Source organism: Amblyraja radiata, chromosome 14 (genome assembly GCF_010909765.2).
Source record: "Amblyraja radiata isolate CabotCenter1 chromosome 14, sAmbRad1.1.pri, whole genome shotgun sequence".
In the NCBI taxonomy this organism is placed as follows: Eukaryota; Metazoa; Chordata; class Chondrichthyes; order Rajiformes; family Rajidae; genus Amblyraja; species Amblyraja radiata.
In genome coordinates this window covers 16,108,492-16,180,580 of record NC_045969.1, presented here as the reverse complement: position 1 = coordinate 16,180,580, position 72,089 = coordinate 16,108,492, and the positions used below count along the sequence as shown (strand labels likewise).

At 43.9% G+C, this 72,089-nt stretch overlaps 1 protein-coding gene across 1 annotated transcript; it reads left to right on the top strand.

Annotated features, from left to right (window-relative positions):
* The first annotated feature begins 48,136 nt into the window (after window positions 1–48,136).
* Window positions 48,137–65,068, top strand: htr1f (5-hydroxytryptamine receptor 1F). Its single transcript, XM_033032606.1, has 2 exons — window positions 48,137–48,562; window positions 63,509–65,068. Exon 2 carries the CDS (start codon window positions 63,551–63,553, stop codon window positions 64,649–64,651), a length of 1,101 nt encoding a protein of 366 aa, XP_032888497.1. The 5' UTR covers window positions 48,137–48,562; window positions 63,509–63,550; the 3' UTR covers window positions 64,652–65,068.
* Window positions 65,069–72,089: the final 7,021 nt, after the last annotated feature.

Below are 72,089 nucleotides of genomic sequence, written 5' to 3'. Positions count from 1 at the left end.
TAGTCAAATGAGTTATTCATGTACATAAGCCACTGTGAGTCATTGCAAATGTTGATAACATACATCAGCTCATTAGCATCTGAAAGGTTATTGTTATGTACTGTAGGTGGTAGAATCGAGAGAGAGAGTATCTTTCCAAAACATTTACCATTTTTCTCTTTTATATCCTGAGAATTCTTTCAGCATTATTTTGCATCAGACTTCCAACATTTACAGTTTATTTTTATCTTTCATCTGTTTGAATCATTGTAGGTTATGGGAAATTATGTATTATGAGTGAGGGGCTTTATAATTCTCCAGTCAAGGTTGGTATTTACTGAAAGTGGTGTTTTTCTTGCTTATTTTTTCTATTAGATGCTGGGTGATTTTTGTTTAGAAAAGTAAAAGAGCTTCTTATTCCGAGGCTGTACTGAGGGAAACTGAAAGTGCTCAAAAATAAAACATTTGACATTCAAGTCCATTGCTTTTGCAATCCTTGGGTCTTTCAGTTTAGTTTAATTTAGTTCAGTTTCCCTTTGGCCCTCCGAGTCCACGCTGACCAGCGATCTCTGCACACTATTATACTATCCTGCGCACACTAGGGACAATCTACAATTATATCAATCCAATTAGCCTACAAACATGTATGTCTTTGGAGTGTGGGAGGAAACCGGAGATCCTGGCGAAAACCCATGCAGGTCACAGGGAGAATGACAAACTCCATCCAGACAAGCATCCGTAGTCAGGATTGAACCCAGGTCTCTGGCGCTGTAAGGCAGCAACTCTACTGCTGCACTGCACTGCCATGCCGCCCACAGTCATTGGGCCATAGAGTTATACAGTATAGAAACAGACCTTTCGGCCCATCCCATCTATGCTGACTGTTTGCCTACCTGAGCTGGTCCCATTTGCCTGAATTTGACTCGTATCTCTCAAAACCTTTTATTTCCAGATATCTAACTGAATGCCTTGTATATGTTGTAATTGTACCTGCTTCTACCAATGTCTCTAGCAGTACATACCCACCATGCTGAACTGGATGGGGACCAATAGCTTTGCAGGGAGGTTAAACCCAGAGAGGCAGGGAGACGGGAACCAGAGTAATAGGTCAGAAATTGGAAGGAGTGATGGGAAGGTAGAGATTAGGAGCAATAAATCTCAAAGAAAGGACAGGCAGGGAGAAGTGAATGAATATGGTGATGCTGATTGGTTGAAGTGTAATGTAAAGAGTATTGAGGTGAAGGAATATGGTGAAGTTGATGGGCTGATGTATGTTTATTTCAATTTTAAGGAGTATTGTGGAGAAAGCAGATGAACCTAATATTTGGACCTTGTGCTGGGATCATGATGTTGTGGCCACTGCACAAATGTGGTTGCGAGAGGGACACAACTGGCAGTTCGATGATCCAGGGGTTTTGATGTTTCAGATGTGATGGAGCAGGAGGCAAAAGAAGTAGACAAATTGCAATACTAGACAAGAAACAGTCACAGCAGAACTCAGATAGGACGTACTGGGCGGGTTCACTTGCTAAGGCTTAGAGCTTAGAACTAAGAAAGGTGCAAGCATTCGGAGCACTGCGTGCAGTTCTGGCTGCCCCATTAAAGGAAAGCATCACCGGTTCCTCGCTCCCCTCCATTGAGTCTGTCCAAAGCAAGCGTTGTCTGTGAAGGGTGCTCAGCATCGCCAAGGACTGCTCTCACCCCAACCATGGACTGTTTACCCTCCTACCATCCGGGAGGCGCTACAGGTCTCTCCGTTGCCGGACCAGCAGGTCCAGGAACAGCTTCTTCCCTGCGGCTGTCACACTACTCAACAATGTACCTCGGTGACTGCAGGGAGAGGTTGTACAGACTTGGATTGTTTCTTCTGAAAAGCCAGAGGTTGTGGGGAGATCTGATAGAAATAGGAGAGGCATAGATAGGATAGACAGTCAGAACCTTTTCCCTAGGATGGAAAAATCAAATGCTGGAGGGCACAGATTTAAGGTGGGAGGAGCCAAGTTCAAAAAAAGATGTGCGGGATAAGTTTTTTTACACAACGGTGAGTGCCTGGAACATACTGCATGATTAGTGGTTGAGGCAGATACAATAGTGACATTTAGGAGACGTTTCGATGGGTGTATGGATGTGCGGGGAGTGGAGGGATTTGGATCATGTGGCGGTGTGTAAGAGATGATCCTAGCATCATGTTTGGCAAATGAATTGTTGGCTGAAGGGTCTGTTCTGATGCCGTACAGTTCTATGTTAGGCAATTGCGGTGGCCTCAATAGGCCTGACTTTGGGGTGAACATGGGGTGAGGACTGGACATTGTGCCTTCCCCCACAGTGCTATCCACTATGGGGGGATGATTTTTTTTTGTCTAATTGTAGTCCTGTAGGTCTGTGTCCAAGATGGCTGCTGTGAAGAGAGAGTGGACGCTGGCGCGCTTTGGCTGCCGCTGCTCTCTCTTCACACTGTGTTTTTGATTTTCTGTTTTTGGATTGAATTCTGTTTTTAATTTGTGTCTCTGTGATGTCTTTATTACTTGTTATATTCCGATTATATGTTTTTATTCCGATTACTATGTAAGGTGTCCTTGAGATGTCTGAAAGGCGCCCATTAAATAAAATTTATTATTATTATTATTATGTTCTATGTATCCTTTGCGTGATAAATGCACTCCTCAGTTCACCTTTGAATCTTTCCCCTCTCACTTTATATTTATGAACTCTAATTTTAGACTCCACTGCCCTGGAAAAAAGACTGTGATCATCCGTCTTATCTATGGCCTTCATGATCTATATACGTACTTCTGTAAGGTCACCTCTCAGCCTCCTGTGCTCCAGGGAATAAAAGCCCTAACCTCTGCAGTGTCACCTTATAACTCAAGCCTTTCAGTCCCAATAACTACACTGCAAATCTCTTTTGCACACAATGCTCCACGTGTGGTCTCATCAGCGTATTTTACCAGTGTAACATGATATCCTAATTCGTGTGCACCTTGGCCTGATTGATCCAGGCAAACATGCCTACACATATTTGTCATCATGCTGTCTACCTGTGTTGCCAATTTCAGGATTACATACGCCTGTCCCCCAAACTATCTGAAATTTTAAAACAGTTTGATGCTGAAACATGGATTTTTTACCATGTTTACTTTATCTACAAAAGTAAAAAATATAAGATAGTCACAAAATACTGGAGTAACTCGACAGGATCGGCAGAATCTCTGGATAGAAGGAATGGATGATGTTTTGGGTTGCGACCCTTCTTCAGACCGAACGAGACATCACCCATTCCTTCTATCCAGAGATGCTGCCTGTCCAACTGAATAACTCCAGCCTTTTGTGTCTATCTTCGGTGTAAACCAACATCTGCAGTTCCTTCCCACACAGTTAAACAAAAAAAGATTTGATTATTTTTTTTTCAAGAGTGTAAAGCCATTTTGTTGTGAAAATTGAATTAGCATCAGACCCTCTATTAGAGGTCATACAAAACTGTTGACCAACCTGGGCTGAGAGGCAGCAGAGATGGGTTCTCTGGATGATCAGAAGTTTAAAACTGAGCACTTGAGTTCATTCTCTGGGAAGATGGTCCTTCTCCAATGTCTGCAATTGAAAGCTGCAAACCTCCAAGAACACAAATAAAGATTTTATTTCCCCTTGAGTTTATCACGAGCTTCATGCTCTGATTTTTGGTTGTAGCAGAAAATGCAATTCACTCACGGGAAGCCAAGCAGTGACCTCTCTTTGAAAGCTGATTTTGATATATGGGGAATTTTAACTCAGTGTGTTTCTATTTCTCAAGACCTGCCGAATGACTGCAGAACATAACGTGAACTGACAAAGTGGTTGTGAGTAGGAGTTAAGATTAAAGTGATTCATAGCCGAGTAAGAAGATAACTGAATAAGAGTATGAGGGACAGGCTAATGAGTGAAGCACCTAACGGATGCAAATGAACAAGAATACCTCCACATAGCTTTTGAGATAATTAAATATCCATTTAATTGAACATACAGAATCATAGGAAAATAGCCCCATTCATGACAATGTGCGGAGGAAGTCATTAGGGCAAAGGTTTTAATTTGAGGTATGTCTGCTATTGTGATTAGCCCACTATTGTTAATAACTGAGCGAACACTCACTGGATGCTTTTTTTTTAAATTCCATTGACCAATTTATTTTGAAGTCACTTGCTACCATTTGTGCTAGAACTGAGATTTCATGTTAGTTTGTTATATTTCCTAACAGTGTAGAAGGAGGTTGTTTCAGCCATCGGGTCTCTGCCACTTTACAGAGCAATTTCATTCCCCAAATCATTTTTCTTTAGACGTTACTTTAGACTTTAGGCATACAGTGCAGGAACAGAACCTTCAGCCTGCCGAGTCCACACTGACCAGCGATCACCCTGCACACTAGCGCAAAGGACAATTTATAATTTTACTGAAGCCAATTAACCTACAAACCTGTACATTATTGGAGTGTGGAAGCAAAACGGAGCACCTGGAGAAAACCCACGCGGTCACAGGGAGATGGTAGAAACTCAGTGGAGACAGCACCCGTAGTCAGGATGGAACCCGGGTCCCCGGCACTGTAAGGCAACAACTCTACCGCTGCACCATTGTGCCGCTCTCAAATATTCCTATTTCTTATTTCTCCCCATATTCCCATCAACCAATCTCAGATTCTACCACTTACCTGCACAATAGGAGCAATTTAGAGTAGTTAATTAAATCAGTAGTTAATTAACCTACCAAGCAGCAAGTTTTTGGGAGGAGGGAGGAAAGTGGAGCAGGTGGAGGAAACCCACATGGCCACTTGGAGGACATGCAAACTCCACATAGACAGCATTGGAGATTGATGTTGAACCCAAGACACTGGGGCTGTGGGGTAGCAACTCTGCCTGTTGTTCCACTCTGCTGCTCATTTACTGAGTTAATGGTGAAGAGATGTCACTTGATTGCACGATTGAAGAACTCTTCCATCCATACTTGGGAAGAAATGAATAGTGAAAGGCCTGGATAGAGTAAATGTGGAGAGGACATTTCCACTAGTCGGAGAGCCTAGGACCAGAATAAAAGGACGTGCCTTTAGCAAGGAGATGAGGAGGAATTTCTTTAGTCAGAGGGTGGTGAATCTGTGGAATTCATTGCCACAGACGACTGTGGAGGCTAAGTCAATGGATATTTTTAAGGCGGAGATTTACAGATTCCTGATTAATAAGGGTGTCAGGGTTATGGAGAGAAGGCAGAAGAATGGGGTTGAGAGGGAAAGATAGATTAGCAATGATTGAATGACATGATGGGGCCAAATGGCCTAATTCTGCTCCTAGAACCTATGAACTTTGGATGATCATTGGTGTGGATAGGATTTTCTGGGAAATGTTTCTCACGATCAGGTGGAATTTTGCATTGTGGCCAAACAGCTTTCCCGGTTTAGGTGCTGAGATCATATGTACTGTACCTGGCTTGTAGCCTGGAAACATGACCTTTGCTGTGTAAAAAACTCACAGCTCCTTCTGTCACATATATTAAATCCAATTGGCTGAGCCTATGATGGTGGTGATCTAATAAGGAAGTTGAATTTAATAAACCAAATGGCATTTTGATTGAAAAGGTTGTGATATTTTAAGCTTTGTCAGACTGGAATTAAAGAGGCCAGGAGATTTGTTGGAGGCATTCTAAGTTATTAAAGACTTTGATAAAGTAAATGGAGAATCCTTAGGATGGGAATCTGTAAAAGGGCATTAAGGATTTATTTTAACAAAAGATTGAAAATAGGCACTAAATGGGTGCCAGTAATGGGTACTGCTTCAAAGTCAAGATTTATTGCATAAATTTAGTCCTCGTTTCTGATCACCACAATCATAACTTGCCTGTAGGGAAATTAAATCCATCAGTTTCAAGTGCAGATCAGATACAGTACATGTGAGTTCCCCCCACCCATCTTCTTTGAGGATGCAGAGTTCGCTGTTTGCATTGCAGCGGCTGACTGCAGGAGGGCACATGAATCCATTGGAGAGATGTGTGACGTGAAGTGGAAGAGGTCCTATACAGCTGGGATATTCCACGTCTATATTGATGGTACTGGAAGTTGCTCATCCTCCCACCGCAATTCTCCATCAACTGTCAACTGCTCTACCTACATGTGACCTTTCCTCGTGACCTGCGTGGGTTTTCTCCAGGTGCTCAGGTTTCATCCCACAATCCAAAGGTGTGCCTGTTTCTGCGCTGTATCTCTAAACTAAGCATGCTTGTCCTCCTCTCATTTCTCACCCACCAGAACATTGTCCCCAGAACAAGGTGCTCATGACCCAATACCTGCCTTGCTCCTGGTGCATCTTGAAGGTATCAAATTAGATGGAGAATCTCAGTTTAAGGAAGTGCCTCACCTCACCCACTTCAGGGCGGTTAAGGATAGGCAATAAATGCTGGCCTATCAGCAATACCCACGCCCCCCGGCCAAGTGAATAAAAAAACCCACTTACTCCCTTTTGTTTAAATCTTCACATAATGTTGCGGAATAATTGATTCTAGTGTATTGGTATTGTCACGTGAACTGAGATACAGTGAAAAGCTTTGTTTGTTTGCTATCCAGTCAAATCATACTATTCATGAGTACAATCATGCCAATCACAGACACAACATGTAGTACAATGAGAAAAATACCACGGTGCAGATCATAATGTTACAGCGTAATAACATTACATAGAAAGTGCAGGCAAAAGAAGTCCAAGATCCAAAATGAGGTATAATGGAAGATTGGGACTACACCCTATCTTATGGGAGGACTGTTCTGTAATTAGAATACCGTGGAGAAGTAACTGCTCCTGAATCTGGGTTGTATGTGCATTCAAGTTTTTGTATCTTCATGTTAATGGCAGAGGGAAGAAGAGGGAATGACCAGGATGAAAATGGTTCTCGATAAAGTTGGCTGCTTTCCAGTGGTTTGGTGAGGTGTAGATGGTGTGGATGAGGGGGAGGCTGGTTTATGTGATAGACTGGGCTAACATCCACAATTATCTGCCATATCTTGTTGAACAGAGGTTGACAAATTAATCTGTGATGCATCCTTCGAGGATGCTTGCTGTGGGGAATCTATAGAAGTTGGTGAGAGTGGTTGGAGACATGCCGAGGAAGTAGCCTTCTGAGGAAGAAGAGGCATTGCTGTCCTTTCTTGGCAACCTCTCCACTTAATGAAAACTGAGTTGAAATGATGATTGTCTCTTTTAACCGCGTTTTAAAGTGATATCATTAATTTGCCTACTTCTGGCTGATGTTAAGAGTAGGTGTTAAGACTAGCTCAAGGGTCCAATGTGCTTACAGACTGCTCAATAACGCGTTAAGTGGCACTCTACCTTATAATAACCTCTGGGTGGCCATTCCTGGTGGAGGGTTCACCTCATTTAGCAAAGTGGTGTCTTGTGCCAAATACAGGTTAAATAGACATTTCAGCTCATAATCTTACATTGACTACCACTGTGGACTTGAGCGCCTGGGTGTGGGGCCAAAAATCCACCCTTAAGTAATTAATTGCTGCTAAAAAACAAAGTTATGAGCATGCTGCCTGGATTCAAATTAACCACCTAAAATCCATTTAAAATCAAAATCATTTGACAAGAATCTCTGGTGCGCATTAATGATGAGCTGCGTGATTGCATTGAGATGCACCATTGATACTCTTGGTTGTGTGTTTGCTGATGCAGACTTAAGTAACAAGATACTGCAGCTCTTTACTAATGAAAATAGTGTAGGGGAAGATGGTGGGGGAAGAGTCTTGGCAGTCATGAGTCAGTTAGTACCTACGGTTGAAATTTATCAGCATTCAGGTGAACAGTTGGGGTGAAAGTGGGATTGACTGGAGACCATGGACAACACTTGGAGTCTTGGTCATTATTGGAACCAAGGATGAGGGAATTGATTTGTCAGATGTTGGCTGGGATTAGTTAAAAGGTTGAAGGTCATTCGGAAGCCATGGGGACGAGTCCAAAAATCAGTGGGATGGGGATGGAGATGGGGGTAGAATAGAGTAGAGTGGAGTAGAGATAGAGAAGTAGAGTATAGAGGAGAGATAGTGTAGAGTAAGAAGTAGAGTAAGAGGAAGAGGTAGAGATGGGGATAAAGTTCTGGGTTGATCATAGGGTAAACACAAGGGTGGATGATAAGAGTTTAAACTGGTCATGGGAACAGGGAGTATACCTGTGCAGAGGAATTAGGGCAAGATATCATCAGAATTCCAATGGGAGGTGGAGGGTTCAGCAATTGAGATGATTGGAGGTGTGATAGTTGAGATGAGTGAATGGGGACTGGTCATGGAATGGGTCAGTCAGTTGGGGAAAGTATAGGTCTGTCTGATCAGTGAGTAAGTGTATGTGGGGGAGGGTGGTGGGGGTGAGGGTAGTACCCCAACAACACTTACAGCACTGCAATATGAAGATGGATCAGTCTCAGCATCACACAATGATGAACAGCCCACAATAGCTTCCTCTAATATCCACCTCGATGCTCTCTAAGGAGCATGGTGTTGGGATAAGTTGAAGCATGTCTGACATGACTAATTTATGACTCGCATGAAATGATGCTGGAATTGACCCCTGTGTGGTTCAAACCTTCATAAGTACATTTTTAATTACAAAGCACTGAAAAAAACATCATCGCACGATTTGATTGCCAGGCCTTCTCCTCCAGAATAAACAATCCCAGTTTGTTCAATCTTTTCTCTTAGCTGGGGACAAGTTAAACGTGACTTGGCTTTACCCTTCCTATTTCCTATCTCTGAAGCCTAGGTATTATTTTGGTCACAGGCTCCTAGCCACTTTGCCTCTCCATTGTTGTGGTGTGGACTTAGCCAATTCTCAAGGACAGTTGCAATCATAAAGAGAGTCCATCAGAGCCTCTGCTTCCTTAGAAGATTGAGGAGATTCAGTATGTCAATGAATACTCTCGAACCTCTGTAGATGTACAGTGGAGAAGATTTTTAATGGTTGCAGTATGGCCTGGTTTGGCAACTCAAACGCCCAGGAATGAAGAAGTTCACAAAAAAGTGGTGAACATTGCCCAGTCTATTGTGGGTACTGACCTTCCTACCCCCATTGAAGGGATCTACAGGAGTTGCTGCCTCAAAAAGGCAGCCAGCATCATCACAGACCCACACCACCCTGGCCACAGCCTCATTTCACTGCTGCCATTGGGAAGAAGGTATAGGAGCCTGGAAAACTGTAATGTCCAGGTTCAGAAGCAGCTTCTTCCCTGCAACCATCAGGCAATTAAAGACTGCAGCCATCAAATAGGCTCTGAACTATTGGTTAAGAAGGAACTGCAGATGCTGGAAAATCAAAGGTACACAAAAAAGCTGGAGAAACTCAGCGGGTGCAGCAGCATCTATGGAGCGAAGGAAAAAGGCAACGTTTCGGGCCGAAACCCTTCTTCAGACTCTGAACTATATCGGCTTGAGGGCATTATATCCATATTTGCAAATATGTTGTTGAAATGACCGAGCAGCTGCAGAACATTTTGAGAGGATTTGAGGACGTGGGGTAGAGTGGATGAAGGGCAGAGGTCATGGTCTTGTTTAATAGCAATGATAAAGGTTGAAAAAAAGATGAGATACTGCAGGATGATGTCAGAAACCTAGGAAAGAGGTTAATGAGCAAAAACTAAAACATATTCATCTTAGAATCCTCCCAGCGCCATAAACACCAACTACAAAGGTATTTAATCAATCGTGATTGGCTAAATCAAGATAATATGCGGCTGTTGAAGTGGAGAATTTTGGAAACTCTGAGATCAGAACTGAATTAGGCAGAGATTTTCTGAGCTGGATGGTTTATACCTCAATGTGGGAGGGTTTCAGGAGTCTGTGGGAGTACTTAAACAATGTAAGATGCCAAATAAAGACTTTATAACTGAAGTCATTGAATATCGTTGAATCATTGAATCATTGTGAGTACGGATTCAAAAGGCAAATCAAGGGAAGTGAGAGGCAGAACATTGGTGAAGCTTAGTTGTGTGTGGAATGTGGAGGCTGGAGAATAGACAATAAATGTGTTTAGTATAGGCTAATCCTTTATGTATTGCAAAAAGTCCAGTGTGAGACAGGGCTGCTCAGGTAGTGAGTGAGTAGAGGAACAAAGAAGGGAGGCAGAGTGGATGGGGAAAGGAATAGCAAAAGGAAGAAGGAATGTGAAGGAGAAATTAGTGATGAGGCACGAAACATGAAAGGAAAGTATAGAAGTTGGGTGGTCATGTTCCAGCCGAATATAGAAGTTGGGAGGTCATGTTGCAGTTGTACAAGACAATGGTGAGGCCAATAGTGAGTATTGTATTCAGTTTTGGTCATCCTGTTATTGGAAAGATGTTGATAAACTGGAAAGGGTGCAGTAAAGATTTATAAGGATGAGGCCAGTGCTCAAGGACCTGAGCTATAGGGAGAGGTTGAGTAGGCTGGGACTTTATACCTTGAAGCACAGGGGCGATCTTGTAGAGGTGTACAAGATCATGGGACGAATAATGCACAGCCTTTTACCCAGATCAGGGGAATCGAGAACCATAGGTTTATGGTGAGAGGGGGGAAGATTGAATAGGAATTTAAGGGTCAATGCTTTTATTGAAAGGGTGGTTGCTGTATGGAATGAGCTGCCATAGGAGGTAGTTGAAGCAGGTACTATCACAACGGTTAAGAAACATTTGGACAGGTACATGGATAGGATAGGTTTAGAAGGATATGGGGCAAATACAAGCAGGTGGGGCTAGTGTAGATGGGACATGTTGGTCGGCATGGGCACGTTTATGCCAAGGGGCCTGTTTTCACGCTATAAAACTCAATGTAAAACTCACTGTAAAGTGAAGAAAAGGGTGGTGTGAGCTGGATATCATCGTTATTTATGAAAGGTGGTTTAAAGAAGAGCAAGAATACAAGCTCATTATCCATGGTTACAGAGTTTTTTAAGGTGGGTCGGACAGTGATGAGGAAACAGTGGGGCATGCGAAACTGAATAAGGGAACAATGACAATAGATAACATGTTAGGAGGATCGAGAGATCGTTAACTGTGGCAACACGAGCTTAACTGATGAATGAGAAAAGTCAGAGCAACTGCTGTGCGGGTACTGCAAAAAGCAATCTCAGGAAGATACAAATCAAATAACAGATACATTTCTCAGCAGCACAATGATAGTGAGGGACTTTGACTAACCTAATATTATGAGGTAAATTCAGTGCAAAAGTATAGAGGGCACAGATTTCATTAAATATATCGCAACAGTTTTGGACAGCTAATAAAAAGCTGCGGAGATGGGAGGAATAATAAGGGGAAATGGTTTTGGTGTTAGCAATTCAAGTAAATTTGGTGCATTTACGACAAAGCACTGGGATATACCAGAGACTATAGTTCTATAGTGGGGTGGGGGGGGGGGGGGGGGGGGGAATCAACATTTCTGAACTCTGATATGTTAGCAAAAGTGGGTTGGAAGTAGTTGCTCAAAGGTAAGTCGACATCAGCAGAAAGGTTTTCAAGGAGGAGAAAAATGGGGTGTAGTGCCTCGCCAACAGTCTGTTTATCCTTTCTTCTGTTTTTGTCATTTTAAGTACGTGTTAAAGAGTATGTTTTAGTGTTCCTTGGTTTGTTTTATGTGGCGGGTGGGGTTATTTGGGAAACATTTTTCAATCTCTTACCTCGACGGAGATGCGATTTTCTACCGTACCATATCTCCATCCTCACTGCGGCCTAACATCGTGGAGTGGCACGCCTTTCCTGGAGACCCGCGGGCGCAGTTGTGGAGCTTGCGATCCCTTTGCCGGGGATCGACTGCGGAGACCTCCAACCATGAACCGTTGTTGCTTTTCACTTAGTATGGCTGTCTGGTAACTCAAGTAAACAAGTCAACTAAGGCAAAGCAAGAGTTTCATTGTCCTATCAGGGACACATAAACTCTCTTGAACTTGAAGTTTCACTGTACCTTAATTGGTACATGTGACAATAAACTGACCTTGAAACCTTAAAATATGTTCTCAAAAAGAAAAAAAGATTACACAAGCATGCCTGAAGCCCATTGGGTGCTAAAAAGCATATGGAATATGGGAAAGTATTAAAAATTGACCCATTGGTCAATTCTATCCATCACATTTTGGTCACCCTGCTACCTGAAAGGTGCCGTTAAGCTGGAAAGAGTGCTGCAAAGATTTACAAGGATGTTGCCAGGACTTGAGGGCCTAAGCTAGAGGAAGAGGTTGGGCAGACAAGGACTTCATTCCTTGGAGTGCAGGCAGATGAGTGGTGTATGGAGGTGTATAAGATCATGAGGGGAATATACAGGGTAAATGCACAGTCTTTTACCCAGAGTAGGGTAATCAAGAATTAAGGGACATAGTTTTAAGGTGAGATGGGAAAGATTTAAAAGGAGCCCAAGAGGCAACATTTTTACACAGAGGGTGGTGAGTGTATGGAATGAGCTGCCAAAGGAGGTAGTTGAGGCAGGTACTGAGGAGACACAAGTGAGAGCCTCGTGCACTCGTGTCTCCTCAGTACCCCGCAGCTCCACCCTTGCTCCCCCTCCCCCTAGTCACAACAGATACAGAGTCCCCCTAGTCCTTACCTTTCACCCCATCAGCCGTCACATACAACACATAATCCTCCAAAATGTTTGCACTTTCAACGGGATCCCAACACGTCACATCTTCCCATCTCCACCTCTTTCCGCCTTCCACAGAGACCGTTCCCTCAGCAACTCCCTGGGTAACTCATACCTTCCCACCAAAACCACCCCCTTGCCGAAATACCTTCCCCAGCAACCGCAGAAGATGCAACACCTGTTGCTATACCTCCTCCCTCAACTCTGTCCAGGGACATCGACAATCATAGAAACATAGAAACATAGAAAATAGGTGCAGGAGTAGGCCATTCGGCCCTTCGAGCCTGCACCGCCATTCAATATGATCATGGCTGATCATCCAACTCAGTATCCGGTACCTGCCTTCTCTCCATACCCCCTGATCCCTTTAGCCACAAGGTTAGTCCTTTCAGGTTAGGCAGAGGTTCACTTGCACCTCCTCCAACTCATCTACTATATCTGCTGTTCAAGATGTGGACTCTTATACATCGGCGAGACCAAATGTAGACTGGGCAATCATTTCGCTAAACACCTTTGTGCAGTCCGTCAGAACCTACCTGATCTCCCGGTTGCTGAACACTTTAATTCTCTTTCCCATTCCCACATTGATCTTTCTGTCCTAGACAGATCATTGATAATTATACCATTGTCAGAGTGAGGCTAAATGCAAATTGAGAGGAACAGCTTCTCATATTTTGCTTGGGTAGCTTACAGCCCAATGATATGAATATTGCTTTTTCTAACTACAAGGGACCCCGGCATTCCCTCTCGCTCTATCTCTCCCCCACCCAAGTTGCACCAGATTCTCGTTTTCACCCAACAAACAGCTATCAATGGCCCGTTTCCTTTATTATTGTAACTTTTTTGCATATCTTTCATTCATTGTTCTTCATCTCTTTACATCATCATCTATATCTCTCGTTTCCCTTATCCTTAACTAGTCTGAAGTAGGATCTTGACCCGAAATTCACCCATTCCTTCTCTCCAGAGATGCTGCCAGTCCCGCTGAGTTACATTAGCTTTTTGTGTCTAAATCCATCATGATGTCAGGATTGGGGATATTTGCTGATAATACATGATGTTGAATTCCATTTGCAACTTCTCAGCATGAAGCAACCTATGCCTCTATGCAGCAAGACCTAAATAACATTCAGCCACAGACAAGTGGCAAATGACATTCATGAGAGGCAAAGACCACCTCTGACAAGAGGGAGTCTGACCACCTACCAATTGAGATTCAATGGCAGTTGTTGAGTTCTCCACCATCGATAAACTGGTCATAGGGAGAATATGCAAACTCCATACAAACAGTACCCAAAATCAGGATCTGGCACTGGGAGACTTCTGTGGACAGAGTCTATGATTTTCACATTGGCCTCATTAGTCAGTTTGGAACCCACGATATGTGAGTGGAAGAAAGTCTCCCTTGATCCAGTGGGATGTTTTCAAGAGAGAGTTAGATTTAGCTCTAGGGCTAACGGAATCAAGGGATATGGGGAAAAAGCAGGACCAGGGTACTGATTTTGGATGATCAGCCATGATCATGTTGAAACATAGAAAATAGGTGCAGGAGTAGGCCATTCGGCCCTTCGAGCCTGCACCGCCATTCAATATGATCATGGCTGATCATCCAACTCAGTATCCTGTACCTGCCATACCCCCTGATACCTTTAGTCACAAGGGCCACATCTAACTCCCTCTTAAATATAGCCAATGAACTGGCCTCAACTACCTTCTGTGGCAGAGAATTCCAGAGATTCACCGCTCTCTGTGTGAAAATGTTTTTTCTCATCTCAGTCCTAAAAGATCCCCCTTATCCTTGAATGGCGTTGCTGGCTCAAAGGGCCGAATAGCCTACTCCTGCACCTATTTTCTATGTTTCTATTTTTCTATGGATTCCTAAAAAGATGGAAGTTGAATCAATATTATTTTCACTCAAAGAGTATTGAGTTCAGGAACCATATCACTTGAAAGAGTCATTTCAGCAGAAAACCTTTGTTGCACTTAAGTTATTTGGATGCACTCAGAAAATTGCAAAAATAGCACACTCAGCCTTTCAAACCTGTCAGATTATACCTGGTCCTGTGTGAAGACCAATTTCACATGCAATCCCAGGGTCTCGACCCGAAACGTCACCTGTCCACGTTCGCCAGAGGTGCTGCCTGACCTGATGAGTTACTCCCGGCGCTTTGCGTCCTTTTGTGTATTAAGCAGCATGTGCAGTTCTTTGTTTCTACAATTCCTGTACCCTCCGATTCCATTAATGATCTGCAACAAACTATTGTGCGCTTTCTCACCAAAATCACTTTTAAAAGCTACATCAACTGCTTCTCCCGTTGAGATCTGCAAGATTGCTCATGAGGTGTCATTATTTTAAGAAAGGAAAAGGGGCGACTGAGCTACCGCAAGGCAGTCAGCCTACCCATAGTGGTAGGAAAATCATTGAGAAATTCAGAGGAACATATTGAATTAGCATTTAGACTCTAATTTGACTGAACCTTCTGAGGAAGTAACAAGCAGGTAACGATGGACAGTAATGTACAAGGATCTTAGTGAGGTATTATACAATGCCCGAGGTAGTATGTTGATCTGGAAAGTAAAAACTAGGGATGCAAAGGAACATGGTAAATTGAATTATGAATGGACCCTGGAGGAGAAAGGATAATGAACAACTAGGAAGTTGATTGATTAGAGGGCTCTGCAAAAAGATGTTACCCACAAGCCTCCTGGTGTTCATAAACATAATTCATGACTGACTCAAATGTAGTAGCTGCAATTGGGACATCTGCTGCTGAGATCAAAATCAGTGTGGTCGACAGTGAGAAAGAGAGTTCAAGGCTTTAGGATGATATCCATGAAATAGTTTGGCGTGGAAAATGGAATTCGGTCTGAAAGTGTAAGGCAGTGCTGTCGAGAAGGAAAAGCAAGACAAGGAAATACACAATAAATGTTAAGGTACAAAACAATGTAAAATAATAAAGGTACTTTGTCTACAAAAAGTCTACAGATCTCTGACCATTAAGCGTTATATTAGTGGCTGAAACATTGAATAGAAAACAGACCAAGAACTCCTTAAACTATTTGTTTAAGAAGGAACTGCAGATGCTGGAAAATCGAAGGTACACAAAAAAGCTGGAGAAACTCAGCGGGTGCAGCAGCATCTATGGAGCGAAGGAAAACCTATGTCTTCTTCTTGTGTATGGCGTGCACAACGTACATCTACCTGTATTTGTTTGTGCACGTCAGGTTGATTGGATTAGTTGGACCACGTGAAGGTTGCAATCTCCCACCCCTTAAACTATGTAAAACACAGCTAGTGTTCTGTGTGCATTTCTGGTCTCCACACTGCAGAAGGATCTGATAGAGGGTGCAAAGATTTACGAGGTTGCAGCCACAGCACGACAGTCACAATTACATAGAGAGACTGTTACTGGATCATTTTGGTTGGAACAAAGGAGATTGAGGGTGGATTAAATGGAAGTGTACAAAAATATGAGGAACTAGATGGTCTGAAAAGGAATAAAAGTTAGTTCCCTGACAGAGAGATTGATAACTATAAGATTCAGCTTTTAGTTAATCAGAGGAAGGATTAAAGCAGAGCTGAAGATTGTTTGTCTATCTAACTCCTGAGAGTCTGGAGCTCACTATGGAGAAAGGTTGTGAAGGGAGAGAGCCTCGTCATATTTACATTATTTGGATGAAGAGCTGGAACCAACAGGACGAGCAGATGAGGAGCTGGGAAGTGGGTGAACCTGAAGAGGTCCATTTTTGGTCAACATAGATGTAATTGGTTGAATTACCTCCCATGCAGTAAATTTCTGTGATTCCATTATATACTCAAAAACTTGATTAGATGAAGGGCAACACGGTGGCGCAGTGGTGGAATTGCTGCCTAATGAGCCTGTCCCACATAGACGATATTTCAGGCAACTGCCGGCGACCGTCAACGGCGACTGTCAACGTGGAAATGAAATGAAAATGCAATGTCCTGGCTACTTGACCTGCCCTGTGCTTGAAACTGCAATGGAAATGGAAATGAAATGAGCTGTTAGGCCTGCCCTGTGCTTGAAACTGCAATGGAAATGGAAATTAATTGAAAATGAAATGATTTGTTTGGCCTGCCCTGTGCTTGAAATTGAAATGGAAATGGAATGAGTTGTTTGGCCTGTCTGAAACCACTAATTTCAGCCCACAAGGCCCCTATTAGCCGAGAAACCAGCCCCTTTTGCCCCAAATGCCCGTATTAGCCAACCAGGCCTGAGTGACTGAGCTGCCAGCCCACCAAGCCTGAGTGACTGCTGCCAGCCCACCAGGCCTGAGTGACTGAGCTGCCTGCCCAGCAGGCTTGAGTGACTGAGCTGCCAGCCCACCAGGCCTGAGTGACTGAGCTGCCAGCCCACCAAGCCTGAGTGACTGCTGCCAGCCCACCAGGCCTGAGTGACTGAGCTGCCAGTCCAAGAATCCATTTGGCACACAATGTCCATACTAGCCCTCTGAAAATCTGTCCCTTCGGCCCACAACACCCATACTAGCGCTCCAGACAACCCCCCCCCCCCCCCCCCACTGGCCACCAATATTGGAATTGGTGGAGAGGTGGAATATAGCATTGGGGGACCAGCCCTCCCATGTGGACATGGGACCCAACGGGTCCCACTAAGTCTAGTAATTTTATAAAAGCACTGTTATTAAACACGTAAAAAATGGATTCCAACATTTGCTAATGACAGCCATTGGGTTGTCTGGTCTACATTTGACCTTTGTTTTCTCCTGCTTTAAATAGTGGGGTTACTTTTGGTACCATCAAATCTAAATGGACTATTCCAGAGTATGGGCATTTTTTGTTTAGTTTAGTTTAGAGATACAGTGTGGAAACAGGCCCTTTAGCTCACCGAGTCTACACTGACCAGCGATCACCTATACACTCCTTCTATCCTACACCCTAGGGACAATTTTACTGAAGCCAATTAACCAAAAAACCTGCACGTCTTTGGAATGTGGGAAGAAACCGGAGCACCAGGAGAGAACCCAGGCAGTCACAGAGAGAATGTACAAACTCCCACTAAGAGTACCTGTAGTCAGGATCAAACCCAGATCTCTGGAACTGTGAGGCAGCATCTCTGTGGCTACACTACTGTGCTACCCCTTTTGGACAATCATCACTAATGATTCCTCTGCTGCCCCTCACTGAGAGTCCTGAAAGCAGACAATCGTATTCGAGAACTTGTCTAGTTTTATTCACTTTAATTTTTCGGTACTTCATCTTGGATATTGATCATTAGATTACTTCCACTAAATTAGTTCTTAGAAAGCCATCATTTAATCTAGAGTTTTTAGAGAGAATAGAGGTTATAATATTGTCTATATGAAAGCATATTTAAATTGTAGTGCTCTCATCATATTTACATAGTTAATTAGTTATATAAGTTGTAATTTAAAATAATTCTTGCTAAATTCCCATAATTAACATTAACAACCATTTTCACTATCTACAATATCACTCGCTTTAGTGTAATCTACCAACCTACTATTCATGCCTTGTACGTTTATATCCAAATCGTTGATATAAGCCACAAACAGCAATAAGCCCAGCACCGATCCTTGAGGCACACCACTAGTCACAGGCCTACAGTTCGAAAAACGATCTTCCATCATCACCCTCTGTTACCTTCCATGAAGCCAATTTTTTATCCAGTCATCTATTATCTCTCTGGTTACCATTTTTCACTTAATGTAGTTATGAAATATCTTGGGGTTATCCTAAATATTATCTCCTGCCTCATAGAAACCTTTGTGCCCTCCTGATTTCATTTTTTTAGTTTGCTCCTCAGTTCCCGAAACTCCTCTACAAGATACACTTGATCCCAGCCGCCCCATGCTTCCTTTTCATTCTTGACCAGAGCCTAAATTTCTTGTGTTATCCAAGCTTGCTTACGCCCACCTGCCATGCCCATTCACCCTAGCAGGAACATCCAAGTCATGGACTCATGTCATGATACACTTTTAAAAACATCCCAATTTTTGGACATTCCTTTTCTTTCAAGCAAGATGCTCCAATCAACTTGAGGAAGTTCCTGTCTCATACCTTCAAAGGTATCTTTGATTCTAACCATAAGAAAGGAAATAGAGCGTAGATACCAAGATACAATTAGCTAAATGTTGTAGACAGAAATGAAAAATTGTTCTCATCAGTTCAAAATGAGGTGGATTATTCTCAGTATTTCTTTCTTTTAGATTTTTGTCATGATTCACTCCCTTTCTTCTTGTTCCATTGTTATATAAATAATGACTTTAGTAAGATAACAAGACTGCTTTCCCTCACCTAGAGTACAAATGTCAAGTCTGCAGTTCTTCAATCTGCTTCAATGAAATGCTTTAGGAATACTAATATTACTCATTACATCAATTCATTGAGGCATTATCAAGGGATAGTCTGGTATGAAAGCAAGTAACCCAAGTGCTTTGTGTGAAAGCTAAACCTAATTCTATGACAAAAATTAAATCAGACACAGCACAGATCAAGAAATCATCCAGCTTCACAGCAGGCTGCCTGGACTTTGAGGGGGTCCATGAAACCAAGTTAGATTTATAATCTCATTAAGATTAAGTGTTTATACCATTTTGTTCCACGTCTCATTACAAAGCTTGCACCAGGCTTACAAATTTAGAAAAAATGACCCCTTTCCCCAGTTGTTGTAGATTTGGGAAAAAAAAGTTATATTGACATCAAAGTTATCATAATAAAAATATACTTCTACACTCTAACAACGTTTTGATCACTGAATATGGACATTACTGACAATATGTACATTACCCATCCATCTCTGATCGATCTTGAGGAGGCAGTTACGAGTCAATCACATTAGTGGGGTTGGGTGCTGGGGGAAGGAGAGGGAGGGGAAGAAGGCAATGTGAATCACAAGTAGTGCAGACAAAGCAAAACTGGAGGATTTTCTTTTTTTAAATGTGTTACACAACCAATTGAGTTTTGATGCTGAGCACAAAACAATCTGCTGAATGGATTCAGTGGTTCAGGTAATATCTGGGATGGAAATGGACAGTTCAGGCCAAAATCCTTCCTCTCGACTGGAGAATTCAACTGTGCATTTCCAACCTCAGATGCTGCCTGACCCTCTGAACCCGAGTTCCTCCAGCAGATTGTTTTGTGGCGAACGTTCCTGCAACTGCAGACCTTGTGTTTTCTGCTGATCCGGTAATATTAGTGTCATTCCATAGATATGTTCTGACTCCTATGTTAGGATTAAAACACATGTCTTTAGAACCCATGGACTGAGGTGTTAATTGGATACATTGTTTCTGATGTTCAAGTGAATTGTTGACTCTGGAAAGAGTTGCTAATGTGGAAAAGGGGACAAATGAAGGATTATTGTAAACTGTGCAGTTGATGGTCAGGTGCGGACACGATGGGCTGAAGAGTCTGCTTCCATGCTGTATCTCTCTAGTAATAACCTAGTCCAATAACTTAACAGCAGTTGGGACACCAAGACTGATGGAGCAGCAAATGCATCCGTTATTATCATCACTTGTTTGCCTGGTACATGGGATCCATGTAGGCCGGCAATCAGCCATGCTTCTTATGCACTCCATTGAAGATAAGCTAGTAGAGCATTGGATTGTTTAGTTTAGTTTAGAGATACAGTGTGGAAACAGGCCCTTCAGTCCGCCGACTCCATACCGACCAGCGATCACCCCATATACCAGTTCTATCCTGCACACTAGGAACAATTTACAGAAACAAATTAACCTACAAAATTGAACATCTTTTGAGTGTGGGAGGAAACTGGAGCACCCGGGAAAACATGCAAACAGCACAGACAGCACCCGTAGTCAGAATCGAACACAGGTCTCTGGTGCTGTAAGGCAGCATCTCTATCGCTGTGCCACCCTAAATGCATTCTGTAACGTTTAAGATCATGATCCTCTCATGGGAATTTGCATTCAAGGATGCGAAGGAAAAATGGTTACAACATACCTAAAACTGGTGAAATTGTGCTATTTTAGCAAACCACCTGATAACATTTATTTACATTTGTGAAAAAATGGTTCAACATGGAAATCCTTTGGGGGATAAATTATTGTGCTGGCAAAGAGTACTTTAAATGTTTTAATTCAATCTTGAGAGGCTGGGATTTAGTGGGAAATGGTAATGGTATGATGATAACACCTTCCGCTAAAGCAAAGTCTCAACGCTTTAGAATTTTTACATAATAGAATTAAATAGAACAGAATCTTTACATAATAGAATTAAACCCAAAAATGTTCATAGCCTTATAATTACATAATGTCCAGGTAAACATCCACTGACATTTAGCATATTTAGGATAAGTGAGAAACTGTATTTTGAATGAACTCCATTGGTATTGTGAACACTCATAGGCACATGTATATCAAACAATTAGCCCTTTGGAATGTCAATAATGTTGTGCAAAAGATGAAAAGTAGCAGAAGTGATGACAAGCAACTTGGGCAGCAATGAGCAACAATGTAAGGTAAAAGTAAGGTAAAAGTAAATCCGAAGGGTTTCTACCGCTATATTAATAGCAAAAGGATAACGAGGGATAAAATTGGTCCATTAGAGAGTCAGAGTGGCCAACTATCTGCAGAGCCAAAAGAGATGGGGGAGATATTGAACAGTTTCTTTTCTTCGGTATTCACCAAGGAGAAGGATATTGAATTATGTGAGGTAAGGGAAACAAGTAGAGTAGCTATGGAAACTATGAGGATCAAAGAAGAGGAAGTACTGACACTTTTGAGAAATATAAAAGTGGATAAGTCTCCAGGTCCGGACAGGATATTCCCTAGGATATTGAGGGAAGTTAGTGTAGAAATAGCAGGGGCTATGGCAGAAATATTTCAAATGTCATTAGAAACGGGAATAGTGCCGGAGGATTGGCGTACTGCGCATGTTGTTCCATTATTTAAAAAGGGGTCTAAGACTAAACCTAGCAATTATAGACCTGTTAGTTTGACGTCAGTGGTGGGCAAATTAATGGAAAGAATACTTAGAGATAATATATATAAGCATCTGGATAAACAGGGTCTGATTAGGAACAGTCAACATGGATTTGTGCCTGGAAGGTCATGTTTAACTAATCTTCTTGAATTTTTTGAAGATGTTACTCGGGAAATTGATGAGGGTAAAGCAGTGGATGTTGTGTATATGGACTTCAGTAAGGCCTTTGACAAGGTTCCTCATGGAAGGTTGGTTAAGAAGGTTCAATGGTTGGGTATTAATGGTGGAGTAGCAAGATGGATTCAACAGTGGCTGAATGGGAGATGCCAGCGAGTAATGGTGGATGGTTGTTTGTCAGGTTGGAGGCCAGTGACGAGTAGGGTGCCACAGGGATCTGTGTTGGGTCCACTGTTGTTTGTCATGTACATCAATGATCTGGACGATGGTGTGGTAAATTGGATTAGTAAGTATGCAGATGATACTAAGATAGGTGGGGTTGCGGGTAATGAAGTAGAGTTTCAAAGTCTACAGAGAGATTAGACTTGGAAGAGTGGGCTGAAAGATGGCAGATGGAGTTTAATGCTGATAAGTGTGAGGTGCTACATCTTGGCAGGACAAATCAAAATAGGACGTACATGGTAAATGGTAGGGAATTGAAGAATGTAGGTGAACAGAGGGATCTGGGAATAACTGTGCACAGTTCCCTGAAAGTGGAATCTCATGTAGATAGGGTGGTAAAGAAAGCTTTTGGTGTGCTGGCCTTTATAAATCAGAGCATTGAGTATAGAAGTTGGGATGTAATGTTAAAATTGTACAAGGCATTGGTGAGGCCAATTCTGGAGTATGGTGTACAATTTTGGTCGCCTAATTATAAGAAGGATGTCAACAAAATAGAGAGAGTACAGAGGAGATTTACTAGAATGTTGCCTGGGTTTCAGCAACTAAGTTACAGAGAAAGGTTGAACAAGTTAGGGCTTTATTCTTTGGAGCGCAGAAGGTTAAGGGGGGACTTGATAGAGGTTTTTAAAATGATGAGAGGGATAGACAGAGTTGACGTGGAAAAGCTTTTCCCACTGAGAGTAGGGAAGATTCAAACAAGGGGACATGACTTGAGAATTAAGGGACTGAAGTTTAGGGGTAACATGAGGGGGAACTTCTTTACTCACAGAGTGGTGGCTGTGTGGAATGAGCTTCCAGTGAAGGTGGTGGAGGCAGGTTCGTTTTTATCATTTAAAAATAAATTGGATAGTTATATGGATGGGAAGGGAATGGAGGGTTATGGTCTGAGCGCAGGTATATGGGACTAGGGGAGATTATGTGTTCGGCACGGACTAGAAGGGTCGAGATGGCCTGTTTCCGTGCTGTAATTGTTATATGGTTATTATATATGGTTAATGTAAGGGCAACAAGGTGATAATTTACAGTAACTATCCGTAATCAACTCAGGATCAACTCAGACCACATCTATGGAAACGCCCAGCAAAGACTTTTCCATCTTCGACAGCTTAGGAAGTTCAGAGTAAGGCCTCATCTGATGCTCTGCTTCTATACAGCCATTATTGAAAGCATCCTCACTTCATCTATCACAGTTTGGTTCGGCAGCCTCGACTCACTCTCCCGGAAGAAACTACAACGCATTATAAACAGAGCTTCCAAAATTATTGGCTTACCCCTTCCATCACTTGAATCACTCTACCATAAACGGACACTTCACAAAGCCCGCAAGAACATCACTGACCCCACTCACCCTGCACACTATGCCTTTCAGCTACTGCCCTCTGGGAGGCGTTACAGGTCAATTGCCTCCAAAACAACCCGTTTCAAAAACAGTTTCATTCCTACCGCAATTAACTTTTTAAACTCCGTACGGTGAGGAAATACGAATAAGCGTGGCCCTTATGTATTATGAAATGTGTCTGTTTGTATGTATATCTACGTCACGAGTTGAATGTTTGATGAAATGTTGGAACCTGTATCGAGCTGTACTGAGAACAAATTCCACCAGCCTGAAAAATACAATACAATGAGGAACTAGATGCCAGCCACTTCAACACATGAGAGAAGCTGCAGAGAATGATAATGTGATAATCATACATGGTTTTCATGTCCTAGGATTAAAGTAGACAGATCAGGGACAATTGAAAGGCAAGGGTGAAAGTACCAGCAATTTTATGGAAATAATAAGCAATTTGTTTTTAATATATGAAACAGGCCACTGGGGTAATACCAGAAGGAGCAATTAACGATGTACGAGAAATGGTTAATAAGTAGCTGGGCCAATGGTCGTTATAGATTGATTTAATATCATAAGGTTTGCTTCAGAAATATCGGCAGGTTTGTAAGAAATTTTGCACGTAAACTTTGGGAAGGGAAAATAAACAGGGATTAGATTAGAAACAGAAGTAGGAAATGATAGAAATACCATCAGATATGAAGATAACTTCTGTATTTCAATATTTTAACATTTGGATAAGTGTGAGGTGTTGCATTTTATGAGGTCAAACAAGTGCAGGATCTTCAAAGTGATTGATAGGGTTCTCTGTATTGTTGTAGAGCAGAGGAATCGAGAAGTACAAAAAGACACAAAATGCTGGAGTTACTCAGCAGGAGACCCTCTCCTCAGTCTTGAACCAGAAACGTCACTCATTCCTTCTCTCCAGAGATGCTGCCTGTCCTGCTGAGTTACTCCAGCATTTTTGTGTCTCTCTTCGGTGTAAACCAGCATCTGCAGTTCCTTCCTACATATAGTAGTACAAGTACATATTTTGTTGAAAGTGGCATCACAGGTGGACAGGGTGGTGAAAAAGACATTTGGCACACTGGCTTTATTAGTCAGAGAATTGAATATATAAGTTGGGATGTCAGGTTACAGTTGTACGAAACATTGGTGAGGCCACACTTGAAGCATTGGGTTCAGTTTTGGGCAATGCAACAGGGAAGATGCCATTAACCTGGAAAGAGTGCAGAGAAGATTTACGTTGACAGGATTCCAGGACCTGAGCTATAGGGAGACGATGAGCAGGCTAGGATTTTTCCTTGGAGCATACTAGGCTGAGGAGCAATCTTATAGTAGTGCATAAAATCATGAGGGGAATATAATCAAATGAGTTTATAAGTTCGAGGAGCTGAATTAGGCCTTTCGGCCCATCAAGTCTAGTCCACCATTCAACCATGGTCGATCTATCTTTCCCTCTCAACTCCATTCTACTGCCTTTACCCCATAACCCCTGATACCCTTACTAAAGGGCCTGTCCCACTTTCACGACCTAATTCACGACCTCTGCCGAGTTTGCCCTTGACTCATACTCGCAGCATGGTCGTCACGAGGTCATAGGAGGTCGTAGGCAGGTCGTAGGTGAGTCGTGATGCTAGTTGTGGGTAGTCGTGGCATCAAGCAGGTCGGGGCATTTTTTCAACATGATGAAAAATGTCCACGAGTAAAAAAGGTCGTGAATTAGGTCATGAAAGTGGGACAGGCCCTTAATCAAGAATCTGATTCACCACCCTATGACTAAAGAAATTCCTCCTCATCTTTCTAAAGGTACATACTTTTATTCTGTAGGCTATGGCCTCTGGTCCTAGACTCTCCCACTAGTGGAAACATCCTCTCCACATTCACTCTATCCAGGCCTTTCACTATTAATTTCTTCCCAGGTAAGGATGGAAGAGCTCATCAATCGTGCAATTAAGTGACATCACTATTTGATAAATTTAATAAAACCAATGTCATCAATTTCCCAATGGGTTAGAAAGGTTAAAATAGTTTTCTAGGAAAAAGACCCAAAGGAAAATGAATTCTCCTGTACAATCTCCTCTCCCTCCATGGTAACATCAGATGTTAGGAGCTATCTTTTACAAGTGCCTATATTTGTGTTAACATTGGTCATAATATTCAAGCAGATGTATTTTGCTGAATTTATATTGGCATGTGATATATACGCTTGGCCCAGGAAAACAGTTATTACAGTGAAGCATATGTGAGAACACTATTCAGTGCAGTCAAAAGTCACATCAGTATATTTCCAAAAACAATTCGAAGTTGCAAGAACAAATTTAGGTGGTAAGAATTTTGGCAGCAGATCTAAATGGTCACATTGGCTTTAATGATTACTAATTATATGAAAACACGGACATCGATGGTGCATTTTACGTTCCATTTCCTGTTGTGCTGCTCGTCAGCAAATAATATGTAATTTAACGATAACTCCCCAAGAACCACAGACAAGGTACTAAACTCATAATTGTATATGGTATGATACGATACAACTTTACTTGTATGTGATATGATACAATACGATACCACTTTATTTATCACAGAGGGAAATTGGTCTGCCACCAATCAAAAGATACAGTTACAAGGCATTGAAAGTGTCATGCGCATTATGGTGTCATGTGCATCTCACTTACTCTTCCTTTTAAACTATGAATTGTTTTGGGTTAATTGTAACGCATGGCATAATTGAGACATTTGTAATTTCTGGAGCTGATAATAATAATAATTTGTTTATAGGGACAGTGCATATTAATGAACATTTTGCATGTAAATATGCGAGATTGTAGCCAATCAGTAGCTAATTTCCGTCTCTAGTCCCAGGCAAAGGTAGGTGAAGTGTCTTGCCCAAGGACACAACGACAGTACACACTCCAAGCATGATTCGAACCGGCCACCTTCAGGTTGCCAGCCGAACACTTAGCCCATTGTGCCATCTGATTGACTGAAGATTTTGACGAATCTTTAACGTGGCAATGAAGGTTTTACTGTGTTTCATTTTAAGAAACTGCAATGTGACAAATGAGTGAGTGAATGAATGATTGAATGAATGAAAACTATATGATGTATCTCAGAGTGTAAACCATGCCAAAGTGAATAAAGGAATTAATGGGACAACATGGCGAGAATCACATTAGTCTATTCGAACCCAGGAAACTCCAAAGCGTAATAGTAAACTCAATGTACAGGTGATGGTGGGCTTATGTGGATTGCTATAATGAACCAAAAAGACAGGAAGAATTTTGAGGCTCACCACATTGTGATGATGTGTGGATGGGACTAAGGTTGTTTAATTCAACAAAGAAAGAAATATTCTGATGAACCAATAAAATAAACCTTCACTAACAGATTTTAATAACATATTAAGAATTTTATGTCACTATGATGGTGACAATCTTTGAAAGTCTGTCCTTAATAACAATCAATTTCTGACCAAATGATTTGGAGTTATGCAATTCATTTTTATGTGTCAAAACTCCATTTGGACTTTCTCAGTTCTCAGTTAAACATAAGGGAATTTGCATTATTATATTTTCTGTTGATGTTTTATAACATCTATCAAAGCATGTGCTTTAGAGAAGCCAATGCAAAATCTACTGTACTTCCATAAATTATTTATTTTAGAAAATATATTTGCAGTAATATGGACATGCTTAGACTTAAGGGACATTAATATCTTATTGGAGTCTAGTTTGGTTAGCTTCTGTAATTCAGAAGTATTCTGCATGCAACTCACTTAAACTGAAAATTGGTAAGAGATGATGTAAGGACAATGGACACAAAGTGCTGGAGTTGCTCAGTAGGTCTGGCAGCATCTCCGGAGAGCATGGATAGGTGACATTTCAGGTCGAGACCCTTCTTCAGGCCAATGGAGGGAACAGGGAATTAAGCAGAACCAAACTGTTACTGAGAATGAAGAATTGATAAGGAAACTGGAAATGGGTTGAGAAGCAGGGAAAGCTACAGTGACTTGGCATTCTTAAAATTTCAAAGACCATTTCAACAGCTGATTAAAAAAATAGACTGTTGTTTAAATTTACTTTTGGACAAGAAAGATTGATGAGCATTGTATTCACAGCAATAACACTGGTAAAAAAATGTCCTTACATTGTAAATTACCAGACTTAAGTTAAGATAGCCACAAAACGCTGGACTATTTCAGCAGGACAGGCAACATCACTCGAGAGAAGGCATAGGTGACGTTTCGGGTTGTGACTCTTCTTCAGACTGAAGAAGGGTCTCGGCCTGAAACATCACCCATTCCTAGTCAAGTCAAGTCAAGTCTATTTGTCACATACACATACGAGATGTGCAGTGAAATGAAAGTGGCAATGCTCGCGGACTTTTGTGCAAAAAGACAAACAACCAAACAACCAAACAAACTATAAACACAATCATAACACACATATTCTTTTACATAATAAATAATGGAAGGAAAAACGTTCAGTAGAGTTAGTCCCTGGTGAGATAGGCGTTTACAGTCCGAATAGCCTCTGGGAAGAAACTCCTTCTCAACCTCTCCGTTCTCACCGCATGGCAACGGAGGCGTTTGCCTGACCGTAGCAGCTGGAACAGTCCGTTGCAGGGGTGGAAGGGGTCTCTCATGATATTGTTGGCTCTGGAGTTGCACCTCCTGATGTATAGTTCCTGCAGGGGGGCAAGTGAAGTTCCCATAGTGCGTTCGGCCGAACGCACTACTCTCTGCAGAGCCTTCTTGTCCTTGGCAGAGCAATTCCCAAACCAGATGGTAATGTTCCCGGACAAGATGCTTTCCACAGCCGCTGCATAGAAGCACTGGAGGATCCTCGGAAACACTCTGAATTTCCTCAATTGCCTGAGGTAGTAAAGGCGCTCCAGAGATGCTGCCTGTCCCGCTGAGTTACTCCAGCTTTTTGTGTCTATATTCGGTGTATAACCAGCATCTTCCCAAACCAGACTTGACTTGCTGTGTTACGGTTATTGGATTCTGTAAATTTTGTAAGGATTAAAATAGGAAGAGTAGGGATAAGCTGTTATGGGCATGCTGGAGCAGCAGAAATCATCTGGCAGACTCTGGTAATTGGTAAGTCACTTAATAAGACTTCATCCCTAAAAGGCTGGTTGATTTGCACATTAATAACTGTGTGTTCCATTGGCATGCTATTATTTTCCAACAAGGTACAGTCCCTACTGTTTATGTTGATTATATTTTTGAATAATGAAAGGCTGATGTAATTATACAGCCTGCACGGTATCATATTTTATTACATTTTGGAATACATTTTCATGGCACATAAAAAATAATTTAACCAACTGATATTTCAATGAGCTGTTGGTAAGAGAGTTTTCCTGCATTCTATTCTTGATTTTTGTATTTTTTCTCTTTGGCTTGAGAGCCCCGTGTGAAGCAGTAATGTAGATATTTAATAGAATTTAGAGAATGCAATATTTGATCAATGTACAGAGGTACATTTAGTACAACAACTCCATAATTATAATGTAAACAAACTCTCGGCTTTGAAATTATTGTAATCAATTAGGAAAGTCGCTGCTGAGCAAAATTATGGGCTGATTACGGGTCCGGCCCTCTGCCCAGTCTCATCAACCACTTCTAATGGATCAGCCGCTGGCAGCCCTTTGAAGCTCATCAAAGGCTTAACCATTTTCAAATATTTATCTTTTCAGAGATGTTTACAAAGTAATCAAATAGATGTAAATAGAAAATTAAAATCGTGAAGAATAGAAATGTAAATGTAATTAATAAATGGAATGGAGGACAGCCCAGTGGTAGAGCTGCCGTCTCACAGCATCAGAGATCCAGGTTCAATCCTGAGCTCGGGTGCTGTTTGTGTGGAGTTTGCACATTCTCCTTGTGAAAACGTGGGTTTCCTCTAGGTGCTCTGCTTTCCTCACACCTATCAGAGATGTGTGTTTTTTTTTTTAGATTAATCTGTAAATTGCCCCTAATGTACAGGGAGTGGATGTGAAAGTAGTTCCAACATGGAGACACTTTCTCATCGACTTTAAAGGGTGGTCGATGGTTGGCGTGGACTTGGTGGACTGAAGGGCCTGTTTCCTTGTTGTATCTCCAAAACTAAAAAAATATATAAAACCACTAAAGTGAGTCTAAAGGATAGATTTGCCCTCCCTGGGCATCTGTTGGTCAGTTGCTAAGTGAATCAGCACTCTTCCCCTTTCGGTTGGCCAGGGTGTTTAGTTTAGTTTAGTTTAGTGATACAACATGGAACAGGCCATTCGGCCCACCGAGTCCACGCCGACCACTGATCCCCATACGCTAGTACTATCATACACACCAGGGACAATTTACAATATTTACTGAAGCTAATCAACCTGCAAATCTCTACGTCTTTGGAGTGTAGGAGGAAACTGGAATACCCGGAGAAAACGCATGCGGTCACGGGAAGAACGTACAAACTCCGTCCAGGCAACACCCGTAGGTAACTCCAGTAGCAGTATGGAAGATCAGGCACACTACGTTCTGCACACTCAGAAACTCTGGATGTCTCTGACTACAGGGGTGCAGAAGTGCTCACATCAACTTAGTGGTGCACCTGATAGAGCTGTTGCTCACACAGTTCACCATATCAGAGGAAGAATGTGCTAGCTCTGGTGAGGGTCTAGAGGAGGTTTACAAGGATGATCCCAGGAATGTGTGGTTTAACATTTGATGAGCGTTTGACGGCACTGGGCCTGTACTCGCTGGAGTTTAGAAGACTGAGGGGGGACCTCATAGAAACTTATCGAATAGTGAAAGGCATGGATAGAGTGAATGTGGAGAGGATGTTTCCACTGGTGGGAGAGTCTAGGACTAGAGGTCAGAGCCTCAGAATTAAAAAACAAAGAGGAAGTGGACTGAACTTTACTGCCTTCCTTCACAGTGATAAACGCTGATTCTGCTGTGTGGGGATGTTCATGTTACATTCTATTGTGTATTGTGTTATTTTTATTCATATGGCTGTATGGTAATTCAAATCTCACTGTACCAGTTGGTGCATGTGATAATAAATGTCTCTTGAACTCTCTCTCTTTGGTGACCATCAATGGATATTTTTAAGGCAGAGATAGATAGATTCTTGATTAGAACTGTTGTTAGGGGTTATGGGGAGGAGGCAAGAGAATGGGGTTAGGAGGGAGAAATAGATCAGCCATGATTGAGTGGTGCAGTAGACTTGATGGGCCGAATGGCCTAATTCTGTTCCTATCACTTATGAGCTTAGGACCTTATTAGTTCCAGTGAACTGCAATCCCGAGTGTGTGTACAATGTGTGTGGAATTTGTACGTTCTCCCTATGACAGCAAGGAAGAAGGAGTCATGGTCAAGGGTGTCACGAACCAGACACAGGACATTTCTAAAGGGAAGGTGAGCAGCCAAAAGACATGATTCACATTGGTATAAATGCCACAGAGAGGATGAGAGATGAGATACTGCAAAGAGAACTTAGGGCGTTAAATATAAATATAAAGGTGGAAAACAAGGCCTCAGGGATTGTAATTTTGGGATGGCTTCCTCTGTCACTTGCTAGTGAGACCAAAAGTAGGAAGATTGTACAGTTGAATGCATGGCTGAGGAGTTGGTGTAAAAGAGATTGTTTCGGACACCTGACATCTATTCCAGGGCAGGTGGGACCTGCACCAATATCTAGCAGAGAGTTTAGTTGAGGCTAATCTAGAGGGTTTAAGCTAATGAGGCAGGAGGATGGAAACTGTTTAGGTCAACAGGTGGAGTGATTGATGATAAGGGAGAGGTTAGGTTAAGTAATTCAGAAAGGGAGGGCAGACAAGGCCAGGTCGATGAAGACAGTAGGAGCTTGTGGGCTTTAGTGTATTTATGTCAATACAAATATAATGGCTAAAGGTGGTGGGCGTATGTTGTGTTTGATAAATCACCGGATTCAGGAACAGGGTTTGTACAACAAAGTATTTTATTCCACCAGCAAATAAGGCACATAGACTGGCTATGCCCGTGCTGTCTCCTCCCCTTCCTTAACCCTCTAGCTGTCTCCTCCCACCCTCCCATCCGCCCGCCCTCGGGCTCCTCCTCCTCCTCCCCTTTTCCTTCTTTCTTTCCCCACCCCCCATCAGTCTGAAGAAGGGTTTCGGCCCGAAACGTCGCCTATTTCCTTCGCTCCATAGATGCTGCTGCACCCGCTGAGTTTCCCCAGCAATTGTGTGTACCCAAGGCACATAGACTCGTGTGTTGGCATACCGACTCGCAAACCCCGAGTACACAGCAAGGCACGCCACTGGCTGGTGACCGGTTGTCGACCTCCTTGTACCGTTTGCGACACGGTCTGAGGCCGGGTTCTCTCTTCCTCTGGAAGGGCGCCCGACATTGTCCTCTATGGCGTTTCCCGTCCATTCAGACTGTGCCATACCCCCTCCTGTGGGCCAATAACCAGCCTGTCCAAAGAGGCCGTGCCACACATAGCCTGTTGTGTGCACCGTTTCATCACTACTTGCGGTAGGAGGGGCGCGGGTGGTCCGCACAGCCATTGCAGTGTTTATGTGAGGTGATTTTGTGTCAAACCAGCTATCCTCCTTGGTACCATAATGGTGTGAGTTATGTGTCCTGTCAGACACCGAGCTAGTCTCGGATGTCTCTGGGAAAGCAAGGTTTAACTTAGTGACTTCGCAGGTATCCTCGAGATTCACTGGTCCCTTTGAATTAGCCCAAGCATGCGAAATGGTGTTTTAAACATAATTTCACCTCACATTCCACCCCTCGAACCCTATACACACTTGACCATGGAACATTCGGCCCCCAGGCTTTCCAATACATGCGACCCGCAGGTTCAATACCACGCCTCCACCCTCCGGGCACTTCTAGCGCAACAGTGGGGAAGCAGACAATTGCAGAATGTTATACCGACTACTATTAAAACAAGCCAAGCCACCAACCACTGCCCCCAACATCCGAACGCCCAAGACCACCAATCCGTCTTACAGTTGTTCTGTAAAGTGAAGGCGGAGTGTTGTAAATGCAGACATATAGGATTATCCTCCCCAGTCACCATAAGCCACCGTGTATTGCCCTGGGCTGCGGCAATAGTCTCCCCCCTTACGAGGGGGTCCTCCGCTGGGGTCCGAAACCCAAACCTTACCAGCGTCTTCCGTCTGCTCTTTCTTGTGTTGATCCACTGGTGTAGTATCATCAGGCTTGTTTGTAGCAGCCAGCTATCAGCTCATCAGTGTTCCCCCTGCCACGGGTCGTTGGTTCAAGTGGTTCACGAGGGCCCATCCTTTGAGCTTGTGGGAGGGAGTTAGCAAAAGTATCTGCTCCTTTAGTAGGCCATTCATACGCTGCACCAACCCTGCTGCTCGCGGGTAATATGGGATATGGAAGGTCCACTGTACCCCATTATCAGCCCATTGTTGTACTTTGTTACACGCAAAGTGGGACCCGTTGTCGGACTGAATCGCACATAGGGTGCAATACACGGCCATTAACTGTTGCAGGCCATGGAATGTGTGGTCCTGCTTGGCCTTGCTGGTTTGGATTGCCAGTAAGACCCCAGAATAGGTTTCAACCATTGTCAGCACATATCTCTTTTTCTGACGTGGGCATCGGGCCGATATGATCAATTTGCCAGATTCTTCTGGCCCAGATCCCCGCTTAATCTGTCCCGCCACCTCAGTGGGCATCTCCGGGGCTTTACATCCTGACGTATCGCACACGCCTGGACTGCTGCCGTACCTTATCCTGGGAAAGGGACACCCAATCCCATCCCTCAGCCCACTTACGTGTTCCCGCTAAGCCCAGGTGGCCACTCTGGGCATGTGCCCAGGCAATCTGGATCAGTACATCTAACTACAATATTGTAGCCGTTACAGAAACTTGGTTGAAGAAAGACGAGACTGGCTCAACATTCAAGGACACTGATATTTGAATGTGACAGAGATGGATGTAAAAGGGGTGGGAAGTTACAATGTGTTAAAGAGGGAACTGCAGATGCTGGAAAATCGAAGGTACACAAATGCTGGAGAAACTCAGCGGGTGCAGCAGCATCTATGGAGCGAAGGAGATAGGCAATGTTGCCTATCTCCTTCGCTCCATAGATGCTGCTGCACCCGCTGAGTTTCTCCAGCATTTTTGTGTACCTGGGAAGTTACAATACTGACTATGGGTATTGTCACTGCTGCTCCAAGAGTGAACACCTTAGGGGCTTTGTGCAGTTGTGCCATATGGCTAGAATTCATAAATATGAAAGGTGCAAGCACTGTGATGGAGTTTTGTCTAGTTTCGTTTAGCTTAGAGATACAGTGTGGAAACAGACCATTCAGCCCGAGTGTGTGCTGACCCAACATTCACCTCTATCCTAAACACAAGGGACAATTTATAAAAGGTAATTAACCTACAAACCCATACGTCTTTGGAATGTGGGAGGAAACCGGAGCACCCGGAGAAAACCCACACCGTCATAGGGAAAATGTGCAAACTCCATGCAGACAGAACCCGTAGACAGGATCGAACCTGGGTCGCTGGGGCTGTAAGCAGCAACTCTACCGGTAAGCCACTGTGCCACCCTTTATACAATAGGCTTTCTGATAGCCAAAGGGAATAAGAGGCAGAGCATGCACAAGTGTAAAAATAACTGAGTAATTTTGGTGGATCATTTTAACTTCCTCTACATTGACTGGGTCTTGCTTAGTGACAGGGGCTGATGAAGTTTTTTAGGTGCATACAGTTGGGTTTCTTGAAACATAGATAATCCAATTAGGCATGGGGCAGCACAAGACTTTATATTGCGGAATGAGCCTGCTAGGTGGTCAAAGATTCAATGTTGAAGCATTTTGTGAAAAGTGAGGTATGGGAAGGGTTAGACTGGCCCTCAGGTGAAAGTTATGAATCGACGGAAGGCTAATTACGGCAGTATTGAGTGGGAGCTGGAGAATGTAGATTGGGGGGTAGTTTTCTGTGGGTAAATCCACATCTGGTATGTGCAAGTGGCAATGTGGCGCATCGGTAGAGTTGTTGCCCTACAGCACTAGAGACCCGAGTTTGATGCTGACAATGGGTGCTGTTTGTATGGAGTTTGTACGGAGTTTGCACATTCTCCCCATGACCGCGTGAGTCTTCTCTGGGTGCTCCAGCTTCCTCCTACATTCCAAAGACGTCCAGGTTTGTAGGCTAATTGGGTTGGTAAATTTTTTAATTGTCCTTAGGGTGTGTAGGATAGTGTTAGCGTTGGTGTGTGGGGATCACTGGTCGGTGCGGACTCGGTGGGCCATAGGGCCTGTTATAGCGCTCTATCTCTTTTAAAAAAAAGTATTGTAAAAGCCAGTTGATTAGAGGTGAGGATCAGCGTGTTTCCATGAGGATGAAAGATAAGAATGGAAAGCTTCAAAAACCTTGGTTGACAAGAGATATTGTAAGGATAGTCGAAAGATAAATGAGCCATATGTAAGATTTAGGAAGCTGAAATCAGCCAAGGACATTGAGGAAAATAAAAGAAGCTGGAAATAATATAATCAAAACATTGGTAGAGCTAACATGGGCTATGAAATACTTTTTGGCAGGGCCGGCCTTAGGAGGTGAGGGGCCCAATTGGGAACAATTTTGGTGAGCCCCAGGTTCCCAGCCAAGGTTTGTAGAATCACAGAAATATAAATAAAGTCTATTATAGACTTTATATCTCTAGAATGGAAAGTAATCAAAATGTGTGCATTAAAAGTGCATGCGAATTAATGGACCAAACAGACCTAAGCTACATTTTAATATAAAATTGCATAGTAAGCCTTTAAAGTAACAAACAAAATGTGTAGATCACCTCTGAAAAGTACATAGTTACAATCCCACTTGTTTTAGTGTCTGTGAATTGAAAAAAAAAGTAATTTGATTAACTAGATCCTGGAATGCCAGTAACCATTGGCGAAAAACCAGTCCAGGCATTACATTTTGGGCTTCAGCCCACCCTACTCTTTGGGATTCTTCCCCATCCTAACTTAGTTGTGTGTGTGTGTGTGTTAGTTGTTTGTGCAGTATGTGTGTGTGTGTGTGGGAGGGAAGGAGAGAAGGGAGGAAGGAGAGAAGGGAGGGAGGGAAGTAGAGAAAGAAGGGAGGGAGGGAAGGAGAGAAGGGAAAAGAGAGAGAGAAAGGAGGGAGGGAAGGAGAGAAGGGAGTGATAGAAGGGAAGGTGAGAAGGGAAGGAGAGGGCTGGCGGTGGGAGTGGATGCCGGGGTCCGGGCGGACGGGTGTGAGCTGAGGCTGATGTTTATAAACTTTGCTCCAACCACTGGCCCGGCCCTCCCTGTATTGTTCACCGTGTCTCCCCGGGGAGAGAGAGGGGTGGAGCCAGGGCTGTGGGCGTGAAGCATGGCGATTGGAGGGGCGGGAGCGCTGACCCGGGAACGTGAGGGAATGACCCACCTCCCCCTCTCTCCCTTCTCCATTCCCCCTCACACCCTCCTCCCCGTCTACCCCTTTCTTCCCCCTCCACCCCTCTCCCCCCACCCAGGGTCGATCTACCCGAGCCGAGAGTAGATTACTCTAGTGCGGGGCCCCCTTAGGCGCGGGGCCCAATTGGAACCAATTGGTCCAATTGGCTTAAGACCGGGCCTGCTTTTTGGCAAGTAGTAATTAGAAGAATAACAAAGCATTTTATACATAGCAGAAAGAAGGTAGCTAGGGAAAGGATAAGTCCACTCAAACAAGCAACAAAATCTTTTCACTGTACATCGGTACATGTGACAATAAACTAAACTAAACTGAACTGAAAGACATGGGAGAAAGAAGGGAATCTATTCATGAAGGCAGAGGAATTGGATGTACCTATCCAATGCCATTTAAATGTTGTAATGGTATCTCTCCCTATCACGTCTTCTGGCAGCTCGTTCTGGATATATACCATCATCTATGTTACCTCTTTGATTTCCTTTACATTTCTTCAATCTCACCTTAAACCTAGTTCTAGAACTCCTGACCCAGGAAGACGATTCTGACTATCTATTGTATCTATCACCTCATAATTTTCTAAACTATAAGGCCACCACCTCAGCCACCTATGTTCGTGTGAGAATAAATCCAGCCTGTCCAATCTCCCCTTATAACTATAACATGGTTACCTGATACAGTTACAATTACAATTACCTGTGCACATATCATTCCACCTTATTCTACTCTGATGCAGATGCAAAAATGCAAGGGAGATACACAGAATAAAAAGAGCTTGCAATGTCTCTAATATTTGTCCATAGCACCATACAAATGCAGGCCCTGTAGTTCTTGCCAAGGTATATTATACACCTAGTTGGAGATGAAGTGGTCTTGACCTAGAGTTTACAAAATTGCAGATTATGTTATTGCTCTGGGTAATGTAGAAATGGTAGGTTGCAACAGTCTTAACATATGTAACATTGGTTCTCTAGTACCTTGTCATCTTCAACATACAGGAAGAAAATGATGGTAATACTCTACAGGTCAGGTTGCATCTGCCGACAGTGAAAGAAAGTGAATGCTACAGATCAGTGAGCCTTCACCAGGTAGTCAACCCCCAAATGATACCTCTGGTTTTATTTCAGATTTTCAGCATCTGCAACTTTGTCTTGCTTTAAATTATTCTCAATCCAAAACCTGTATCCCATTTTTTCAATGCAAAGGTCAGAAGTGTAGATATTCGCTGATGATGTTACAGAGATCAGAGTTCAATTCTATTCTCAGCACTGAGCGGCACGGTGGTGCAGCGATAGAGTTGCTGCCTTACAGCGCTTACAGCCCCAGAGATCCGGGTTCAATCCCGACTACGGATACTGACAGTACAGAATTTGTAAGTTCTCCCCGTGACTGTTTGGGTGTTCTATGAGATCTTCGGTTTCCTCCCACACTCCAAAGATGTACAGGATTGTAGGTTAATTAGCTTTGTATAAATGTGAAATTGTCCCTAGTGTGTGTAGGATGGTATTAATGTGCAGGGATCGCTGGTCGATTATGACTTGGTGGTCCAAAGGGCCTGTTTCCACGCCATATCTCTAAACTAAACTAAACTAAAAACTAAACACTGCAGGCAATGAAGCTATCTGTACATGTGTCCAGCAAGAGCTACACAACAGTCACGCATGTGATGAAGGTAACATTCTTGCCAGATCATGTCATTACCTTGCTCTCTCGGTGGTCTTCTGCACCAGCGTTGAAAAGGGTGTGAAGATTTGTACATGCATCAATCAGATAACCGTGATAGAAGGGAGGATTATGCCAGCACGCACGTCATAGCAAATAATGCAATGAAATATCCAACAAACACATTACATTGAATGGGAAGTAATTAGATCATCAAATCTCTCACCATCCGCATCCCGTGGAGCAGCATTGAGCAAAGAAAAGCCCAAAAAAGCCACATAGTGGTGTGGCATTGGGAGCTGTCAGAGATGACATTCTGTATTCTCTTTCAAGTCACTCATCTCGTATCTCCTTAAGCTTATAAATTCTCAATGCGCTTATAAATTTGTGCTTGGCAACTCAAGAAGCTCTGTATCATTCACAATGAAGTGATTCACTTCTTTGGCAGCCCTTCAGTTACTCCAAACATTAATTCTTTCACCACATCAACAGTGAGTAGGAAGTATCAGCAAAATGTACCCCAAAAATGTACCGCAACTAAATAAACTTTCCTTCATAACATTCACAAATCCACAACCTCTTTCACCTACCAAGAGAAAAATAGATACTTAGGAACACTGCCTTGGAAAACCTCTCTACCAAGATGTACATCATCCTATCTTGGACATGTATTGATGTTCCATCATTGTAAAATTCCCTACCCGCCATCCCACCAAAGGAATATCTTCACAACACAGACCTCAGTGGTTCAAGAAGTCACCTCGTCATCAGCAGTTTGTGATCCATTTTTCAGAAACGTCCAAACACTGTATAGGAAGAATAAAATATTGATTGCAAACTGGTAGGTTGCACAAAAGGGTTGGGGAATGCAAAATAAAGCATAGGATTTAGACACAAAAGGCTGGAGTAACTCAGTGGGTCAGGCAGCATCGGTGGAGAAAAGGATTAAGTGACGTTTCGGGTTGAGACCCTCCTCCAGACCGTTTAGGCTGAAGAAGGGTCTGAACCCGAAACATCACCTATTCCTTTTCTCCAGAGATGCAGCCTGACCCGCTGAGCTACATCAGTATTTTGTGTCTATCTTTGGTGTAAACCACCATCTGCAGTTCCTTCCTGCACGAAGCATAGAATTTGTTGTAAATAGTTTACAACCATTGATTGCAATTGTTTTTAATATATTTGAAAAAGGATCTCAGAGAAATGAACCATAATGTTTGTCACTTTGCAAGTGTGGCTCTCCAGTCTAATTGTCCGTATCCCAGTTGAATGGGAACCTTTGCTTGATGAGTGTTTGATATTGGTCTGACCTTGCAGTCGGCAGTGAATGAATGCCACCAGCTGTTCATTATACCATCACTCGCTCCACAAATGTTTCCTGGGTTTTTCCACTGTAACATGCGCTAAATTAAAATCCATTTCAACACCGCACAGTGCAGGGTGGCACCGTGGCGCAGAGGTAGATTTGCTGCTCTACAGTGCCAGAGACCCGGGTTCAATCCTGACCACGGGTGCTGTCTGCATGGAATTTGTATGTTCTCTCTCCTCACCTCCTGAATCCTTAAAGTCTTTCCAATGTCCTCACATCCACCGCACTTGAAGAGCTACAAGGGCAAAGGTTGTGGAGGCATCAAAGACACCAACATCTTTATCCTACGCTCTAAATCACTTGGAAATATAGTGCCACAAAGAATGGATCAACTAGGCTCATATTCACTGGAATTTAAAAGGATGAGAGGGAATCTTATAACCATATAACCATATAACAATTACAGCACGGAAACAGGCCATCTCGGCCCTACAAGTCCGTGCCGAACAACTTTTTTCCCTTAGTCCCACCTGCCTGCACTCATACCATAACCCTCCATTCCCTTCTCATCCATATGCCTATCCAATTTATTTTTAAATGATACCAACGAACCTGCCTCCACCACTTCCACTGTAAGCTCATTCCACACCGCTACCACTCTCTGAGTAAAGAAGTTCCCCCTCATGTTACCCATAAACTTCTGTCCCTTAATTCTGAAGTCATGTCCCCTTGTTTGAATCTTCCCTATTCTCAAAGGGAAAAGCTGATCCACATCAACTCTGTCTATCCCTCTCATCATTTTAAAGACCTCTATCAAGTCCCCCCTTAACCTTCTGCGCTCCAGAGAATAAAGACCTAACTTATTCAACCTTTCTCTGTAACTTAGTTGTTGAAACCCAGGCAACATTCTAGTAAATCTCCTCTGTACTCTCTCTATTTTGTTGACATCCTTCCTATAATTGGGCGACCAAAATTGTACACCATGCTCCAGATTTGGTCTCACCAATGCCTTGTACAATTTTAACATTACATCCCAGCTTCTATACTCAATGCTCTGATTTATAAAGGCTAGCATACCAAAAGCTTTCTTTACCACCGTATCTATATGAGATTCCACCTTCAAGGAACTATGCACGGTTATTCACAGATCCCTCTGTTCAACTGTATTCTTCAATTCCCTACCATTTACCATGTACGTCCTATTTTGATTTGTCCTGCCAAGGTGTAGCACCTCACATTTATCAGCATTAAACTCCATCTGACATCTTTCAGCCCATTCTTCCAAATGGCCTAAATCACTCTGTAGACTTTGGAAATCCTCTTCATTATCCACAACACCCCCTATCTTGGTATCATCTGCATACTTACTAATCCAATTTACCACACCTTCATCCAGATCCTTGATGTACATGACAAACAACAAAGGACCCAACACCGATCCCTGAGGCACCCCACTAGTCACCTGCCTCCAACCCGACAAACAACCATCCACCATTACCCTCTGGCTTCTCCCATTCAGCCACTGTTGAATCCATCTTGCTACTCCTGCATTTATACCCAACAGTTGAACCTTCTTAACCAACCTTCCATGAGGAACCTCGTCAAATGCCTTACTAAAGTCCATATAGACAACATCCACTGCTTTACCCTCGTCAATTTCCCTAGTAACCTCTTTAAAAAATTCAAGAAGATTAGTCAAACATGACCTTCCAGGCACAAATCGATGCTGACTGTTCCTAATCAGACCCTGTTTATCCAGATGCTTATATATATTATCTCTAAGTATCTTTTCCATTAATTTGCCCACCACTGAAGTCAAACTAACAGGCCTATAATTGCTAGGTTTACTCTTAGAACCCTTTTTAAACAATGGAACAACATGCGCAGTACGCCAATCCTCGGGGACTATTCCCGTTTCTAATGACATTTGAAATATTTCTGTCATAGCCCCGGCTATTTCTACACTAACTTCCCTCAATGTCCTAGGGAATATCCTGTCAGGACCTGGAGACTTATCCACTTTTATATTTTTCAAAAGTGTCAGTACTTCTTTTACTTTGAAACTCATAGTATCCATAGCTACTCTACTAGTTTCCCTTACCTCACATAATTCAATATCCTTCTCCTTGGTGAATATCTTATCGAAACATATAAAATTATTAAGGGATTGGACAGGCTAGATGCAGGAAAAATGTTCCCGATGTTGGGGGAGTCCAGAACCACGGGTCACAGTTTAAGAATAAGGGGTAGGCCATTTAGGACTGAGATGAGGAAAAACGTTTTCACCCAGAGAGTTGTGAATCTGTGGAATTCTCTGCCGCAGAAGTCAGTGGAGGCCAATTCACTGGATGTTTTGAAGAGAGAGTTGGATATAGCTCTTTGGCGTAATGGAATCATAGGATATGGGGAGAGAGCAGGAACGGGGTACTGATTCTGAATGATCAGTCATGATCATATTGAATGGCGGTGCTGGTTAGAAGGGCCAAATGGTCTACTCCTGCACCTACTTTCTATGTTTCTATTCCCTCATTCTCACCAGTTCAAAATCCAGGAAATCCCTACTCGGCAAAAATCTAGGAATTCCTACAGCAGTTCAAGCATTCCAAAGATTGCTTTGCCATGTCTTTACCAGATGTCATTCTCTTTACCAGATGTCATTAAGGCTAGGTCATTAAATATACTCACCATCATTTTCTTAAGGAGTTTTAGAGATTGGGTATAAATGCTGATGCCATCAGTAATGTCCTCATCTGGTAAATCATTAATAAAACAAATAGCAAACCCTTTAAGTTTTGTTTTCCATGTGGGTTGATCAACAAGCACTAACATTAACCATTCCATACCAGGTAGCTCTGTCAAAATCTGTAGGCAGTTTATTCCTAGGGCTTTTTCCTCTTTCATTTATAGATGACACCTTTGATGGCAAATCAATGGAGAACTTACCTATCTGAAGCTGCTCTGCTCTGAAGCTGTTTCCTGTGAACAGATACTAAAGATTTGCAAAATCACCAGGTGAATATAGACAGGAATGTCAATGCAACATTCCCACAGCAAATTTTTGACAAGTGAAAGGTAGGATTTCAATACAGTTATCCAAGGTTTTCAGGATCAAGCTTTAACCTATTGGATATCAGTATATGTGTGGGAAGGAACCGCAGATGCTGGTTTAAACTGAAGATAACACAAAATGCTGGAGTAACTCAGCAGGGCAGGCAGCATCTCTGGAGAGAAAGAATGGCTGATGTTTCAGTTTGAGACTGAAGAAGCGAAACGTCGATCCAAAGTTGCTGCCTGTCCCGCTGATTTACTCCAGCATTTGAAAGCTATCTTTGGATAGCAGTTTATTTTGAGCTGTCAATCTAATTACTGTGGGTCTTTCTATAGCATTGGGTGCATTCCAACCAACTAGCTGTCTTCAGGTTTCTCTTTGACTGCGGATTTATTGACAAAGTCTTATTGTGACTTCCTGCAATGGGTGTCATGAAATTGAATCATAAAGCCTCTAATGCAGTGAAGAGGTTGGAACATAACATGGCTGGTCTCCTGCTATTTCTTATGGTTTTACAGTGCCCTCCATAATGTTTTGGACAAAGACCCTTCATTTAATTGTTTGCCTCTCTACTCCACAATTTGAGATTTGTAACAGAAAAATTCACATGTGATTAAAGTGCACATTGTCAGATTTTAATAATGGGTATTTTTATACATTTTGATTTCACCATGTAGAAATTACAGCAGTGTTTATAGGTAGTCCCCCCATTTCAGGGCACCATAATGTTTGGCACACAGCAATGTAATGTGAATGAAAGTAATCATGTTTAGTATTTTGCTGCATATACTTTGCATGCAATGACTGCTTGAAGTCTGCGATTCACGGACATCACCAGTTGCTGGGTGTCTTCTCTGGTGATGCTCTGCCAGGCCTGTATTGCAGCCATCATTAGCTTATGCTTGTTTTAGGGGCTAGTCCCCTTCAGTTTTCCTTTCAGCATATAAAAGGCATGATCAATTGAGTTCGGATCAGGTGATTGACTTGGCCACTCAAGAATTTACCATTTTTTAGCAAGAATTTACCATTTTGTTGCTTTACCAGTATGTTTGGAATCATTGTCTCTGTAGAATGAACTGCCGGCCAATGAGTATTGAGGCATTTGTTTGAACGTGCAGATAGAATGTGTCTATACACCTCAGAATTCATTATGCTACTACCATCAGCAGTTATATTATCAATGAAGATAAATGAGCCAGTACCTTCAGCAGCCATACATGCCCAGGCCATAACACCCCCACCACCGTGTTTCACAGGTGAGGTGGTATGCTTTGGATCTTGGGCAGTTCCTTCTCTCCTCCATACTTTGCTCTTGCCATCACTCTGAGATAATTTAATCTTCGTCTCTTCTGTCCACAAGACCTTTTTCCAGAACTGTGGTTGCTCTTTTAAGTACTTCTTGGCAAACTGTAACCTGGCCATCCTATTTTTCCGGCTAACCAGTGTTTTTACATCTTGCCTCTGTATTTCTGTTCATGAAGTCTTCTGCGGACAGTGATCATTGACAAATCTACACCTGACTCCTGAAGAGCGTTTCTGATCTGTCGGACAGGTGTTTGGGGATTTTTCTTTATAATAGAGAGAATTCTTCTGTCATCAGCTGTGGAGGTCTTCCTTGGCCTGCCAGTCTCTTTGTGATTAGTAAGCTCACCAGTGCTCTCTTTCTTCTTAATGATGTTCCAAGCAGTTGATTTTGGTAAGCCTAAGGGTTGGCTGATGTCTATAACAGTTTTATTCTTGTTTCTCAGTCTCATAATGGCTTCTTTGACTTTCATTGGCACAACTTTGGTCCTCATGTTGATAAACAGCAATAAAAGTTTGCAAAAGTGATGGAAAGACTGGAGGAAAGATGAGGTGTAGAGAGCTCTCTGCCTGCATTAAGGAGGCAATTAAACACATCTGAGCAATTACAAACAAGTGTGAAGCCATGTGTCCCAAACATTATGGTGCCCTGAAATGATGGGAGAATATGTATAAACACAGCTGTAATTTCTACATGGTGAAACTAAAATGTATTAAAATGGCCTTTATTAAAATCTGACAATGTGCACTTTAACCACATGTGATTTTTTAATATTACAAATCTCAAATTGTGGAGTACAGAGGCAAATTAATAAATGATAGCTCTTAATTCCAAACATTATGGAGGGCACTGTAAATTGTACTATTTATTGTAGTTGTCTCTAAAAAATGAAAAACACATCCGCTTTGAGATACTGGAGAATAATAGATATTGTGAATTAATATAATTGGACATTTTAGGACGCAAGTTTATCTTGGGTTTTCATAAATTGGTTACTGGTAATGCTAACCACTGAACAATTTGTTCCAACAACAGGGCATATATTAAAAAAAAACTGTTTTATAACAGCTGCTTAGGGCAATAGTCCAAGATGATTATTTACCCTATTTTCTTCCATCTTCCTCTATTGCCTGATGTCAAAAAACTAGTCTTTTTTGCCACCAGACACCACTGGGTCTTTGAGTGGTGGATATAGACAATAGGTGCAGGAGTAGGCCATTCGGCTCTTCGAGTATAGTGAGTATAGTTTTGCATATCTTTCATTCATTGTTCTTTATCTCTCCACATCACCATCTATATCTCTCGTTTCCCTTATCCCTAACCAGTCTGAAGAAGAGTCTCGATCTGAAACGTCACCTATTTCTACTTTCCAGAGATGCTGCCGGTCCGGCTGAGTTACTCCAGCTTTATGTGTCTATCTATAGTGAAGCTCTCTCTGTGCCAGTGTATTTGAATAATGTAGGTAGGCACTGTATATTCTGCAGATGCAGTCAAAAAGAAGCGCATCTCAAGCTTTGTCTTCTCTTCAGTCAACATAACAGGCACAAAACACATTAAACTCTGTTGCAATCAGTTTTATTCATGAAACAATTCATGACATTTAAAATTGCCTTCAATTCGTGATCAACACTTGGCATGGAGATCTATAGGCATTTCTTGTGCTCAGTATCACAGAGACAATGTAGAAAGGTGCTGGAGGCAATCACAATCCAGTTCTAGTTTAGTTTAGTTTATTATCATGTGTGCCGAGGCACAGTGAAAATATATTTTGTTGTGTGGTATCCAGTCAGTAGAAAGACTATGCATGATTACATTCAAGCAATCCACAGTGTACAGATACAGGATAAAGAAAATAATGTTTAGTAAAGACATAAGTAAGTTGATTCGTAAGGGTGTCAGGGGTCATGGGGAGAAGGCAGAAGAATGGGGTTGAGAGGGAAAGATAGATCAGTCATGATTGAAAGGCGGAGTAAACTTGATGGGCTGAATGGCCTAATTCTACTCCTAAAATGTGAACTTTTGAGCTTATAAAGTCCAGAGTGCAAGATAAAGTCCAGTTCTGTCTAATGATCAATTCTACCATATTGGCTCTTCTCCGGTCCAATACCTGGAAACTTAATCACAATGACAAATCCAAGTGGAATTTCCATTAATCATAGACAAATATAATTACGTCCAGTAAATAAGCCAAACATCTCCACATGGCAATGCAGTTAATGTATTGAAACTGTTAAATTTGTTAAATTTGCTGCATTTTTTGACATATTCACTAGAATTTTATGGTGTCAGATTATTCAATTTTCACAATTTTGCAGCTAACAACTTGCTGAACAATGAATCAGAACGCAAAGCTACAGAATCACTTGTCGTTCGCCAAATGGCCATGCATTCAATTTATTAAATGTTTAAATAAAGCATTGCGGTGATTTAATGTGTAAACTTGAGTATTCGCAGCCAACTAGGGCAATACTGATTCACTGATTAGGCCTCTTCAGATTATTGTGGATTGTGTGAAAGAACAATTAATCACCCTCTTTGGGGTGAAAAAAAAATGAGAGAGTGCTACAGTAATTTAAATGAGGTGATTAGAGTGCCTAAAGGAGTGCTTCATCCACACAATGTTGGATTGAAGGCAGGTACTTTATAAAATAAATCTCTGGGCACTCTTGATCAGAGCCCTACCTTGCAGTCCTGCCCTTACCTGCTGTACCACATGATTCATGTTTCCTCCTGCCACCCACCTTGCTAACACCAGAAGATCATTCGGCAAGACTGCTGAGATGAGATCCGTTGCTTTATTGACTGCTAGCACTCAAAGTTCCTGCTCTGTGGCTCCCTTGGCATTATTAATGTTGCACATGAAGTGCACAGGAATTATATTAATGAGCTGACCTCAATTTATCAAGAGCACTCATTTAATTTCAGCACAGGTACATACAGATCCAGTAGTATGCCAGTGATGGAGACTGCATGGTTTTCATATGCTCCACTGTTTCATTATCTATATTACAGAAATAACCCCTCTTACTCTCTTGTTCTCTCTTTCCCCTCTCTTTCCCTCGATATCTCCCACTCCCTCTCTCTCTCCCTTTCTCATTCTTTCTCTCCCTCTCTCCTCCTCCTCTCTCCCGCTCTCTCTATTTCTCTCCTTCCTCCCCCTCCCCCCCCCCCAGTATGGCTGCATTATTAGAGACTATCAACATTATATTTTGATATTAGGGTCTTGTCTCAAAATCACAAGCCAATGATTAAAGCAATGGGAATACATTGGTGGACGGGGATGGGAAAGGGATATAAATGTTCTGTAGAATTTAACCCCCGAACCATCAGTGATGTTTTTGTTCCCGTTTTCCGCACAGTGTGTGACCCCATTAACTGGACCATTGGGTTTGGGCCAACAAGCATATGCAGAGCACAATCCAGAGCACAATCCTTGCAATTAGGAGGAGTGCAACAATGATTGAAGTTGATGTGAAAATATGGGCATTACAGGACTAGTTGGGAGAGAAAGAGAGAGGCTATTGTCTGGAGATATGGTGAACGAGAGAAACCTTCATGGCTGAGGGATGTTCATGGAATGGAGGGCATGGTAGTGTATTTGGGCCATGTTAGTGTGACTAGGGGGACTCTGACTCTGATGCGACTAGGGGGAGGGGGAGCAAGGGCGGAGCTACAGGGTACCGAGGAGACACGAGTGAGGGCCTCATCTATGATGGGCGAGGGGATGAGGAAATCTCGGATGTCCCTGTATTGAACACCCCATCTTGGGTGCAAATACAGCATAGACTTTTGAAAGAGTAGGGGATAGAGTCTTGGCAGGAAACAGGGTGGGGAGAAGTGTAGTCGAGGTAGTTGTGGGAGTCAGTGGGTTTGTAATAGACATCAGTCAATCAGTCTATTTCCTGTGATGGAGACTGTGAAGAAAGGGGAGGGAGGTGTCTGAGATTGTCCAAGTAAATTTGAGTGCAGGATGAAAATTGGTGGTGAAGTTGATCATATATATATATATATAGTTTGGCCATTTTCTCAGTGTCAGAGCGGGTTCGTCTAGGATGCTCTGATTCCTTCGCACATCCCAATGATGTGCAACTAGGTTGATAACATCTGGTGTGTGTGTGTGTGTGTGTGTGTGTGTGTGTGTGTGTGTGTGTGTGTGTGTGTGTGTGTGTGTGTGTGTGTTTGCAGGTGTGGGCATGTGTGTGTGCGTGTTTGTGGGCGTGTGGTGTGTGAGTGCGTTTGTGCACAGGCATGTGATGTGTGTGTGTGTGTGTGTGTGTGTGTGCGCATTTGTGCATGAGCGTGTGGTGTGTGTGAGTGTGGGTATGTGAGCATATGTGTGTGTGCATGGCCGTGTGGTGTGTGTGAGTGTGCATGCGTGGGTATTGTTTGGGCGTTTGTGGGCGTGTATGGGCATGTGTCGTGTAGTGTGTGAGTGTGTGTGTGCATGTTTTTACGTGTTTGGGTGTTTGTGGGTGTGTGTGAGCATGTGTGTGTGAGCGTGTGTGTGAGTGTGTGTGTGAGTGTGTGTGTGAGTGTGTGTGTGAGTGTGTGTGTGAGTGTGTGTGTGAGTGTGTGTGAGTGTGTGTGAGTGTGTGTGTGAGTGTGTGTGTGAGTATGTGTGTGTGTGGTGGGAAACAGGAACGGAGGGGCTATTTTGATGGGAATATGGTGAAAATAGGTTTCAGGGAATATTAGCAAAGGAGTGTAATTATGTGATAAGGACATATGGAAATCGGTAGGAGATATTCTTGGCATGGAGCAAACCATGGTGTCCATGGGATTCTGGCCAAGGCTTCAGAGAACATCATGGGAAGAGACCCGTGTCCACTCTGATCTACTTAAATGCCGTGCTTTCAGTCTACATGATTTGTCCTTTTGCTCTTCATAGCTTTACGGAGCTCTACACAGTTTAAATGCTTTCCATGATCATACAGTTCCAATAGCATACAATATTCTACCACCCCTTTTCCAGTTTACCGTAGCTTTCCCCACAATCTCAACAGTTCTTCCTTCAGACAAATCATAACCCCAGGGCAACCCCAAGCAGTATTGGTGTTACATGGGGATCTAAGCTGCCCTTATTTCAGATTCTCACGTCTTTCCACTCTCCGCAGGAGAAGACAGCACAGCATGAGGGGGACCTGTCCACTTTCCTCTTCATGCTTCTTTGAGGAGTCAGCCCAAGAGATCCGGAGCAGAGAACATTGAGGAACAGAAAATAGAGGAGAAGCAACCTTTTGTTCACTAACTGGAACCTTGCCATAAAATGAAATCCTCGTCAATGCCATTCACTCATCGGAAAATAGTCTATACGGTATTGCCCTGAAGTGAGCATTTTAACAGTCAGCCACTTTGATGGCATGGAATGAACCTAAAGTGAAAAAGTACAGAACAGAATCAATGACAGTCTCCAGAGGCATTGCCATGAATATCCTACAGTATGACTGCAGGGCAACTTGCAACTTATGATACTACTGTATACACCCTTCAAAGCTGCCTGGTGAAATGAAGTTTCTACATATGATGTTCCTTAATCACATCCAGGTTAGTCAGTTATTTTCTTTATGGGTGATAGGTGAGTAGACTCTTGCTAATTTCACCGTTTGTATTCCTTCGTTATCACCTCGTCCCCAGCCAACAATTGACCATTGTGGGTTCCACCTTCCTTGAGTTATCGGCGCAGGCTCTGCTTTGTTCTGCACCTTCCCACACCTCTAGTTACCCCCTCCCTAACTCTGACGAAGGGTCTCGACACAAAACGCCTCCTATTCCTTTTCACCAGAGATGCTGCCTGACCCGCTGAGGTACCCCCAGATAATTTGTGTCTATCCTGGGTATTTTAGGATGTGCTTGTAAATGAATATTTCTTCATTGAATAAGCACCTGCCTTCATGTATTGAGTGAAATCGCCAGTCCTTTGTCAATGAACCAAATCAGTTTGCTAAGCAAACAGTGCACTAGTAGATCTTCTGCCTCAGAAGCAATGGATAACAGGGAGGGCTTCTGCCTCAGAGCTCACATGCCCCTAGTGCAATCTTGACTAGGGACTGTTGTCAGTATGGAGTATGCACATTCTTCCATGTAGGAAGGAACCGCAGATGCTGGTTTACCAAGGATAGACACAAAATGCTGGAGTATCTCAGGGGGACAGGCAGCATCTCTGGAGAGAAGGAATGGATGATGTTTCGGGTCAAGACCCTTCTTCAGGCTGAGAGTCAGGGGAGAGGGACTCCAGAAATATGGAAGGGTAGGGTGTGAAAACGACATATCAAAGCAGACGATGTTATGTCGAATGGTTCATTGTTAGCTGAGGGGAAGATGACAAGGAGGCATACAATCAGTAAAATTAATCAGAAGGACAGTGAAACTAGTCGGAGAACTAGGGTGGAGGAGGGGCGGAGAGAGAGGGAAAGCAAGGGTTACTTGAAGTTAGAGAAATCAATATTCATACCGCTGGGTTTTAAGCTGCCCGAGCAAAATATGAGGTGCTGTTCCTCCAATTTATATTAGGCCTCACTCTGACATGCTTCCTGTGCCTACAGGTATTCGACTAGGTGTTCCATTTTCCATCCACATCCCAAATACATGCAGATTGGCTGTAGTAAATAATCTCTGGGTGGGATTTGCTACGAATGTGAGAGAAAATAGTTACAGGGAAATTGGTGGGGAATTGCATTGATAGGATTGCTGTGAGAGCTGGCATAGACTTGATGGGCTGAATGGGTTTCTTCTAGGTTATAAGGACATATGCAATCCCAGTTCATATCTGATGAGAAATTCAACATTCGCATGGATACAGTGACATTAGGCTCAATGAAACTAGCAGGCCTCTGGGGAAACTAATATGCATGGCTTAGGTATTTAAGAGTGGATGTGGAGAGGATGTTTCCACTAGTGGGAGTGTCTAGGACTAGAGGTCATAGCCTCAGATTAAAGGACATCCCTTTAGAAAGGAGATGAGGAAGAATTTATTTAGTCAGAGCGTGATGAATCTGTGGAATTCTTTGCCACAGAAGGCTGTGGAGGCCAAGTCAATAGATATATTTAAGGCAGAGATAGATAGATTCTTGATTAGTACGGGTGTCAGGGGTTATGAGGGGAAGGCAGGAGAATAGGGTTGGCAGGGAGAGAGCCATGATTGAACGGCAGAGTAGACTTGATGGGCCGAATGGCCTAATTCAGCTCCTATCACTTTTGACCTTATGGCTTTCTTTTCACCTTCAGCCAAGGGGTAAATACTGTGAGGAGGATGCAAGGCGACCTCAAGGATGATTTAGACAAATTAATTGAGAGGGCAAATACATGGTCATGTACTATAATGTAGATAAATGTGAAATTATCCATTCCAGTTGGGAAAATAAAGAGGCAGAGTATTATTAAAACAGTGAGAAATTGGGGAATAATATACTTGTACCGTTACTGAAAACAAGCACGCAAGTGCAAGAAGAAGCTAAAATGATAAGAGGAATATTAGCTTTGTGCAAGTGGGTTTTAACATCAAACAACACAGCTCAGGAACAGGCCCTTTAGTCCACAATGTCCACGCCAAACATGATGACACTACTCTCCTATGCCTGCACATGATCCATATCCCTCATTTCCTTGCATATCCTTGTACCTATTTTGAGTAAGGAGCAACGATGTCTTGCTCTAATTATACAGACCACACCGGAAGTATTGTTTGCAATTTCTTTTAACCTAAGAAATAGTTTAGTTTAGTTTACTTTATTGTCGTGTGTACCGAGGTACAGTGAAAAGCTTTTGATGCCGCTAACCAGTCAACAAAAAGGCAATACATGATTTCAATCGATCCATTTACTGTGTATAGATACATGATAAATGAATAACATTTAGTGCAAGGTATAACTAGCATGTCCTATCAAGGATAGTCCGAGGGTCATCAAAGAGCCTCTGATGACCCTCGGACTATCCTTGATCGGACTTTGCTAAATAATATAATTGCCATTAAGGGAATGCAGTGAAGATTCACAAAATGATTCCTGGAATGGCAGGACTGTTACATGGGGAGAGGATAGGTCGGCTACCCCTGTACTCAAGTGAATTTAAAATAATGATGTGATTTCATTAAAATATATACAATTCTGACAGGGCTACAGAGGTTGCATGTTGTGAGGATGTTTCCCCAAGGGGATAGATCTCTAATCACGATCTCAGAATATGGCGAGAGAAGTTTAGACTCCGATGAGGAAACATTTCTTCACTCAGTTGACAGTAAACTGGTGACATTCTCTTCCACTGAAGAAGGTTGAGGATAAGTTGTTGAACATAATTTTAAAAGAGAGGTCGATAGATTTCTAGACATTTTGAGTGGGTTGGGAAATACATGGACAAATTGGGCCGAAGAGTCTAATGCTTGTGACTCTATGATTCTATGATTCTAGAAATACTACAATGATAGAAATCAGTCAATATAAAATCTGACAGGTATATGATATACACAACATTGTAAAAAAAATAAGGAGACATGTTTACGTAAAAACAATGAATAATATTGGCAGTATTGGGGGAGAGAAAGAGATTGTGATATTAGATGGAGGAAAAGCCATGAGCCTTTTGAATGATAGACCAGGCACTAAGGGTTGAATTTTAATTTAATTTAATTTAGAGATACAGCACGGAAACAGGCCCTTCGGCCCACCGAGTCCGCGCCGACCAGCGTTCCCCTCACGTTTACACTATCCAACACACACTGGGGACAATTTACACATTCACCAAGCTAATTAACCTGCCAACCTCTACGTCTTTGGAGCATGGGAGGAAACCAAAGATCTCAGATAAAACCTACACGGTCACCGGAGAATGTGCAAACTCCGTACAGATAGCACCCGTAGTCGAGATTGAACCGAGCTGACACACTGTGAGATGTTTAATATTTAAATCTAAATTCTACAGCAATGCCAATCGCTAGGATTGAACGGGCACTGCTGACCTTGTTAGGATGCAAGAAGAGAGAAGAGGTGGTATATAGTGAGGGATAGAATCCAAACATCATTGAGTTCTATCAACAATTCTTTGATTGCCCTCTTCACATTGATTCCCCACTGCACTACACGCTGATCTGATCTGTGCAGGCAACATACTATAACCCAGTCTGAAGAAGGGTTTCGGCCTGAAACATCACCTATTTCCTTCGCGCCATAGATGCTGCTGCACCCGCTGAGTTTCTCCAGCATTTTTGTGTACCTTCGATCTTCCAGCATCTGCAGTTCCTTCTTGAATACTATGACAACTGCTGATTTACAACCAGCCATTCAAAGGAGTGTTAGTTTACTCTCGACTTTGTTTGCCTCTTAACCGGATAACACAAAGCAAGGATTAGGAATCCTTACATAATAAAATCTCCAAATGGTTTACTTTTAGTTATTACCTTCTGGACCTGTACCATTGTTGTATGATAGTTGCTTCAATAAGAAGGAGAAAATTGACATTTAAATAATTTTGAATAACGTTGTTTTTACATAAACATGTCTCCTTATTTTTTTATAATGCTTTGTGTATATTATAAGACTGTCAGATTTTATATTAACTGATTTCTATTGCTGCAGAATTTAGTATAAAGTAGTCAGAGTCGCACAGCACGGAAACAGACACTTCGGCCTAACTTGTCTGTGCCGGCCAACATTTATCTGTGTTTGGCGCCTGTCCCTCTAATCCTTTTCTAACCACGAACCTGTCTAAATGTCTTTAAACATTTTTTATTGTACCAGCCTTATCTACTTCTAGATCTCACCGTCTCCATCACAAGAAACAGACTATTGACCGACATCTACAAAGCTACTGACTCCCACAGATATCTTGACTACACTACTTCCCTTCCTGCTTCCTATAAAGACACTATCCCCTACTCCCAATTCCTCCGCTAACGCCGCATCTGCGCCCAGGATGAGGTGTTCCATAACAGGGCATCGGAGATGTCCTCATTCTTTAGGTTCCCCTCTTCCATTATAGATGAGGCTCTCACTAGGGTCTCCTCGATATCCCGCAGCTCCGCCTTACTCCCCCTCCCCTCATTCGTAACAAGGACAGAGTCCCCCTTGTCCTCACCTTCCACCCCATCACCCTTCGCATACAGCATATAATCCTCCAACACTTTTGCCACCTCCAACGGGCTCCCACTACTGGCCACATCTTCCCATCTCCACCCCTTTATGCTTTCCACAGAGACCGTTCCCTCCGAAACTCCCTGGTCAACTCATCCCTTCCCACCCAAACCACCCCTCCCCTGGTACTTTCCCTTGCAACTGCAGGAGATGCAACACCTGCCCCTTTACCTCCCCCTCGACTCCATCCACGGACTCAAACTGTAACGGGTATAGCTTGGACCCAATAGCAGCACAGAATCAGGCAGGTATAGTTGGTAACGATACTGTAACACAGAGTAGTAACACAGGAATGGGTACACCGTACTCACACAGACGCTCAGGATTGAGCGAGGGTTCTGAAGAGGGGCAGGCAGGAGACGCAGTCGGGGTAGCGGAAGGTCCGGTCACCAGGAGATCCAACACACAATGCAAACAAACCAGCGAGGGACAGACGAAAGGAGAGTCGAAGCCAGGCAGGAAGTCGGGAAATCGCTGGAGAGTCTTGCATGAATTGCTGAGAACAATCTGGCACTGTGTGAACGGTGAGGAGAGTCTATATACCGGGTTAATTGGTGATCAGAGGCAACTGAGCGCAACAGGTGAGGAGAGTTGGGCTGATGAGAGGGGAGTGGCAGGCAGGCAGGTGAGGAGAAGGAGGGACCGGTGGAAAAGTACTGGGAGGTGAAGTGGATGAGAATGATGTGAGGGCAGATTGTGACAGAACCCCCCCCTCAAGGGACGGCTCCTGATGTCCCAAAACAAAAACAAAAAACAATAAAGAAAATAAACCCAATCCCACGCAGAGTTGGGTGGGAGGAGGGGGACCGGAGGAGGGCTAATATTCGTCCGAGACATCCATGTCCGCATCCTCCTCCATAGCATCAGAGGAAAGCTCCGTCTCGTCGTCACTGGGCGCCTCAGACGGAAGAGGGGACAGAGTCTCAGGTGCGGCGACCCCTCTAGGAGTGGCGGACTTGGACAGCTGGTCAGGATGACGCCGGTGAAACTCCCTGATGAGGGAGGCGTCCAGGATGTGTCGAGCAGGAACCCAGGACCTCTCCTCTGGACCGTAACCCTCCCAATCGACCAGGTATTGGAGACCCCTCCCGCGACGGCGGGAGCGCAGGAGGCGGTGCACCGTAAAGGCGGGGCCTCCATCGATAAGATGAGGAGGAGGGACTGCGGGGACCAGGGAGCTCTCCCGGACTGGCTTTACTCTGGACACGTGGAACGTAGGATGGACCCGCATGGAACGAGGCAACTTGAGCCTCACAGCCGCTGGGTTGATGACCTTCTGGATCTCAAAGGGACCGATGAACTTGGGTGCCAACTTCTTGGACTCCACCCTCAAGGGAAGGTCCCGGGTCGACAGCCACACCTTCTGGCCCGCGAGGTAGGTGGGGGCCTGGGTGCGGTGACGGTTGGCAGCCATGGCGTAATGGTCCACGGAGCGGAGAAGAGCCGCCCTGGCTTGGGTCCACGTCCTGCGGCAGCGACGAATGAAGGCCTGGACGGACGGGCAGTAAACCTCTTTCTCCAGCGCCGGGAACAGTGGAGGCTGGAACCCGTAGGCACACTGGAAAGGGGAGAACCCAGTGGCCGAGCTTGTCAGGGTGTTGTGGGCGTACTCCACCCACAACAACTGCTGGGACCAGGAGGAGGGATGCTTGGACACCATACACCGCAGCGCCGTCTCCATCTCCTGATTCTTCCTTTCAGTTTGGCCGTTGGACTGGGGATGAAATCCGGACGTCAGACTCACGGTGGCCCCCACAAGCGTGCAGAACTCCCTCCAGAACACAGAGGCAAACTGGGGTCCCCGGTCGGAGACCACATCGACGGGGAGACCATGGAGCCTGAAGACGTGGAGTAACATGAGCTCGGCAGTTTCCTTGGCTGACGGAAGCGTGGGCAGGGGCACGAAGTGAGCCATCTTGCTAAATCTATCGACCACGGTCAGGATGGTGGTGTGACCACGGGATGGGGGCAGGCCGGTAACGAAGTCCAGGGAGATGTGGGACCATGGTCGATGGGGTAGGCAATGGAAGCAGATGACCCGCAGGAGCTTGGTGTGAGACCTTGTGCCGGTTGCAAACGGGACAGGTGTTGACAAACTCCCGAGTGTCCTTCTCCAGCGATGCCCACCAGAACCTCCGTAGCAGCATCTCCTTGGTCCGCTGAATGCCGGGATGACAGGTGAGTCGAGAGCTGTGGGCCCACTGAAGGACGTCGGACCGCAGGGCAGAAACCACAAACAGGCGATCAGGAGGGCATGCGCTGGGTCCCGGCTGGTTCTCCAAGGCCGCCTTGACCCTCTCCTCCACTTCCCAGGTGAGGGAGGCAACCCTGTGCGAGGACGGGAGGATGGTGTTGGGGCCAGAGGCAGGCTCCTCCTTCGCCAAGAACTGTCGAGAGAGGGCATCGGGCTTCACGTTGCGGGACCCAGGTCGGTAGGAGAGGGAGAAGTTGAAGCGGGTGAGGAAGAGAGACCAGCGGGCCTGACGAGAGTTGAGCCTCTTGGCTGACTGGAGGTATTCAAGGTTCTTGTGGTCAGTCCAAACCAAGAAAGGCTGCTCGGTTCCCTCCAGCCAGTGACGCCATTCCTCCAACGCCAACTTAACCGCCAACAGTTCTTGGTTGCCAATGTCATAATTCCTCTCAGCAGGGGTCAGGCGTCGGGAGAAGAAGGCGCATGGATGGAGCTTCTGGTCCCCGGCAGCCCGCTGGGACAGAACAGCTCCCGCCCCCACGTCGGAGGCGTCCACCTCCACCACGAACTGTCTCTCTGAGTCCGGAACTTGGAGGATGGGGGCCGATGTAAACCGTGTCTTGAGTGTCTGAAAAGCTTCGTCGGCCGCGGCAGACCACCGGAACGGAACCTTGGAGGAGGTGAGTGCCGTGAGGTTTGCGGCCACAGTACTGTAGCCACGGATGAACCGTCGGTAAAAATGGGCGAACCCCAGGAACCTTTGGAGCTGCTTGCGGGAGTCAGGAACAGGCCAGGTGGTGACAGCAGAGACCTTGGCGGGGTCCATCTTGATGTTCCCTTGGCCAACGATGTATCCTAGGAAGGAGACTGACGGGGAGTGAAACTCGCACTTCTCAGCTTTAACGAAGAGCCAGTTCTCCAGGAGCCGATGTAGAACTGCCTGGACGTGGTGTACGTGTTCCTCCTTGGTCCGTGAAAAGATGAGGACGTCATCAATATAGACGAACACGTACTTGTTCAACATGTCACTGAGAAGTTCATTGACCAACGCCTGGAAGACGGCCGGGGTGTTGGCGAGGCCAAAGGGCATCACCAGGTATTCATAATGTACCGTGGGAGTGTTGAAGGCGGTCTTCCACTCATCTCCCTCTTTGATGCGGACCGAGTATTAGGCGTTGCGTAGATCCAACTTCGAAAAGATGGTGGCCCCCTCCAGGAGCTCGAAAGCAGAAGAGATGAGTGGGAGAGGGTAGCGATTCTTCACCGTGATGCCGTTGAGCCCCCGGTAATCTCTGCAGGGACGCAGAGATTTGTCCTTCTTCTCCACGAAGAAAAACCCAACCCCAGCAGGAGACGAGGAGGGACGGATGAGACCAGCAGCCAAGGAGTCGTTTATGTATTTCTCCATGGCGCCCCTCTCAGGGGCGGACAGGGAGTAAAGGCGACCCCTAGGAGGAGCGGAACCAGGCAGGAGGTCTATGGCGCAGTCATAGGGCCGATGAGGAGGAAGGGAGGTGGCCCTAGACTTGCTAAAAACCTCCCCAACGTCATGGTACTCGACTGGGACCCCCGTCAGATCTGGAGCAGAACTGGAGCAGGTGGCCGGTTGAGGAGCTGAGGCTTGCTTCAGGCACACTTGGTGGCAGGAAGGGCTCCAACCCAAGATGACCCCCGTCCTCCAGTCGATGTTGGGGTTGTGTCGCCGAAGCCAGGGGTAACCCAGGATGAGGGGAAGACGGGGAGACTGCAGGATGTGGAACTGGATGGTCTCATGGTGATTACCAGACAGGAGCATGCGCATTGGGACCGTCTGGTGAGAAACAGTCCCCATGAGATGGCCGTCGAGGGCGTTGGCGGGAACAGGTTCAGGCAGGGGAACACAACGGATGCCTAGCTGGCGGGCTAGTTCCTTGTCCATAAGATTAATGTCACAACCAGAGTCTATGAAGGTGGCGAGGGTGTGAGAACCATCAGACAACAGCAGACGGGCATGACAAAGAGGGCGTCGGGCAGAGGAAAGTTCAGAGGTTCGACTCACCAGTAATTCCTCCGCTACTGGTGAGTCTGGCCTTTTACTGGACACTTGGAGATGTAATGACCCGCCAGGCCACAGTAGAGACAGAGGTTCCCCCGACGCCGACGTTCCCGTTCCTCGGGGGTGAGACTGGTGCGACCCACCTGCATGGGTTCGGGTTGCCTCGACGGTTGCCCCGACGAGGGTAGTCCAGTCTCCGGAGGAAAACGAGCTTGGGTGGATAGCTGGCGGTCCGCCTGTCCCTGTCGCCTCTCCCGACGTCTCGCCAGGATGCGTCGGTCCAGACGGGTCGTTAGCTCGATAAGCCCATCCAGAGAAGAAGGAAGGTCGTGGGACACCAACTCATCCTTGATATAGTCATTCAAGCCCAGCAAGAAAGCGTCACACTGGGCCGGGGCGTTCCAATCACTCTGACGGGCCCTGGTGCGAAAGTCGATGGCGAAGTCAGCGACGCTCTGGTTCCCCTGGCTCAACCCCAGCAGACCTCCCGCAGCGTCCGGACCCATCGAAACCTCACCGAACACCTTGCGAAGCTCCGCGGCGAAGGCCTGGAAAGAGGAGCAAGCCGGCGTGCGTCGCTCCCATTCAGCCGTTCCCCACAGCCGAGCTCTGCCAGTCAGGTGATTAATGGTAAACGCCACTCTCGCCGCTTCCTGGGCGAAGGTGTAGGGCTGTAGGGCGAAGAGAATGGAACAGTTCGTGATGAATGGGTTGCAGCCCTCCGGGTCTCCAGCGTAGCGCTCCGGGGTTCCCACCCGGGGCTCAGGTGATGGTCCTGGCGGACCGGGAGCTGGTGCTGTCGGAGCCGGAGGCGAAGCATGGGTGTAGCCTGGGCGAGGGTGGTCGTCAGCTGTTGGACCTGGGTGGCTAGTGCAACCAATGCTTGCTCATGGTTTGACACAGCCTGTCGAACCTCGGAGTTGGAGGCAGTGAGCATAGCTTCGTGCTGCAGGAGCGTGTGCTCAATCCTCTCGAAGCGGTTTGACGGAGACGTTGTGTGCGCTGAGTCCATTGTTGGCCAGATTGTACTGTAACGGGTATAGCTTGGACCCAATAGCAGCACAGAATCAGGCAGGTATAGTTGGTAATGAACTTTATTACGATACTGTAACACAGAGTAGTAACACAGGAATGGGTACACCGTACTCACACAGAGGCTCAGGATTGAGCGAGGGTTCCGAAGAGGGGCAGGCAGGAGACGTAGTCGGGGTAGCGGAAGGTCCGGTCACCAGGAGATCCAACACACGATGCAAACAAACCAGCGAGGGACAGACGAAAGGAGAGTCGAAGCCAGGCAGGAAGTCGGGAAATCGCTGGAGAGTCTTGCATGAATGCTGAGAACAATCTGGCACTGTGTGAACGGTGAGGAGAGTCTATATACCGGGTTAATTGGTGATCAGAGGCAACTGAGTGCAACAGGTGAGGAGAGTTGGGCTGATGAGAGGGGAGTGGCAGGCAGGTGAGGAGAAGGAGGGACCGGTGGAAAAGTACTGGGAGGTGAAGTGGATGAGAATGAGGAGAGGGCAGAATGTGACACAAACAGTCTTTCCAGGTGAGGCAGAGGTTCACTTGCACCTCATCCACTGTTCCAGGTATCAACTTCTCCACATCGACAAGACCAAACACAGGCTCGGCAATCGTTTCACTGAACACCTCCGCTCAGTCCGTCTTAACCTACCTGATCTCTCGGTGGCTCAGCACTTCAACTCCCCCTCCCATTCTCAATCTGACCTTTCTGACCTGGGCCTCCTCCATTGTCAGAGTGAGGCCCAGTGCAAATTGGAGGAACAGCATCTCATATTCAGCTTGGGTAGTTTACACCCCGGCAGTATGAACATTGACCTCGATCTTCAGATTGCCCTTGCTTTCTTTCTCCGTGCCCTTCCCCTTCCCAGTTCTCCCATTAATCTTACTGTCTCCGACTCCATTCTATCTTTGTCCCATCCCCTCTCCTGACAACGTCGCCCATTCCTTCCCTCCAGAGATGCTGCCTGTCCCGCTGAGTTACTCCAGCATTTTGTGTCTACCTAGCCTTATCTACTTCCTCTGGTAGCTCGTTCCATATACCAACCTCCCTCTGCATGAGAAGGTTGCCCCCCAGGTCCCTATTAATTTCTTTCCACTCTCACTTTAAACCCATGCCCTCTAGTTCTACCTGAGGAACAGATTTGGTGCATTCATCTTATCTATTCCCTCATTATTTTACACACCACTATAAGATAATCACTCAGCCTCCTGCACTGCAAGGAATAAAGTCTGAACTTGCCCAACATCTCTAGCTCAGGCTCTCAAATCCAGGCAACATGCACATGAATCTTCACTGCATGCTTTCCAACTCATGGCATCTTTCCTATAGCGGAGTGACCAAAACTGAGCATAATACTCCAAGTGCAGCCTCACCAATGTCTACAATACAATTGTAACACAACATCCCTATTTCTAAGCCCAAGTCCCTGATGTGCCAAAAGCCTTCTTCACCATCGTATCTACTTCCAGGCAACTGTGTACTTGTACTCCTCAATTCCTCTGCTCTACAACACTCATCACTGACCTTCCATTCACTGTGAAGGTCCTACCCTGGTTTGACTTCCCAAATGCAAGTGTGACCTCACACTTATCTGAATTAAACCATTGGCCATTCCTTGATCTACTTGCCCAACTGATCAAGATCCTGCTCTAATTCTTGAATACGATTATGACTGTCTACAATGCCATCTATTTTAGTGTCATCTTCAATTTTACCTTGACTTGCACATTCTCATCCAAATTGTTTGTTACAAATGACAAACAGTAATGGACTCAGCACTAATCCGTGAGTCATACCACATGTCACAGGTCTCTTGTCTAAAAACCAATTGTCTACCACCATTCTCTGCTTCCTATCATGAAGCCAATTCTATTTAGCTAGCTTTGCCTGGATCTCTTGCAAACTAACCTTCCAGAGCAGCAAACCACAGAAAACATAATCAAAGGCCTTGTTAAAGTCCATATAGATAACTAAAGATAGACACAAAAAGCTGGAGTAACTCAGCGGGATAGGCAGCATCTCTGGAGCGAAGGAATGCGTGACGTTTCGGGTCGAGACCCTTCTTCAGACTGGTTAGGGATAAGGGAAACAGGAGATATAGATGATGATGTAGAGAGATAAACACCAATGAATGAAAGATATGCATAAAAGTAATGATCATAAAGGAAACAGGTCATTGTTAGCTGTTTGTTGGGTGAAAATGAGAAGCTAGTGCGACTTGGGTGGGAGAGGGACAGAGAGAGAGGGAATGCCGGGACCACCTGAAGGGAGAGAAATCAATATTCATACCACTGGGCTGTAAGCTGCCCAAGCGAAATATGAGATGCTGTTCCTCCAATTGCGTTTAACCTCATTCTGACAATGGAGGAGACCAAGGACAGAAAGGTCTGTGTAGGAATTGGAAGGAGAATAACGTCTATGGCCTATTTTTGTCAATCTTCTTGGTTACTTCATCAAAAAACTCATTCAATTTTGTGAGACACGATTCCCATGTTCAAACAATGCTGACTATCTTTAATCAACCCCTGCTTTTCCAAATGCATGTTTATCTCATTCCTCAAAATGCTCTGCAGTAACTTTAGTACCACTGATATTAGGCTTATTGGTCTATTAGTTCCCTACATTTCAGATGGGGTGTTATTTCCTGGTGCTAAATTAGTACAACTTATAATCAAAATGAAATGATCTCACAAGACTTTGCCTGGAACCCTGCAGACATCTGAATCTGGGTCCACTATAATGCAAATAAGTTACAGTTCAATCATCCAATTCAACTATTGAGATAATGTAACATTGTGGACTGTGAAAACGTATGATTATTTAAGGATCAAAGAGGAAAGACAAAATAAAGGTTGTGACGTGCAATAATCTTCAAATAGAGAAGGATATTTTGGGTTTATGGTGGGTACAGGAATTATGTATATGCCCATACAGAATGTGCTGTAAAAGGGAGTGGTTTTTAGATGATAAAGTGTGTGAGGGTACCTAAAGTTCAAGAAAGGGTAAAATCAAAGATTTTAGAAAGAAAAGGTAAGGGAGGATTTGGTGACATATTCACTTCACAAGCTGTTTTACCCTTTTTTAGCTGTAGATGAATTTTGGGTGTGAAGGAGTTGCTGCTTGCTTCCAGTGCCGACCCTTTGCAGATGGCGTGAATGTGGCATCCATCTTAGTGACATGAAGGGCCAGGTGCGGCCATTCTTGGACCTCGTGGATGTGTACTGAGATTGTCTAGATAGCTGGCCCTAAGGTGATAGGTAGACATGGATAAGGTTATTTGAAAACATCCAAATAATCTGGAGTAAATTGACAATAAAGCCACCTGCTGTTTGGGTAAATGGCGATAGTGTGCCCTGCTGTTGTCAAGCAATTGGAGAGTGCCTTTAAAGATTTACACCGCTGGTGCATGAACATTTCCAAAGAATTCTATATGAAAGAGTATCTTATAGTTTCTGCAATCCATATAGCTCCCATAGCTGGCTTTCCCGTACTCCCAAGGCTGCAACAGCTTTCAAAATGGTCAATCATGTTGAATGTTTGTGAACTTCTGTGAAACACACACTCAAAAGCATTAATAATGAATCATACTAAATTAGCTATATCAAAAGAAATTACAAATAAAAAAAACTTAAAACCAAATACAATTAATTCAATAAATTCACAAAGAGGTAAATTATCTGTAGATACAAGCTTTTCCCTTTGAGAATAGGGAAGATTCAAACAAGAGGACATGACTTCAGAATTAAGGGACATAGGTTTAGGGGTAACATGAGGGGGAACTTCTTTACTCAGAGAGTGGTAGCGGTGTGGAATGAGCTTCCAGTGGAAGTGGTGGAGGCAGGTTCGTTGGTATCATTTAAAAATAAATTGGATAGGCGTATGGATGAGAAGGGAATGGAGGGTTATGGTATGAGTGCATGCAGGTGGGACTAAGGGAAAATAATTGTTCGGCACGGACTTGTAGGGCCGAGATGGCCTGTTTCCGTGCTGTAATTGTTATATGGTTATATGGTTATCTGAAACAAACTTAGTTTCCATTAGATTGAACAAAGTTATTAAAGCTTTATAGGAATTTTATAGATTTTATAGGAATCTGAGGGGTAACTTTCTCACACAAAGAGTGGTGGGTGTATGGAACAAACTGCCAGAGGAGGTAGTTGAGGCTAGGACTATCCCAACGTTTAAAAAACAGTTAGACAGGTACATGGATAGGACAGGTTTGGAAGGATATGGGGCAATCACAGTCAGGTGGGACTAGTGTAGCTGGGACAAGTTGGCCAGTGTGGGCAAGTTGGGCCGGGGGGGCCTGTTTCCTTGCTGTATCACTCTATGACTCAATAAACCTGAGTAGATTCTGTGGGCAGATTTCCCAGGGAAATGGTGGGATACTGAATCTGCTGCTTTGTCGCTGGTGTCCATGAAAATGATAGCAAAGATCCTTTAGGATGTTTAAAGTTTCATGTTCATGCCAAAGTGGCAAACTCTGGTGGTTACCTGGGGAAATGTTGGGCATTGCATATGGAACTACTAACATTTCTTACGAAAATCTGGGCCAAGACTTAGATCAACATACTTCAGAAAACGTGAATGTAATGTAACAATGCAAGAGTAAAATACCATATGACCCAGCAAGCTTGCTTTATTATTCAATAAGATATGGATGGCTGTTTCCACACCTCAACTCAAGTTTTCTGCCCTTTCCCATGTTCCACCATCAGTGAAATGTGTAATTTAGGTGCAATGTACAAAAAATAAAAAATAAAACAGTGCTATTTTGTAGTCTTTCAGGATGTTTGTATTTGCAAATGGCTTTTTATGAGGTGAGCTTTTCTCCAGATGTTCACAGATGCTGGAAAGGGCTCGGAAGATTTACGAGGATATTGCCTGGACTTGAGGGCCTGAGCTACAGGGAAAGTTTGAGCAGGCTCAGATTCTATCCTTTGGAGTGCAAGAGGATGTGTGTCCTGGTTTCCCATCAAGTGCAGTTGCAGAATTATAGATCATATCACAGTTTAGGACCTTGACGATTTTTTGATACCACTTTAATCCCTAAACCAACTAAACCATGATATTTTAAACACTTATCTTCACAAATGATGCTGTGCTTCTTTTTCAGATTGTTTAAATACCACTGGAACTTCTCGTCCAAGTGATCAAAATGGATTTGGAAAATGAGACGTTCTCAAACTTTACTTTAGAAGAACTGGCGACGGGGAAAACATCAAAGGTGATGATATCACTTTCGCTCTCTGTCCTCACCACCTTGACCACAATCATTAATTCCCTGGTGATAACTGCAATAATCGTTACGAAGAAGCTCCACCACCCAGCAAATTACCTAATATGTTCCCTCGCTGTTACCGATTTACTCGTTGCCGTCCTTGTAATGCCCTTCAGTATCATCTACACTGTAAAGGAGACATGGGTTATGGGTCAAGTTGTCTGCAACATCTGGTTAAGTGTAGACATTACCTGTTGTACATGCTCTATCCTTCATCTGGCTGCAATTGCCCTGGACAGATATAGGGCCATAACAAATGCTGTGGAATATGCACAGAAAAGGACACCTAAACGCGCTGGAATAATGATCACCATCGTGTGGGTCATATCCATCTTTATATCGCTGCCTCCTATGTTTTGGAGGCATCAAGGGAATAACAAGAATGACGAGTGTCTTATTAAGCACGACCATCTTCTCTACACAATCTATTCCACATTTGGAGCATTTTACATCCCTTTGGCTTTGATCCTCATCCTGTACTACAAAATATATCGTGCAGCCAAAACGCTCTACTACAAGCGGAGCCTGAGCAGGCGCATCAACGAGGATGTCAACGATAGGATGTCCATCATCACTGCCAAACCTCCCAGGACCTCTTCCACCGTGTGCATTTCTGAAAAGTCCACCTCGGACCCTTCGCCAACTGAAGAGGGGGAGAATGTCCATAACGCGGCCAGGGGCTTCAACCCCAGTTGCCAACAGGACAAAACGCAGAAGAGGTTGAAGATCTCAGGCACCAGAGAGAGAAAAGCTGCCACCACTTTAGGCTTGATTCTGGGGGCCTTCGTGATATGCTGGCTGCCGTTCTTTTTAAAAGAGGTTATTGTGAACGTCTGCGAATCTTGCAGCGTCTCGCCGGAGATATCTGACTTCCTGACATGGTTAGGTTACCTTAATTCTTTAATCAATCCCCTTATTTATACAATCTTCAATGAAGACTTTAAGAGAGCATTTCAGAAACTGGTGCGCTGCAGATAATTCCTGTAAATACAAGGGTGGCAATCACAAAGTAATTATCTTTGTAATTAAAATAGCTGGATGTGCTGCAGAGGTTTTCAACTTTGAAAGAAAAATAAGTATTCCTATTCTGGTGGCTTACAGAGGCTTTGGATGGAGAACAATGAACAAAGCATTATCAAAAAATTCTGTCACAAATACTTGAAACTCCTGGGTATAAGAAATAAATTAATTGGGTTTTCTTTCCTTTCAGTAACTGGCAGAATGCAGAGGGAGGATAGTGTTGGAGAGGACCTTTTTGTGTGTGTGCATAAAATGTGATTGAAAAAGCATTATATAACTTTCTCCTATTATCACCATTCATTTACATTTTCTTTGCAGTTTGAGATGGGTCCACAAAGAGTAATTAAAAAAGAGAACTGGTAATTAAGGGCATAAGGAAGATGTAAGTTTTATTTTATGGGGTGTATAGGAATAGAGTAGTAGCTGTGGAGTTGCTGCCTTAGAGTGCCAGACACCAGGGTGTGAACCTGACTACGGATGCCGTCTGAATGGAGATTGTACGCTCTTCCCGTGACCTGCATAGGTGTTCCCCAGGAATTCCGGTTTCTTCCCACACTCCAAAAACGCACAGGTTTATAGGTTAATTGACTTGGTAAAATTGTAAATTGTCCCTAGTGCGTGTAGGATAGAGTTAGTGTGCGGGATCGCCGGTCGGCACGGATGCGGTGGGCTGAAGGGCCGGCTTCCGTGCTGCATCTCTAAACTAAACTAAACTAAATATGAAAGTAAGTGAGGGGAGAAGGGCAAGAGCACAATAAAGCCACAGTGGATGGTGCGAGCATTTTGCTTCACAGTACTACTTGAATGGCCATCAATGGGCACAGAAATGTACGGCTGGAAGAACAGAAGAAGATAGCCTCAAATGACAGATTAGTTGAGAGACACTACACTCGCAGGATACAACGCACCAAGGTCACCCACTCGGACACAAAAGGTGACAAATGCACATTCAGCACCCCAATCACAGGAACAGTGACAGTGGCGACCTTTCCTACTGAAGATTGTGCATGCAACTTTTGTGTCACAGAGCTTTTCCAGACTCTCATAAAGGAACATTGCAGAGACGGTCGCAGTGCTATTCATTGTCTCACTTTTCCATTTCACACCCAATTACATACACCTAAATGGTCACCAGCCGCAGCACCAGGCACACAGCCAAGGAGACAGATGGGGGAGGATATTTCTGCCTGGTTCTTCTCCCAGTTCCAGTGCATAGGCAGTTAGACAATTTTTATTGACTCTATTTCCAATTACAGAGTTTGCAGTTGCTTATTTTTCCTCACGTAAAAACATGCATATAATTGGTCCATGTTAACAAAGCTATCTCATTGGTATTTGCAAAATGAAAGGATGACAGATGACATTATAGCTAACTAAAGTAGCTGCATTTAGCTTGCAAGTCATATGATACTGCAAGATGTGTGCAGGACAAACAACTTGTTTATGAAAAGTTAATGATTCCTATAATTTCCAGTTCTACAAAATGGCTTTCTCGATACCATGTAGGTGAGTGGACTAAGGTGCCTGAGCACGCACACGGGTTAGTGAGCACCGTGGAACTGAATGTGCATAATAGTCTTCAAACTTTACTTGTGCTCTCCTAGACTTTAGAGATATAGCATGGAAATAGGCCCTTCGCCCCACCGAGTCCGTGCCGACCAGCGTTCCATACACCAGCACTATCCTACACACTAGGGGCAATTTACAATTTTACCGAAGCCAATTAACCAATAAACCTGTCCACCTTTGGAAGGAAACTGGAACATCTGGAGAAAGCCCACGCGGTCACAGGGAGAATGTACAAACTCTGTACAGCGAGCACCCATAGTCAGGATCGAACCTGGGTCTCTGGCGCTGGTAAGGCAGCAACTCTACTTCTGTGCCACCGTGCCGCCCCCTTCTCATGCCGTGATTCTGGCTGGAGCCCAATGGAACTATCCCCACCTCCCAATGAATAGAGACTGAGAACCTTGCAAATGGGTTTACTCAGGGCATTTCCCATCTTCCATGTACCATTTCTATTGAGGCACAGCAGGTAACCCAGAGAAAGCCTGTTGAATTTCAATGGCGAAAATACTTTTTCAGTATTTACCTCTGAGCTATCAGCATCAGATGAAGGGTCTTGACCCGAAACGTCACCCATTCCTTCTCTCCAGAGTTGCTGTCTGTCCTGCTAAGTTACTCCAGCGTTTTGTATCTTCCCTGTTGAATTTCAGTGGCAACAATTACTTTTTCAGTATTTACTTCTAAATATCATCAGAGGATCGTAACTGTAACTGTTGTGGGTTCAGCTCTAGAATATCCGACCTATCGTAGTACGACCACGATTGCAACCTTACCCCTTTTCCAATGCATTTGTGCTGTAGCTCAAATACAGACTCTCCTGCTTTCTGCAGGGATATAAGGATGACCAGCTGTGAGCTCTCTCTCATCCCATCTTCTATGGATAGTCCAAATTAGATGAAGTAATCGATAAACTGGTGAAGACTTTGTAAACCACCTTCCTCTGCGAAAGATACCACCCAACATGTGGAAAGGATGTTTCCAATAATGGGAGAGTCTAGGATCAGAGGGCACAGCCTCAGAATGAATGGACATACCTTCAAAATGGAGATGAGGAGGAATTTCCTTAGCTAGAGGGTGGTGAATCAGTGGAATTAATTGCCACTGACGGCTGTAGAGGCTAAGATATTGGGTATTTTTAAGGCAGTGATTGATAGGTTTTTGATTACGAAGGGTGTCAAAGCTTATGGGATACGACGTGGAAACAGGCTCTTCGGCCCAACTTGCCCACACCGGCCAACAAGTCCCAGCTACACTAGTCCCACCTGCCCGCATTTGGCCCATATCCCTCCAAACCTGTCCTATCTATGCACCTGCCTAATTGTTTCTTAAACATTGGGATAGTCCCTGCCTCAACTACTTTCTATGGCAGCTTGTTCTATACCCCACCACCCTGTGTGTGAAAAAGTTACCCCTCAGATTTATATTAAATCTTTTCCCCTTCAGCATAAACCTATGTCCTCTGGTCCTCGATTCACCTGCTCTGGGCAAGAGACTGTGCATCTACCCGATTTATTCCTTTCACAATTTTATACACTTCCATAAGATCATCCCTCATCCTCCCGCGCTCCAAGGAATAGAACCCCAGCCTACTCAACCTCTCCCTATTGCTCAGACCCTCTAGTCCTGGCAACATCCTCGTAAATCTTCATGGAACCTTTCCAACTCGACGGCATCTTTCTTGTAACGTGGTGGCCAGAACTGAACACAGGTTGAGAGGGAAAAATAGATCAGCTATGATTGAATGGTGGAGTAGACCCGATGGGCTGAATGGCCTAATTCTGCTCTTCTGTCTTATGGTCTTATGGCCAACAAAGTATTTAGCAGAGGTTGGCTTAATTTATAGAGCTTTCCTACAGTCAGTTCCAATAATATATCATCAGCTTGAAGCATTAACTCTTGTCTTTATCTATACGAGTGCTGCTTGATTTGTTAATTCCAGCTTTTCCACTTTACAGTATACTTCAGATTCAAAGCATCTGAAGGAATTTGCTTTTATACCTTGACGTTGAAGTTACAGCGATATATTTTGCAGACTCCCTGACTCCTCCATCACGACCTCTTGGTCTATCTCGTCTTACTGCAGGACAAGCATGTCAGAGGTACATGGTAAACAGGCAGGGGGAGGGGGGAGGGGGGAGCGAGGAACAGCCTGGGAATCATTGGCATTTGAATCCGGACCCTATGAAGGCTTTTGGCATCAAATCAAACAAGGACACCTCCTCCTAATTGTCACCTCCATCTTTCCTCAGCCAGATGAAGCTGTGGTCTTCCATATTGAACAAATCAAATCAAATCAAATTTATTTATAAAGCACATTTAAAAACAACCCATGTTGACCAAAGAACAAGAAGCATTGAATCCCATAGAGTGACCAGTGGACTTCAGTGTTGATAACTAAGTGTGGCTTGGTAGCCACAGACCAGCTTGTCTGAGTGTGGAAGAACAAAGCATTCAGATTGTGCCTGCATCAAGCAGTGGGTGAATTAGAGGGAAAGGGAGACCTGTTGGATCTCATCGCCTCCAACATCCACGTGGTAAATTCATCTGCCTGTGGCAGTACCGGCAAAACCCTGTCTTTATACCGAGGACAACTCTCCATTGTGGTGTGTGACGTTATGGTCACGTGACTGGGAGATATGTAGGACAGAACCAGCACTCAAAAATGGGTCCCTTTGTGGAAATGTGGACCATCAGCAGCTGCAGAAATAAAGATTACAACTTGTAACCTCTTGCTCTGGCATATGTGCGATTTATATGAAGTCAGGAGATCAACTCTAGTTCAAAGAGGAATGCAGAAGGCCATGTTGGGGATGCACCAGATGTATGTAACAATAAGATAGCAAACATGATCAAGCTGGAACACAGGTCGTATTATATAAAAGCAACATGCAATACACTGAACAATCTTAAAACTAACAGACTAGATCATTCTGCATCCTTGTCACCAGTAGTCATGGATGGAGGGGGACAATTGAATAGCAAAGGTTAGAAGGAGGCTCCAAGAATAACCCTATCCTCAACAATGGTTGGGTCATGCATGCAAATGCTAATGAAAAGGCTAAATAATTTACAACCATGTTCAGCTAGAAGTGCCATGCAGTAGAACCAATTCTGTTCCCTCCTGAGGCTCCACCACCACAGCAGCCAGTGTTGAGTTCACTAGATTCCCTCCAAGTAACAGCTGAAAGCACTGGATATAGAAAAGACTATGGGACTGGATAATATCTCAGTTGCATTACTAAAGACCTCTGCACCAGAACTAACTGCAGCTCCAGTCGTGCTGTTAAGTGAGATACAGTGTTCACATCTTTCCAATAATGCATGGTCTATTTACAAAAAACATGACAAATTCAATCTAGCAAAATGATGGAAAATCTCATTGATAGTGTCTTTAAGTGGTACTTCCCAACAATGTTCACACTGCCGGCAGCTTGGCCAGGATGATAGTCCCAGACCTCCTCACATGCTTGGTTCAAATGTGGACCACAGAGGTGAATTCCGGGCGGGGGTCGAGCATAAACTACCCTTGATATCAAGGCAGAATTGGATCAAATACAGCATTAAGGAAGCTTGGTAAAATTGGTCAATGAACATCAAGAGAAAAGCCCACCCATGGTTTGAACCATTCCTCACACAAGGAAAGATGGTCGTAGTTGTCGGTAATTAATCTTCCCTGCCAAGCTCATATGACAATATCCTTGGCCCAAACATCTTAATTGCTTCATCAATGACCTTCGCTCCATCATTAGTTCAGAAGTGGGAATGTTTGCTGATGAGTGCATAATGTTCATTTCCATTCACAACTTACCAGCAAATAATGCTACCCATGTCTGAATGCGTGCAGTAAATTATAGACAACATTTAGACACGGACCTATAATGACAAGCAAAATTAGTGTCATATAAGTGCCAGCAAGAGACTCTCTCCAGCAGGAGTCTATCCATCCAGTTGTAACACTCAATGTGATTATCATTGCCCAGTCCCCACCAGCAGATAGACACAAAGTGCTGGAGTAACTTAGCGGGTCAGGCAGCATCTCTGGAGAAAAAGAATGGGTGATGGTTTGCGGTTCCCACTAGCGGTATGTTGGAGGTCACTATTGACTAGAAACTCAATGAGATGATCACATACTGTAAGTACTGTGGATACAAGAGTGGGTCACAGGTTATGCAGCCGTCACACAATGAATGACTCACCTCACTCACTCCTAGGCCTTTACACCATCTGCAATTCAAAGGTTAGGAACATGACTGAATATCCCCCACTTGCCTGGATGAATACAGTTTTAACATAGCTGAGGAAATTCAGCATTATGCTGGACATAGCATCCAACTTGACTGACACTCCATGCACTGCCATAGAGAGTTGTCCCCTCCACCAACATACAATGGCTGCAGAGTGTACCATCTAAAAAATGCACTGTAGTCACTTGCTCAGGCTACTGGTGACCTTTCCCACCTAAAAAGGATAGGGGCAGCAGGACAATGGGAACATCACCATTCCCTGCACATTGCTCTTCAAGTTGCATTTTTAATTAATGAGATAGGCATCCAATGAAATATATAAGCTCACTTGAATAATGATCAGAAATCAGTCCCATTATTTCAATAACTGAACCTAGCATTGTGTATTGAAATGGAGTCCACAATAAAGTTGTGTAGGTGCATCCATTTAAATGCAGCATTGGTATCATATGTGCACTTAATGATGTTTGAAGTGATCAGAGCACTTTGAGCATTGAGCAACATTACATGAAAAACAATACATGGTCTTGTCATTTTATTGAATGATTTTATTTAAGATGGAAATATACCGAATAGCGAAATGCCTGGATAGAGTGGATGTGGAGTGGGTGTGACTAGGACCAGAGGTCATTGCCTCAGAATAAAAGGACATAGCTTTAGGAAAGAGCTGAGGAGGAATTTCTTTAGTCAGCCAGAGGTGAATCTGTGGAATTCATTGCCACAGAAGGCTGTGGAGGCCACATCAATGGATATTTTTAAGGCAGAGATAGATAGATTCTTGATTAGTATGGGTGTCACAGGTAATGGGGAGAAGGCAGGAGAATGGGGTTAAAAGGGAAATATAGATCAGCCATGGTTGAATGGGGGAGTAGACTGGATGGGCCGAATGGCATCATTCTGCTCCTACTACATATGAACATGAATAGTTAGTTATAATTCATTCGCAATGCACCTACAAAATCATGGACTACATGTCTGATTTTCTATGCCAGTAGGAGGAAATATACTTACCATTGATCTCGATCTTGTTTCTGTCATCTGTGCAATGCTGACAGTTTGTATTTAGCATGCAGCCCTAGCTGTCCTAAACAAGTGACAATTGATCATCCCTTTGAAGAAGCAGAAGCATACTCCTTGTGTAGATCATACTCCCACACAGTATTAGTTAAGTATTTCCAAAATTTAAACTCAGCCACATATATATCTGGCCAGGATAGTGTCAGACATGGGGTTGAATTTTGCGTGACACTGTTCCCTTGGACTTCTCATATTTTCCCGCAACTTCCTGTTAATATTCTGATTGATACTGAAGTAAATAAGAGGTGGCACAGTGGCATAGCGGTAGAGTTGCTGCCTTACAGCGCCAGAGACCCGGGCTCAATCAATATCAATATCAGTTTTATTCGTCACTTGCACATAAAGTGCAAGTGTAAGTAAATTTGCCAGCAGCGGTACAATGAAAAAGAACACACAAAAACACAATAAAATTTTTTAACACAAACATCCACCACAGCATTCATCACTGTGGTGGATGACTCAAAATTTGGCCAGATGCATGACTATCCTGACTATGGGTGCTGTCTGTA

Excerpts from the sequence above, each read along its gene's own strand:
- htr1f (XM_033032606.1), top strand. The coding sequence starts at position 63,551 with ATGGATTTGGAAAATGAGACGTTCTCAAACTTTACTTTAGAAGAACTG.